This window comes from Lathyrus oleraceus, chromosome 6, assembly GCF_024323335.1.
Source record: "Lathyrus oleraceus cultivar Zhongwan6 chromosome 6, CAAS_Psat_ZW6_1.0, whole genome shotgun sequence".
NCBI classification, from domain to species: domain Eukaryota; kingdom Viridiplantae; phylum Streptophyta; class Magnoliopsida; order Fabales; family Fabaceae; genus Lathyrus; species Lathyrus oleraceus.
In genome coordinates, this window is record NC_066584.1 from 462,810,789 (window position 1) to 462,882,877 (window position 72,089).

The 72,089-nt window shown below is 40.6% G+C and overlaps 2 protein-coding genes across 2 annotated transcripts; both read right to left on the reverse strand.

Annotated features, from left to right (window-relative positions):
- Nucleotides 1-2,647: 2,647 nt before the first annotated feature.
- Nucleotides 2,648-5,318, reverse strand: LOC127092007 (tubulin alpha chain). Its single transcript, XM_051030773.1, has 4 exons — nucleotides 5,018-5,318; nucleotides 4,073-4,307; nucleotides 3,594-3,964; nucleotides 2,648-3,493 (listed from the first exon to the last, which is right to left on the reverse strand). Exons 1-4 carry the CDS (start codon nucleotides 5,108-5,110, stop codon nucleotides 2,840-2,842), a joined length of 1,353 nt encoding a protein of 450 aa, XP_050886730.1. The 5' UTR covers nucleotides 5,111-5,318; the 3' UTR covers nucleotides 2,648-2,839.
- A 24,316-nt stretch (nucleotides 5,319-29,634) lies between these two features.
- Nucleotides 29,635-31,387, reverse strand: LOC127092008 (F-box protein SKIP22). The gene has a single exon (XM_051030774.1). The coding sequence runs from the start codon at nucleotides 31,228-31,230 to the stop codon at nucleotides 29,911-29,913; it is 1,320 nt and encodes a 439-aa protein (XP_050886731.1). The 5' UTR covers nucleotides 31,231-31,387; the 3' UTR covers nucleotides 29,635-29,910.
- Between the last annotated feature and the right edge of the window lie 40,702 nt (nucleotides 31,388-72,089).

Below are 72,089 nucleotides of genomic sequence, written 5' to 3' on the forward strand. Positions count from 1 at the left end.
TATTAAATCAAAAATATAAATGGTCACCTATACTGGTAAAATAAATCATAAAATTTATAATAAATAAAGTAATATTTGTTCATAATTTATCTTTAAAATCAAAGTCAGTTTCGTGTTAATTATCTATCAAAATACTGACTTGCCTTCTACCTTTTACTGTCACGTAACCCCTAAAATCACCGGCACGTTAATCATAAGCCTTACCATTTCTAAGATGAAAATTAACCGGGAAGCGAACACTGGTTTCGTGGGCTTTTGTCATCTTGGTCAACATCGCGGTACCTCTAGTTTTTCTTTTACTTTTAGTATTAACTGAGGTTCTATGAGAGGTTGTAGGAGAGGTGCTTGTCGAATCTCCCACATATGTGTATATTAAGAACTACATGACTCAAATCAATAAATATTTGATAAGGCAACTAATGCATATAAATTATACTATACTCAAACTACATTTTAATGGGTACAAAAATAGCAAAATATAATAGAGACACCAATATGAACTTCAATACCACATCACACAATACTTCATCCAAAATGATTCAGAGCGTAGAAACATACTAACTACAAATGGGAGTCCTTTGTTCATATTAAACAAAACAACAAGTTATACTCAAAATAATAAGTTATGATGAATCATCAATGTGTAATATTGTTCTTACTAACCATAGTTATACTCATACCATAATTATATAGTTCTTACTAATAGTTCTTATTAACCATATTTATCCTCCGACCATAGAAACATACTAACTAGAAATATAATTCTTATTAAACAAAACAACAAGTTATAAACAAAATAAAAAGTTATGAAAAATCATCTTAGATAATACTATTTCAAGAAAAACAACATTTCTAGAAAAACAACACTCTTTCTAGTTAGTATATAACATCATTTATATTTTGTAAGAACTATGGTTAATACATTTAAGTGATATTACCACTTCTATGAATATTTACTCAAACAACATCTCAGTAGTGAGTTACGTAACGAAAACGTGATTACGAAATTTCAACGAGTTAGGTTGAAAATGTGACGTTCGAGTACATGTTGGAAGAGATTATGAAATCCAAAATTCGATGAAGATGAATATTGACTAGTTTTTTTTTAAGAATAGTGATAAAACAAGGAGTATTGATGGATAAATAAAAAGTTAGAGTTTAGTTATGTAAAATATTCATGCAAAAAAACATACACATAGGATTTTGGGGAAAATTTATGGAATAGATTAATTAAAATTTAAAAATATATATAGAATTGTGTCATATTATGAGAAATCATGTAAAAGAACTTACAAGTCGGTTTATGATAAAAATCGAGGAAATAAATAAATTATATATATATATATATATATATATATATATATATATATATATATATATATATATATATATATATATATAATATATATATATATATATATATATATATATATATATATATATATATATATATATATATATATATATATGTGTGTAAAGATATTTTTTAAATTATTGATGTAAAAGAGATTATTTCTCATTTGGACAAAGTAATCTAGGGATCATACAAATTGAAAATAAAAAATAATTAATTGAGAAAAAAATGTTTGAAAATTTTAACATCATAATTCAAAATAAATAAATAAAAAGGAAATGGCACAAGTTAGAAATAAGAATGCTTGAATTCTAAGTCAATTGAAAAGAAACTATGCAGGAATCAAAGTGAGGTTTCTAGTAGATATATTCTCTATGTTTTAGAAATACCTGAGGTATATATTATTATTATTATTATTATTATTATTATTATTATTATTATTATTATTATTATTATTATTATGACATTATCAAGACATAATTCTCGATTATGAATGGTTGAGGTGAAAATTTTGTGATGATTTCATATATATTTTATATAGTGAAAAATAGATTTCTTATCTCTTTTAATTTTTATAGGTATTTAGATTTACATTTGGCTTATTGTTTTATCTTATAAATTTAGGTGTGTATCTAACTCATTGAACATTCTACTGTATGCCTTTGAACATTCTACTGTATGCCTTTTAATTTTTTAAGTATTGATTTATCTTATAAGTTTAGGTGTGTATCTAACTCATTGAACATTCTACTGTATGCCTTTGATTGTGCTAAGTTTTGGATTTAAGTGTTTGTCAGAGTTTCTTGGATTTAAGTGTTTGTCAGAGTTTCTTGATTGTGCTAACTCTAAGTTTTGGATTTAAGTGTTTGTCAGAGTTTCATGCACACTCTGAAATCTGATTTTCTAAAATAATTTTACTTTTTAAATTGTACAAGGGGTCCATCATTCTATTCAACTCGCTTTAGACTTAGAGTCTTTAACCAGCATTGCCCATAGTATATGTTAGAATTAATATTTACAGTACACGAAATATTTGTGTCGATAGAAAATCAGACGCAAACTCTGTTTGTCAAAGTCAATTCATTTAATTCAATCAAAAAAATTTATACAAACATAAAATGAAACAATGAAGGATCTAATAATCAAAACTCAAAATATTGATTTAGAATTGCTCATCATCTTATATTAATCATAAAAACAAAATAATTCTTTAATAAACTTTTATCATTAGTTTTTAAAAAGGTGTAAAAATTTATTTCACACTTGTAGTATAATTTAACACAATCAAGGATCTAATAATTTAATATAAGCTTCTAATTACTTATGAGAAGATAATGTCATTGAAAGGTGGATAACATTTTTAGGTCTAGAACAACATATATTTTTTATAAAAAAAACAACCGATTATGAAAACAACGCATCCAAAAGAACACCCACATAGATAACAGATGAATAAACCATGGAAACAAGAATCTGAAATAGATTCTAGAAATCATCAGGATCTTCTTCACCACCCTCGCCAGATTCAGCACCAACTTCTTCATAATCCTTTTCCAGAGCAGCAAGATCCTCACGAGCTTCAGAAAATTCACCTTCTTCCATACCCTCGCCCACATACCAGTGAACAAAAGCACGTTTGGCATACATGAGATCAAACTTTTGATCTATGCGACCAAACACCTCAGCTACACTGGTGGAGTTTGAAATCATGCAAACAGCTCTCTGTACTTTAGCAAGGTCGCCTCCAGGAACAACAGTGGGTGGCTGGTAGTTAATACCACACTTGAAACCAGTAGGGCACCAATCAACAAACTGAATGGTCCTCTTTGTTTTGATGGTTCCAACAGCGGCGTTCACGTCCTTGGGAACAACGTCACCACGGTACATCAGACAACATGCCATGTACTTTCCATGGCGAGGATCACACTTGGCCATCATGGAGGATGGCTCGAAAGCACTGTTGGTAATTTCAGCAACTGAAAGCTGCTCGTGATATGCCTTCTCAGCTGAGATAACGGGAGCATATGAAGAAAGCATGAAATGGATTCTAGGATAAGGGACCAAGTTGGTCTGGAATTCAGTAACATCAACATTGAGGGCACCATCAAACCTCAGAGAAGCAGTCAAGGATGAAATCACCTGAACACAAACAAACATACAGTATTAGCACAACATTCAATCATAAATTCACAACAATTGACAATCAGAATTGTAATAATTTCTTGAAAGCAAAATCTACCTGGGAGACTAGGCGGTTGAGGTTGGTGTAGGTAGGACGCTCAATATCAAGAGATCGCTTGCAAATATCATAGATAGCTTCATTGTCCAAAAGAACAGCAACATCGGTGTGCTCCAACAGGGAGTGAGTGGAGAGGACACTGTTGTATGGCTCAACAACAGATGTGGAAACCTGAGGTGAGGGATAGACAGTGAACCCTAGCTTCGACTTCTTTCCATAATCAACAGAAAGACGCTCCAAGAGAAGAGAACCAAGACCAGAACCAGTTCCTCCACCAACAGCATTGAACACCAAAAACCCTTGGAGACCAGTGCAGTTGTCAGCAAGCTTTCTGATCCGGTCCAAACACAGATCAACAATCTCTTTCCCAACTGAAAGTATCACACAGATGATAGAAATAACATTATACCACATTCATAACACATAACATAAGATTCACATGTGAAATTAAAAGAAGCTGCTTCAAGGTCAAGACATACTGGTATAATGACCACGGGCAAAGTTGTTGGCAGCATCTTCTTTACCGCTAATGAGCTGCTCTGGGTGGAAAAGCTGGCGATATGTCCCAGTCCTCACCTCATCAATAACAGTGGGCTCCAGATCTACAAAAACAGCTCGGGGTACATGCTTTCCAGCACCTGTCTCGCTGAAGAAAGTGTTGAAAGCATCATCACCTCCACCAACAGTCTTGTCACTTGGCATTTGGCCATCGGGCTGTGCATAGAAATTCAGATGTCAGCATCATGACAATCATTCAAACGAAATTGTAACATGCATAAATCATTTCCACAATAGATTAAGATTTAAAACCAGATAACAAAGAGAGTGCTTATAAATTCATATACAAATTTTCATGAACAAATACAGATGTAAGGACATCATCAAACATTAATGTAATTATAGAGTTTAAAATTATAGATTATAACTATAATTTTAGAAGCCAAATTTTATTTTAAATAAAATTACAACAAACGGATCTAATAAAACAACGAGTAGAGATAACATTAACATCAGCAATCTTACAGGGAATATAGATCTATTAACTAATCAAATAATAGCAAATAAAATAAAGCAGATCCAACAAATTAATACCGATAATCAATTTAGGAAACAATTCAGATAAAATTAAGTGATAATGTAAAATAAATTATCAAATAACGGTCATTTTTCCTCCTATCTAATCAAATAACGGTCAAATTTCCTCAGATCTGATCAAATAACGATCAAATTTCCTCAGATCTGATCAAATAGCGATCAAATTTCCTCAGATCTGATCAAATAGCGATCAAATTTCCTCAGATCAGATCAAATATTAACCAATTCAGAACAAATAAAATGCTCAAAAATCTAGACTAAACGCAAATCGCAGATCTGAACAAAAACCAGAGAAAAACAGCGATAAAAAGCTAGGAACAAAGACTTACACCAATGCCGTGCTCGAGACAGTAAAGCTCCCAGCATGCATTTCCGACCTGAATACCGGCCTGACCAATGTGAACGGAGATGCACTCTCTCATTTTCGGAGACGAAAAAACGAAAGAAATGGAAAGAGAAAACTGAATGGATAGAAGATATACGAGAGAGAAGATATACGAGAGAGAGAAAAAGGGAAGACGTTTATGAAGACGCCTTCTTCTAGATCTGGATCTGATAATGAAGAGAAATTGAAAATTTTGGGTTTTATTTATAGAGAGGTGTATTGGATTGTTGTGATGTCATTATGGTTAACCATAGTTGGTTTAGGTTGGGGCCAATGCGGTGGGTGATGGGTGAGTTGTTTTCTGTTAGAAGTAACCAAAGTTAGAAACCGTGGTTACTTTATTTCATTTTTTAAAATTTATTCTTTTGCCGCCCGAGGCCTGTGTATTAATAACAGTCAAAAATGAACTTAGTTGTACGTTGGGTATTTTAAATTTCGAAACTACTAGTTTCAAAATTAGTTTATGATAAATTGCATCTATAAGTTATCTATTCACTAAATAAATTAAGGGATTAATTAGCATGCATTGTCAATGTAAAAATATTTAAACTGTCGATTCATTACTATCACTTGTTTGTATTATTTTATAGATTTTTAAAATAAAAGTCAAATTTATTTTAATATTCAACGCATAGAATTAACTAATGGTGTAAAATCCTTTTACACTGTCAGCGTATTTCAATTAATTTCATAAATTAACATAAAACTTTATTAATAGATCTTTCTTTTTTTAAATATTTTATTAATAAAAGAGTATATTTTTAATTAATAAATGCTAAAAAAAATAAAACTACATCTTTTTTTTGCCACCTTATTCATTTCCAATTTTTTATTTTTTACTTTCTCCCTTTTCATTTTTTCTCTTAACTCAAATTTCATATTTTTTCATATTTTCTTTTTCACTTTCTCAATTTTTTTACTCAATTACCCCTGATTTTCAAAAAAAATAACCCAATTTCAAAAAAAAATCAATTTATCCCACTTTTAAGAGGAGGCGCCAGACCAATTGGCGTCTCCTCTTAAACTTAGAGAGGAGACATCAATTGGATTGGCTAAGGCTCCTTGTGTTGTCAATCCAATTGGCGCCTATGTGTGAAGCTTTAAGGGAGGCGTCAATTGGATTTGCACCTCTGTGTGTTTTGTAATTTTTTTTGAAAAATATTCTACATGATAGATAAATTCAAAATTGGACCAATTCATATTAATATTAATACTCATTTACACAAAAAAGACTAATGTTGATGACCAAGATCACCTAACCGACATTTGGTCCCACATCCCTTGGCTACCCGAACTCGTGGCCTAGCTGTTTACCAGTAATTTCTGACAAACAACCGTTAGTCCTCCAATATTATTAATCTTGGTAACTTACAGGATCAACTAGATTGATCTTAGGACATGTGTCTCAAGAACTAGTGTTATGGTGATTTGATTCATGATTAAGTTTGTTTCTGGTTTATGAATGGTAATTAGGGTTCTTTATCTAGCGTTAATGGTACAGAGTAAAAGGTGTTTCCACAATAAACTCTAAACTAAATCTAAAGGCTTATGACTTTAAAGATAAAGGATGAATGGCAGTGATTCTGTAAAAAGGCTTTTTTAAAGATAACAAAGGTAATTGGCAAAAATAAAGATAAATAACTTGAAGTAAAAGGTTTTAAGTTTGAAAAGGTGCTGGAAATAAAGGTTTGACGAAATGTAAATGTAAAGGTAAAAGCAATGATGAAAGACTTTGAAGATAAAGGCAATTCGACAGAAGGCTTAAATAGAAATAAAGACAGCAAATGGTTTAATTTAAGTAACTTTAATAAAAAAGATAACATGAAATGTAATCATGGTGTTCTTCATACATACATTTTTAGCAAAGACTCGTTTCTCTCGCTCCGGTACTTTGAGTATTTTTAGTGAATTTTGTATATGAGTTAGAGGGACTTAAAGATAAAATCCTAAAAGAAAAGCACGCATCCAATTCTTATCCTTCTTCTCGTTGTAATACCCAAAATTTACCCTTCATTTTTTCCTGGAAGCATGGGATTATGTTTCACATTTCATTGGCATCATACTAGGTCATACTCATTGCATACTGCATTAGTGACATGGAAATCAGGTTTTGATTGATCACCCATTAACAGAAGGAGCCCACACAAAGCAAGATTGAGAATTGGACTTCATTTTCTAAATATACAAGTCTCAAGGGCCTCAGGGGGCTCCAGGTATCTTATTATGGCCCTCAGTTCATCAATGAAGGATTCAGAGCTATCAGAGTGTTCATTTGGATTTAATCAGGAAATTAGGGTTTCATGGTTACCTGCAACAGGTAATGTTTGGTTGGAAGTAGAGGAGCTTATCCATGTCATGATTGGAGAGGCATCTTGGCCTAGGAAGACTCACAATTATCTCAGAAAGATCCATTGGCAAGCAGTGCAATCAATTCCCGATCATTTTTTCCCTAAAATTAGGGTTTGGTTTAAAATCAGTTTATTTCTGATTCTCTGGGTGAAACTCTTTTCCATGACCCTCCATATGTCCATAAGGGTCTACATACCAAAAATCATCTTTTTATTTGAGCCAGAGGTGCTTCAATTGATCACTTGAATCGGGAATCAGACAGTTTGGGAAAAGTCAACTATGGGGCCAGAAAAGTCAACTCCTAACTTTTTTAGAGTGGAATCTCAAAATCCATGCCTAGGGGAGTCTACATGTGAAATTTGATCAAGGTTGGATCATGGATTCATCATTTAATCAGGAATTGGAAAAATTACCTAATTTGGAAATGGTTGACTTTCCATTTAGGGCAAGTTTTCATGATTTTTGCACTCACTTTAAGCCCATTTTCCATCAAGATAAAAGCTCCATTTGAAAATTTCTCCAACATGAAAGTTGTTCCTCTTGTTTCAAGCTTTCTAGAAATATAAAGTTTGCTCCATTTGGATTAAAATTGAGAAAGTTATGCTTAGTCAAAGTGAGACATTTTTCTAGGACACTTAGAAAAATTTCTAAGTCTAAAAATCTTCAAAGTTTGTCAAGACTTCTTGGCCAGTTTTCTTGCATTTCAAGGCACCAATTGAAAATGTTTTCTTCACAACAATTATACCTTGCCATGTCCTCTTTCACCTCCTTTTGGAATCATCTCATTTGGATCCATAATTTGAGAGATACATTCACCTAAAGTGGGCACCATGACTTGATTCTCTAGGCAGATTGTAGGCCAAACTGGCCCAATCAGTTTTGCATGGTGCAACATGATCTTGAGGGCCATTTTTCACCTTTTTTCATTCATCATTTTCACTTGTGCTTAACATGAAATATGACATACTCCATGAGGTCTTGCTACTGTTTGCATTATTTCATCATTTGGTGACTTGATCATTAAGTTACATAGCCACAAAGTCATCATCTTGGACTGTTTTCTTGCCAAACCAAACCAACCAAGCCATGCTGCACAAACCAACCCATGATTTGGCCCAAAATAAGAAACCCTCATGTGTCCATTCCTAATACACCTCACTTTGCATTATTTTGCTTATGGACAATATGGATTTCTGAGCCCATTAGAACATTTAATCCACCATATTTAAGAGCTAAAAACCCTAAACCTAGGAGGCCATTGTAAATTTTCGAGTGAAGCATCAAAGCAGCATCCTCTTCTTCCATTCTCTCCACAACCAAGAGGCAGTGAACCAAGCTTCCACTAGGTAATCACCTTACTCCATGGCCATTGTTTTGCTCATTCTTATGCTTGCTTACCATGCTCATCATTATCATCACTACTGTTTGCCATGCTAATCATAGGCTCATGTTGGTTTCATGCTTGTTTACAATGCCATCATATGCTTGTGTTCTTGTTATTGATTTATGCGGTTATTTTTTTTTCCCCTTGCCCGTGGCCATGTTGTCCTCTTGTGGTCAACTTTTCTCCATGATTAAGCCATCATTTAACCTAAAATAAGTCACCATGTTAATCTACACATTGCATACTTGAGTTTTGGTTTTTATTTCATGTCATTTGGTGCATCATAGTGGTCGTATTATTGAGTGGAAGTTGAAGAAAACCCACTGTTTTTCACGTGTTCTTGCATGGCATGGCATGGCATTAGGGTTTGGTTTGTGGAAGAAGACGACCACGTGTCGTCTTATAAGCCGTTGGATCAAGCGCGCTTGTTTTAATCGTGGCCGCTCGTTATTGTTTTGTCCTTTAGTCACTTAAGTTGCCTTGACCAATTGATAATGTCACATGAATTATTTTATTAAAATGTTCATTAATAATTGTCACGCCCAGATTTAATGATTTGGACCTTGGGCCTTCCTCTTTCTGCTTTCAACACCCCACGCCTGGCCCATCAATACCAATTCACTTCCATTTTCATTTTCTTTTTTAATTTACATTTATTTTCTGTTTTGATTTTAATTGATTTAAAATATTTTATTTATTCATAAAAATACCCAAAAATATTTTCCATATTCCTTAATGCCTTATTTAATTTTATTTTATTTTTATTTTTGTATTTATTTAATATTAATATTTTATTTTAATTATTTATTCTAAATGGTTCATTTTAACACATATTTTTTTCTTGATTTTATTTTTACGTCTTAAAATTATTTTTAGCTTTTGATTTTTGGGATGAAGGTTGACCATTGTCCCATGGTAAACCTGACCTTTTCTTGGAATTTTATTTCCCATTTTCAATTTATTATTGATTTATTTTGTTGGTTGACTTTTAATTTGACCTCTATTTTATTTTAATTAATTCATGCACCAATTTTTATTATTTTTAAAATCTTTTTGGGGGATGATGATGTCCTGGCCCCACCTTATTGAGTTTAATTTTTCATAATTTTCTTGATTAATTTGCTATTTATTTGATATTTTTTGAGTTGACTTGAATTTTCAGTTGACTTCTTTATGATCGATGTTTGACTTAGGGATTGTTTATGGCAATTGAAGAGATCTTTTGATCCTCCCTTGTTCATCTCTAATGCCATGTATTAGAGGCCTTTCATCTTGATTTTATTTGATCCTTACCTCATTTCCTGATTTAATTATTCAGTGGACCCTTTGTGTGCATCCTTTTATCTGTCTGATTCATCTGTCATTTGTTGCACTTGTTTCTTTCATCCATGTTCACTATTATTTGATTGTTTAACATGTTCATACTTCCCATGCCTTGTTTAATGCTCCTTTATTTCATTCTTTGATTCTTTGATTTGATTATATACATATTTACTTATCTGATTCGATTGATAACTGTTGCCTACTTGTATGATGATTGAGGCATATTTTCTTATTGTTTGATTAATTGTTGCCTACTTGTATGATGATTGAGGCATATATTCTTATTGTTTGATTGCCATGAACAATCCCCATTCATAACAAATGTACCCCTCTCCCATGAAGTGTATAATATTTATTATTTCATTCTTTATTCATCTGTTAATACAAGAATTAAAATGAACATCCGATAATCATTTCAAAACAAGATCAAAAGCTCGATCCAACATCGAGTAATCATTTTCAAAATTTAACAGAACCAGCACGTATTCATCCATTCTCTTGTAAGTCGATTGCTTCAGGCATCGTTATCTACCTGTAAGTCAGTTGCCTCAGGCATCACCATCTACCCTTATCCATGGCTCTTTTCCTTGCTCTATCCGTCAACTCTTGTTCCGTTTAGGTAGCAACCATTAGGTAGAACCCTTTGTATGATAACATGGGTAGAATTCCCTTATTCTTTGCATGCTAACATTAGGTAGATATTCCCTTTTTGTAAATCCTAACACATAGGTCCACATTGCATGACAATTCTAGGGCAGAGCTTCCCCACTTTTAGACCTTTCGTGCGTCTCCGATCTTGTGGCATGTCAGTCCGTTCTATTACAAAGAGGTAACTGCCTAAGACTCGATTCAGCGAGCTATGACACCTACTGCTAGGACGTGAACACATTGCCCACTTTCCTTTAACACAACTGGTGTCCTCTTTTGTAAGTCCATGTTCAGATGGCAATCCTTAACCCTTAGTTAGCCGAACTACGGCAACTCTGATTCTCATGTTCAGATGAGATACGTAGGCACGAGATGCGATGTCTTACCGTGTTTTGACTGACGACTAACAACTAATCCTTGTTTGCTTTTGCCCTCGTTGCGATTGAGACCTTCCCTTTCTCTTGCCCTAGTTGCAATCGAGACCCTTGTTCCCATAGTTAGCTGGACTACGTTTTGCTCTGATTCTCATTCCAGATGAGATGCGTAGGCATAAGACGCGATGTCTTATCGAGCACATTTCTCTTTCACCCATAGGTAGCCGAGCTACGAAGACTCTGATTCTCATACTCAGGTGAGATACGTAAGTAGTGGATGCAACATCCTTGCGAGTCATTTTCTTTCGACCTTCTTTTAGCAGATAGTATATTAGATATACCTACACCCTTTAGACTAGAACAACAAGAGTGGATCCCGTAGAGTACTACGGATGCGTAGGGGTGCTAATATCTTCCCTTCGCATAATCGACTCCCGAACCCTAGATTTGGTTGCGAGACCTTATCTTTTCCTCTCTTCAGGTTTTCTTCGATCGTTTCCTTTCCCTCCTTTGGGATAAATAACGAACGGTGGCGACTCTTCTGTTTCTCTTTTCTCGCCGGTTGTTTTTTTCGCCCCAGTTGCGACACTCGTCCATCTTAGTAGAGACAAAAGGGAATCATCCAGAAATAATCTTTAAGGATTATAGCTCCTCTAGACCATACCTATTTAGCCGATTTCTTAAATATAAGATTGGTAGAAATTTTAGGAAAATTTTCATTTAGAAGCCACAACATGACTAGCTGATTTGTGGCACTCCAGTCAGCCATCTTGGTCTCATATTGAGGGTCCACGAGGCTGTAAAAAGAGAGAGGGGCGGCTATATAGTGAGAGTCATTTCGGTTGTATGCCATGAGGTCCCTATGGACAAGGGGACAAGTGAATCATCACTTTTGGGCGCAGGCATCCCTCTACCATCCATCCCATTGCATTCCATCGTCTCGTATTGTATTGTACCGTACCAGATACATCTATTGAGTGAGAGAAATGTAGCTTCTCTATAGATATATTCATTTTTGATATTGATAGCACTAAAAAACAAGTAAGTGTAATTCCTCTTAAACAATAAAATATATTAACATGAGGATGGACATATTTACTAGTTATATCATCGACAATGGCTTGAATCTCAAGATGTTCTTCGAACCAATCATAGACTTTATTGAGATAGGTAAACCAAGGGACCCCCTGTACGACCCCAATTTTGACCCTAAGATCTCTCATGCAATTTCATCATATGCATTAGCATTGGGATCATACCTTGGCATCCTCCTTACCCCTCTTTCATTGGGTTTGTTTTGGGAGAGATCACCAAGCACTTTGTGATTGTATCATACTTGTATATTATCATTTTTACTAACCAAAATACCAAAAATATGTCTTTTGCATTTGCTTAACTCTTTTGTAGGTAGGGCATGATCACCATTGATTTATCAAGTTCATATCTATGTTTTGAGACCCTCATGACAAAGAGCACAACCATGAATTGATCCAACAATGGTTATGAGCATCATATATAAGTTCCATTGATTCCTACATGTTATATTGATCAAGTTTTCTTCAAGAGTTTGAAGGTGATTTTCCTTGGAAACCCTAGTTTGGCTGGGTATCTTAAGTAACTTCTCCAACAAACTATCTCACCAATTGATCAAATTTCTCAAGGGAAACTTCAAAATTCATCATCTTATGCATATATGATCTACCATGAGCTAAGAAATTCAAGAGAATTGAAGGTTGGCAAATTGGTTGATGGTGGTTGGCCAGATGAATTCATCTTATCAAAACCGGGTCTCCCTAGACCCTATCTCCTACAATTTTCACCATATGAACATTATTCCAAGATAAAAGTTACTCTAAATTACATTCCAAACAACTTTCATGTTGATATCTAGAGCTATTTTTGCTTGGAAAATCATTTTCTATGCTGAAACATTATATGTCATTTTGTCTAAACCCTAATTTGAAAGTCAACTTCCCAAGGCCATAACTTACTCAATTTTTATGAGATGAAAGATTTATAAGTTACACAATCAAATTCAAGATGTCTACTTAAACGTTTATGTTTGGAGTGAAAGCAAATTCAACTTTTATGAGCATGTGATATGAGGTTACATTATAGGTCATTTTTGACCTATACCATTGAACAAGTGATTTTTCCAAACTTCAAAAATGCATAACTCTATCATTCCAAATCCAAATGACATGAAATTGGTGACCATTTTGAAGGTCTTTGAAATAGCTACAACTTTGATGAATACACATTTCTCATTTGAAGCTCACATTGAAAGTTAAGTAAGGTTGAATATTGAGGTATATGGCTTGACACTTAGAAAATATTTCAACATGTTGAAATTTCCAAACTTCCACCTCAAAATTCTCCATGTTCCAAGCTCCAAATGAAAGAGTGTTGAACATCAAACTTGTTCCCTTGATTCAATCTTTCCAAATAACCTAAGTTCATGCATTTTGGATTAGGTTTACTAGGTCTGTGCATGGCTTTAACAGGGCTGCATCATTGGAAAGAATCAATTGCATAAACTTCAGTTCACAACGCCTTGCCATTCAAGCTTCATTCAGACCTCAATTGGAATCATTTTGGACCTTTTTGCATTGGATCATAGGCCTGTACATACCCATGCACTCGTTCCATTAACATTGCTAATTTTGGACAAATTTTTGAAGTGTGCAAATATCATTCATTCATGCTATAAATACATGACCTCTGTGCTCATTTGAACCACATTATGCGCGCCAGCTTTACCCCCCATTGAAACCCTCTCATTCTAAAGGAAAACCTGAGAAATTTCAATTTGAAATTTGAGTTTGAATCTCAATTGTTGGAGATTCAAGAACTCTAGGATCCAAAGCCTTGCAACCTCTCTAATCACTTCGTGCTAGCTTTTCAAGTGTGATCAGACCGTGTTTGGAGCAAGCAACATCAAGAACTGCATAGCATTGAAGGTAATTTTCAGAAAACTTCATCTCTTCGATTCTCACTCAATTCTACTCAATTCTGTTGGATCTTTGGTTGTCTGAAGTCCTACCAATGTAGGCAAGAAAATTGAGTTGCTTAGAGGTCAAATCGAAGCAACTCAGTTGGCACACCTCAAAATTCAACTCCTCGTATCTTTCTATATATGTGGAGTTAGTTAAATTGAGGTCATATTCGTGCTCTACCCCATTTTTTCTTTCAGATCATGTCCTCCTTTTTCATTTATGTGATGGTGATGACTGAATCAGTCTGATGAGCCTCGTCCATCTTAAGGTGACTGGAGGTCCAGCACCGGTGGTGTGCTGGACAGGTTCTGAGCCACATGATCATTCCAAAGTGTTTTAATCTCACGCGTCCATTGTGATTACCATCCCTGCAGCGCGTTGACTCGTGTGTTTGGTGGAACGCGTGTTTTAGGCCACTTGATCTGTCACCTCAATTAATGAGGGAGATCAAGTGGCTTACGTTTTTTCACATTTTTTGATTTTTGTTTTATTCCTTTTATTTTCATTAATTCATATTAATTTTAATATTGATCCAAAAAATATGAGAGTTTCACCAAAAAATTTCCTCTTTCATAGTCTGAATTAAAATTATTTTTTAGATCATTATTAATATTTTTCATGATTTCATTGAATTTGTGATTATTTTTAATTGTTTAAAAATACTTTTAAGTCTTTGAAAATTTTGAAATTTTTTCTCCAAGGTCCTTTGACCTTGATTGACCTATGATAAATCTCATGGCCATTTCTTTGGTGTTTTGATGAGGTTTTAGGAATTTGACAAACCATATTTAATTTAAATACATTATTTTAGTATTTTTAATTTGAATAAATGTCAATTAATTGTGTTGATCAATTGTGATGACTTGTTTGAGTATGACTCTTGTTGTTGGGTCTTGGTCAAGGTTTATTTGACTTTGTCAAGTTAATATCATTGGATTTACGGGATTGATGGAATGTACATTCCATCTCCCAAAATGAATGAATGATATTAATTTGGTAAAAGTCCTCCTTTGACCAATTTGAGTTTTGATCCATTCCCCTTCCTCTTCATCTCATTCCTCTTCTTTATGCATCCATTTCATTTGGCATATGATATCTCAAAGTCCTAAGGCTAGTTGATTGAAAAACCAATATAAGTATGGATGAGATTAGGTCACCTCTTTTTGCATATTCTTTTTGTGTGTGGTATGTTTCATGAGCATAATCCATTATACTATGTCTCTAACATGCATTAACACCAAAATTCTATTGCCCGACCTTAAATAGTTGTGACTTCTACATAAGTCCAATTACGATTGCTTAACATAGCGCTAAATTTGTGACATAAAAGGCATAGCATTCTAGTTAGTGAGATTGTAAGTCTCCCCTCTTTCATGGTATTGTGTAAAAACTTGGCCTTTTTCCTTCCTTTGGAAGATGTCTTGGCTCAAGGATTCATGCTTGTGATAAGTGGGTTGAGTGTTCTCCAAAGAATGACTTAAAAATGAAAAGCAAAAAGCAAAACAATACTAACTTCTAACTCATTAACAACTAACTTTTAATTTCAAACCACTTACTTTAATGTCATTTAATCTTAGTATTCATTTGCCATTATTCATATCATTCTAATTGTTTATGTTAATGCAATTTTCACTTTGTCCACTTTGACCATATTTTGTGATATATCTTGTTTGTGTATACTTTGCTTGTTTGTGTGGTCTTTGACCATTAATGTACATAATAACAACAAAAATCCTAAAAAACTTTTGTGTGGACTGTTGGCTTGATCTTGGACAAATGGACGTAGAACTTAGGCAACATTCCTATGCTAAAGGATTTGGCCAATGTCAACTTTTTGTGAAACCAAGTGCTTGCAATTTGAAACTTCATCTGATACATCATTCAAGATCCCTCTGAGTTCATCTGCAACATGATCATTGTGAAGCTGTTATTTTGAACCTGTGACTTGTGGAATTCATCTGTTGCATGGACTAATCTGAAGAAGATCATGGAGTGGCTAAGCTTGGATGTGGCTATCTTTATTTGATGCCTTGCTCTTCAAGATAATATAATTGTGCATTTGTGTGTTGCTTAATTCTAAATGTCCAAGGGAATTCTGGGTTTCTATTGACATTCTTGTCTATTGGATTGTCACCCATTAGTCAGATCTTTTCAACTCTTAACTATTAATTTTGTGCATAGGATTAGTCTCTTCATCTTCTCCACATTTCTTTAATTTCAAAATCTCTCCCTTCCTTTTCAAAATCTTCTTTGATTGAACTTATTTTGTTCTAAACTTTGACCACTTTGTAAAAAGATAGAAACTTTGGCCTTATGCCATTGATTTTTCAAACTTCTTTTCTTAAATCAAATTTGTAAATAAACTTAACTATACTTGACTTAAACTTTCAGAAAAGCCAAAAAGAACTAACTCATTCAAACCATTTTCAAGCCTTTGTGCCTTTCAAACTTAATTTTTGTTAAAAACAATGCATCCACTTTGAAATTTGTATCACGAACTACGATGTTTTGATCCCTCATTTTTATGTTGGTACGTAGGCACAAGTCTGAAGATCTTGTCAAACACAAAAATATAATTAATGAATTCTTTTCTCATCCCCCATTCTATTTGCTTGTGATCTCACCTGATCAGGAGGGCCTTCCAAGGTCTTGGTGAATGGGCCGGAGAATGAAATGAGAGGGGGGTGTACCTGCAAGGTGCTCCAACGCTTAAGTCAGAAAAGGTACAGAATGAGGTTATCAGAGTGTGAGTTAGCATACCTGCCCCTTTGCCATGAAAGGGGTATTTATATTGAGCCCCCAGCGCTGGGCCAAGGCTCCTAATGGGCTGGATTAGCTAGGCCCAAGGAGGAGCTGCCAGGGGACGCGTAAGAAGCGTTAAGACCTAGACCAAGGTCTGCCCCCTGGTCCAACTGCCCCTATCCCTAAGGAGACAATATAGGGGAGTTGGGTGACGTGGTGAGTGAGATGCCGTTATGGCTCTGCCCGACACAACTTAGGTGTCCGCGGCGTGGGTTGACGATGAGTGGATGGAGATCATATGAGGAGGACCCGCTCGTTGTCCGACACGTATTTAAGGGGCCGGGGAGACATTCTCCGGGCGGACGGTCGTTCACCTGACGTGTCCTCGTGGTCGCTTGGATACGGTCGTTTGGACGTGGGCTTGGCGAGCATTGGGCCGTGCCGTGCTAAGTGTCGTGGCCCAGTCCAGAACAGGAGCCCCCCAAGTCGAGTCTCTGAGCCAGAGAGATGACTTATGTTTCAACTAAGGGTTCCCCGAGACGATGGGGAAGCTTGATCGTTAGACAGGTGAGGTCGTAACAGACCTATTCATGACCGACCCTTTCTTCGGGAATGTCGGGGATGGAGGTGATCGGTTGATCTGCACCTTCCTTGTAGTAAACGTGGGTATGGCGCGGGGAGGAGGCGTCTTGGTGAGTCGAGGAGACGGATAGGTGCTCGGGTCGTTTCAGCTTCTTATCTTTGATAGACGTGTCTCAGAATTAGTGGGGTCGCTTCGTTTCGTGTGCAAAGACGGCGTAGGCAGGCTAGGCAATGATGACCTAGCGTGTTGGTCCACGTGCCAAGCCCTATAAAAGAGGGGTTGAGTAACTTCACTTCCACTTTTTTCGCTCATACGTTCACCGGAGATCTCCACCTTCTCTCTCGTTTGCTTGCTCAACCGTCTGGACCGCCGTCTCCGCCCATCCTCCTATCTGAAACACCGTCTTCTGCTCGGACACCACCGTACCCTTTCAACTTAACTATGTCAGGTATGATTTTCCACTGTGACCCATTCTTTTTCCTTGTTGTTTTCTGTCAAACGCATGATAATGTTGTAGAAATGTGGTTAGGTTTAACTTGGGAACAGTGTAGTGGACTGTAGGTGTATATTAGATGGTAGAAAATAGGGTTGGGATCCTACTGTACCGGGCATAAACTTCATATGCTGGGCAATACTTGCATAGGCTGTATGAAGTTTATGCCCGGTCTCCATAGAGTGCGCGCGCCACCGAGTTGAGCACGGTTAGTGTCCGTCGCCGCTACGCCCTTTCACTTGACCTGCGGTGGAAGGGTGGATTTGATATGACGTCGAATTCACTCTTTCTGTCTGCGTTTCAGGTGCTACCGGGCGCTTACGACCGAGGAAGGAAGATTCTGGGTCCTCCACCGAAGACGCGACAATCGCTCGTCTCCCTGTCGGGGATGGGAGTGTCCGAGATGGTACCGAACACGCCTCCTCTTCCGGGCAGGTCGACTTCTCATGGGTTGCGGACGAGCCCTTGGAGGAGGAATCAGACTTCTGTGACGAGGCCATCACTGCTTACGCTATGGTCGAGACCATAAGCCGGGAGGATCCACCAAACTGGTACTGCTGCGCCCCCAAGGAAGAAGACCGCATTTGTCATCATTTCCCGGGGAAGCAGTTCACCATGTATGAATTTGCTTTTCGTGAGGCGGGGATCAGACTGCCCTTCAACTCCTTCCAGATGTCGGTCTTCAAGTGGCTCCGGCTGGCGCCGTCCCAACTACATCCTAACGCTCTCGCATTTATGCGGGCATTCGAGTTAGTTTGCCAGTTCCTCGGTATTGGTTGCACCCGGGCTCTCTTCTTCCACGTCTTCCATCTCCAGAGGTCCGGTTCCCGTGGTCGCCACAGTTGGGTTTCCTTCAAGCAGCCCGTGCGTCTGTTCAAGACGTACGAGGATTCTGTTCGCCATTTCAAAAGCCGGTGGTACGTGGTGATGCCGATTACCCGGGCTGCCCTTCACTCTTTATACTACTATCAACGGGAACCCAACGGGGAGGAGACGCTGATGTCGAAGATACCGCTGAGGTGGCAGCGTGATCATTTCGATCTCTCCACGGCGCATTACCGGGTCAAGTACGCGATGCTCGGCGAGGAGGATAGGCTCGCGTACAAGAAGCTTGTCGATTACGTGCAGAGCTTCAGCTTGGGGTTCTGGGCGAATCGACAGGGCGTGCCCTACCTGGATGAGGCCGGGGAGCTAATCACCGAGACGCGTTATATCAATACGAAGGCTCTGCTCGAGTGTGATACCGAGGAGGAAGCTCTGGCGTTATTGAGTAGGCAGACTTTGTTTAGCATTTTATTTCTGTTTATGACTTCGGTCGCTAATGTTTGTGTGTAATTTATTTGCAGGTGCCATGCCCAATGCTCGTGATCGGGTGCTGAAGCTAGCGAATCAGGTCGGCGCTCCTGACCGGGTGCCCAAGAAGAAGAAGAAAACTGCGGCCCGTGTCTCGGAGACTGCTGGCGATGCCGGGGTCGGTCCCTCGCAGGCGGCGAGCGTGATTCCTTCCTCTCCTCCTCGGTCTAACCCGATCAACATTCCTGATAGCAGTCCGTCGCCAGCGGCTTCTCCCCTCCATAAACGGAAGCGTCCGGCTGGGGCCCTTACCAGGCCGTCTCCAGGAAGTCCGAACGGACCGGGGAGCTATCTTCTACCTCCCTGCTATGTGGAACGGTCGTTCTTCAAGGCCGAGGAGTCGATTGTTGTGCCCGCGCCTGAGGCCAAGGCTATTCTGGACCAGGATGCTGCTGCTCGGAGAAAAGATCTGGCCAGGGATATTGCTGCTGTCATCCGGGTGATGGAGACGGCCATGGTTTTGACCGACACTTCGGTCTCCACTGCCTCGCTGGAGGGTGCCCTTTTGCAGGTCCGGGCGGAGAAGGAAAAATTATCTAAAGATCTGTCGGACTACAAAGAAGAGCATCAGCTGCAGGAAGGGCTGAGCCGGAAGCTGGAGGAGGTGGAGAAGGAGAGGGACCAGTTGAAGGCTGCGACGGCGAGCTTGGAAGAGCAGGTGGCCGACCATCAGAAGCTGACCGAGGACAACGCTGACCTACGGGCTCAGGTTGCGTCTCTCGAGGGAAAGGTCCGTCCTCTGGCAGATGAGACCGATGAGGAACGCGCCCTTGGTTCGCGCGGTGAGTTGCTAGGGCATATTCGGACTCTCAACCAAGATCTCGTGGCCTGCTTCAAAGAGGGTTTCGACAATGCTGTCGAGCAGCTCGGGCTTCTGAACCCTGAGTTGGTGACAGCAGGGTCGGCCTATAACTACTGCGTCCGGGATGGTGAGATTGTCTGCCCGTTTGAAGTGGAGGAGGAGCTGGGGGGAGAAGAAGAAGAAGAAGAAGAGGATGAAGAGGTGCTCCGAGCGGAGTCTTAGTTTATCTGTTTTTCTTTGATTCTAGTTATCATGGCCTGCGTGCCTTATGTATTTTGGCCTTCGGGCGTTGTAATATGGCCTTCGGGCGTACTTGGCTTCGGCCACTCTTATCGTTTTTAATGTATGAATATTTTCGTTATCATTCATTGTGCTCGTTTGTGTCTGATACTTGTTTGTATGAATTCGTACTCTGCTCGACTTTGTTAATCTCCTCGGTTTAGGGAACCGACGAAGTGTCGGGCTTTGTGCCCGTGGGTATCGAAGCCCGGGTCCGTTGTTCGAACCCTGGTCCCGAGGCTTGGGTCCTCCCATCGCGAGCTGGGTGCCCTGCCAGTCTTGGTACTTCGACGTTGAGCCTTGGTCAAGATCCCAACCGTCGGGGAGGGTTGTGTTTGTTATGTGACCCCGGATCGTTCCCGGGTCTCGTGGTTCCTCCCTGGGGTTTTGGGGACGAAGAGCGTGGTCGTACCTGCCACGTCTCCCCGTGGTGTATTTAGCTGTAATATTGTCTAAGTTTTTCTGCGTTCCATGGTCGAGCGAGTTGTTCTCCTTGTAGGTTTTCTAGGTAATAGGCCCCGTTGCTCGTTTTGTCGCGGACGCGGTAAGGGCCTTCCCAGTTGGCCGCCAGTTTGCCCTCTCTCGGGTTTTTCTGGTTTCTTCTGAGGACCAGGGTGCCGACCTGGAACTCTCTTTTTATGACTTTCGCGTCATGGCGTAGTGCTATCTTTTGTTTGAGGGTTGTTTCCCGGAGAGCTGCTTCGGAACGTATCTCCTCGACTAGGTCGAGCTCGGCTCTAAGGGTTTCATCGTTCATTTCCTCGTCTAGGGGCTCCTCTGTCCTCCTCGTTGGCGTCCGTATCTCCACCGGGATGACTGCCTCGGTGCCGTAAGTTAGTCGGAACGGGGTTTCCCCGGTGGTAGAATGTGGTGTCGTGCGGTAGGCCCATAGGACGCTATGTAGCTCCTCGACCCATGCCCTCTTTGCCTCGCCGAGTCTGCGTTTGAGGCCACGTAAGATTACCCTGTTGGCCGCCTCTGCCTGCCCGTTCGTCTGCGGATGCTCGACAGACGTGAAATGCTGTGTGGTGCCCAGGCTGGCGATGAAGTCCTGGAATCCTCCGTCCGTGAATTGTGTCCCGTTGTCTGTGACGAGTGCCTGGGGTATACCGAACCGAGCGAGGATGTTGCGTTTGAAGAACCGGAGAATGTTCTGCGCGGTTATTTTAGCCAGTGCCTCCGCCTCGATCCATTTGGTGAAGTAATCCACCCCGACGATGAGGTATTTATTCTGATATGATCCGGTGACGAAGGGTCCGAGGATGTCCATGCCCCACCACGCGAAGGGCCATGGGGAAGACAATGATTTGAGGTCGTTCGGGGGTGCGAGGTGCATGTCGGCATGTCGTTGGCATTTGTCACATCTTTTGACGTGCTCTTTCGAATCGTTTTGCATGGTCGGCCAGTAGTAGCCTGCTCGAAGGGCTTTTCGTGCGAGCGATCGTCCGCCGAGGTGTTGAGCGTTAATTCCCCGGTGTATCTCTCCAAGTATGTCGGGGACTTTCTCTTCCTCGACGCATTTGAGCAGAGGGATGGAGAATCCTCTCCGGTAGAGTTTGCCTTCGAGGAGTACGTACGAGCATGCGCGTCGTTTGACAGTGGTCGCCTCTTTCGGGTCAGCCGGGAGTTCGTCTCGTGTGAGGTAATTGTAGATGGGTGTCATCCAACAGTGGGCATCTCCAATAGCGTTGACCTCGAGTGGAGGCGGTAGTTTGTCGATGCTGGGCCGCGGGAGAATTTCTTGGATTACTGATTTATTCCCACCCTTTTTCCTCGTGCTGGCTAGTTTCGAGAGAACGTCTGCCCGTGTGTTGTGCTCGCGGGGTATGTGTTGAACTTCCCATTTTTCAAATCTATCAAGTTTTTCTTTGACGAGGGACAAGTACCCGAGGAGGTTGTCGTTCTTGGTTTGGTATTCTCCTCGCACTTGTGAGGCCACGAGCTGGGAGTCGGTGGATATTTTTACCTCTTTTGCTCCCAGGTCCTCGGCTAACCTCAGGCCTGCGAGGAAGGCTTCGTATTCGGCTTGGTTGTTTGATGTTGGGAACGCTAGCGCTAACGATACCTCTATCAGGATCCCTTCTTCATTTTCGAGGATGATCCCGGCCCCGCTGCCTGATGTGCTAGAGGCGCCATCGACGAAGATCGTCCATTTGTGGGCGCTTTCTGCTGGAGTCGGGCAGTGGGTCATCTCCGCGACGAAGTCGGCCAGCGCCTGAGCTTTCAAGGCTTTCCTACTTTCGTATTGTATGTCGAATTCGGAGAGTTCTAGTGACCACTTGAGCATCCTCCCGGCCATATCCGGGCGCCCGAGCAGCTGTTTGATTGGCTGGTCGGTCCTCACCTTTATCGTGTGTGCGAGGAAGTAATATCGTAGTCTCCTCGCTGTGTTGATGAGGGCCAGGGCGACCTTTTCGATTTGCTGATATCGGAGCTCGGGACCTTGGAGTGCTTTACTCGTAAAATAGATGGGCTTTTGTCCTTCGTCGGTTTCTCTTATTAGAACGGCGCTGACGGCCTCGGCTGCCACGGATAGGTATAAGTATAGGGTTTCCTTTTCTGATGGCCGTGATAAGACCGGGGGTTGGGACAGAACCTTCTTTAGATGGAGTAGCGCTTGCTCGCATTCATCGGTCCAGTCGAAGGTAGCCTCTTTGCGAAGGAGTCTGAAGAATGGCAATGCGTGCTGGGCGGACTTGGCGATGAAACGGGAGAGTGAGGCGAGCACTCCATTGAGTGACTGGATCGATTTTTTGGTTTTCGGGGTCGGAAACTCCGAGAATGCCCGGCATTTGTCGGGGTTGGCCTCGATCCCTCTTTCGGTGAGATAGAAACCGAGGAACTTGCCTGCCCGGACTCCGAACGTGCATTTCTCGGGGTTGAACCTCATTTTACACTGTCTCGCCTGCTCGAATACCTTCGTAAGGTGTCGAGCATGGGTTATCTCCTCGTGTGATTTGACGATCATGTCGTCCATGTATACCTCGAGCATGTCCCCTATTTCGTCCTTGAAGACTTTGTTCATCATGCGTTGGTATGTAGCGCCAGCGTTCTTGAGCCCGAACGGCATCACGTTGTAATAGTAATTGCCCGTTGGGGTCATGAACGCTGTGTGTTTCTTGTCTGCGGGCGACATAGGGATCTGGTTGTATCCACTATATGCGTCCATGAAGGACAAGAGTTTAAAACCTGCAGAGTTGTCAACGAGCGAGTCTATATTAGGGAGGGGGAAAGCATCTTTCGGGCAAGCCCTATTAAGATCAGTATAATCAACACACATACGCCATTTTCCATTATTTTTCTTAACGAGGACTACATTAGAGAGCCAGGTTGTGTACTGGGCTTCAGAAATAAAATTTGCCTTTAAGAGGTCTTTTACAGCTCGCTCGGCAGCCTCTGCCTTTTCGGGCGATTGCTTGCGTCTACGCTGTGCTATGGGCTTGGCTGCCCGGTCTACAGCTAGCTTATGACACGCGATCTCGGGGTCCAGCCCGGGCATTTCTGCGGCATTCCACGCGAAGAGGTCGGAGTTCTCTTTGAGGCATGCTACTAGCTCTTCTCTTGTTTCCTCGGGTAGTCCCTTACCTATCTTCACCGTCCTTTCCGGATCGTCCCCAAGAGGAATGAGTTCGAACTCCCCGTCGGGGATTGGTCGGACCGGGTGTTCGAGAGAGCGTTCCTTGGGGAACCTCCCCTCTTCGGTCTCGTCCAGCCCGATGCGACAGTCGAGGTCGATGGCGTTGACTCCTCGGGCAGGATCCTCGGTCTTGAGTTTTTTGTTGTTGCAGTTGCTCTTCGTGCTGACTACGGCCTGTCCTTTTACTGCGGCGTCGTATCATCGTCGGGCTGCTTCGATGTCACCATGGATGGTGACCACACGTCCCAATTTGGTGTAGTATTTCATCTTCAGGTGGACGGTGGATGGGACCGCAGTGAGTTCGGCCAGTGTCGGGCGTCCAAAGATGCAATTGTAGAGAGACGGACAGTCTACGACCAGGAATTGGATTTTGACTTCCCTGGCCGTTTCTTGTTCGCCGAAGGTGACGAGGAGCTCAACATATCCCCACGGTCTGGTTGTTGCTCCGTTGAATCCTTGGAGATCTGATCCGACGTAGGGGGCTAAGTTGGTCTTGTCTAGCTTCAGAGTCTTGAAGAGGTGGACGTACATGATATCCACTGAGCTGCCTTCGTCGACCAGGATGCGTCGTACGTCGAATCGGGCCATCTTTGCTCTTATCAATAGTGGGATGGCCGAGTTCGGGGATCCGCCCGGGAGTTCCTCCAGGAAGAAGGATATTGGGTTGGATTTTCCCCGGTATTTTGTCAATGTCGCTTTCTGCTCGGGGGCAGTCAGTAGGAGTTCGTCGAACTTACGTTTGACGGAGAGGGCCGCGGATTCCCCGTTAGTTCCTCCTCCTGATATCACCAGTGTGGTAGGGAAGTCTTCCCAGGGGCTGAGTGCAGTGATCTTGCCCTCGGGCAATGGTTCGGGGAGGAAGAAATCTTCCGGTCGTGACACGCAGAGGGCCACTTGATAGGGAGAGTTGTCAGGGGGTGTGTTTTCCCGGGGTCTCTTCTTCTCTGGCTCGTCGTGTCTGGGAGCTTCGTTCTTCCTCGTGTACTGCTTCAGGTGCCCTTCTTGGATTAAAATTTCAATCGCATCTTTCAGGTGGACGCAGTCTTCGGTCACGTGCCCGTGACTTCTGTGGAACCGGCAGTACTTTGATTTGTCGGTGTGGGGCTTTGGTGCAGACGGTTTTGGGAACCTGACCCTGCCCTGCTTAAATTCAGAGTTGATACATTCTGCGAGGATACGCTCTCGAGGAGCTGTCAGTAAGGTGTACTCGCTATATCTGCCCGCGGGGCCTCTTCCTTCCCGGAGCTCGCGAGGTCTTTCTTCTCTTCGTTTGTCTCCGTTGCGACGGGAAATGCTCGTGTCCTCGCGTTTTGAGTGCTCGGTCTCCCCAGCGTTACGTCCGCTGCGGGCATTGTGTGCCACCTGCTTTTCCTCGTATCTGATGTAGGCCTGGGCTTTATGCAGGAGCTCGTTTAAGGTGCGGGGAGGCTCGATCCCTACGGCTCTGCTAAGTTCACTGCCGGGTAAGAGACCTCTCTCGAGGAGATACTTCTTCATGTGCTCGGTGGTATCTACCTCGACAGCTTCCTGGTTGAATCGCTCGATGTATGAGCGCAGTGTTTCATTCTTCTTCTGCACTATGGCTTCAAGGGTCGCCTCAGTCTTGGGGTGACGACGGGAAGCTGTAAAGTGCCGGGTGAACATGGACCTCATGACTCTCCATGACGTAATGGACTCAGGGGCCAAGCTTTTGTACCAGGCCATGGCCCCTTTCCTGAGGGTCGTTGAGAACAGTCGGCATTTGAGGTGCCCGGTTATATCATTGCGGTAGTCGAGCATCGCGTTGACGTTGTCGACGTGATCGTCGGGATCTGTAGTCCCGTCGTACACAGCTAGGTTTGGCGGTTTCTCCATGCCTTTGGGGAGCGGGGCTTCCATTATTGCCCGAGATAGGGGGCAATGCAAATCTTCCTCGTCGCTCCTTAAGGGAGACAGTTCGTTGTTGTCGGGGCTGTGCCCGCGCCTTGGTGATGTTCTCGCTCGACCACCGTCACGACGGGCGCGTGCCCTGCTGGCGTGGGGTTCGGGAGAGCGACGTCCTCGCTTCTTCGTTGGCTCCGAACGTTGTTGTATCCTACTCACCGGCTGGGGCCGGGCCTCTTGTCGTTCGGCTTCGAGGGCCATGATTCGTTCGTGCTGCTGGTGGAGCATAGAACCGGCCTGATTGAGGGCATTCACCATGGCAATCATTACGGCGTCTCCTTCAACGGGAACGGGAATGGGATGAAATGTCTCTGCCCCTAAATTGTGGGCGTGAGAGGCATCTCCGTTGTTTTGGGGCTCTGGAGACGGGGTGGATGGATGACCGTCCCGAACGTCCGCTTCATGGGATGGCGGGCCGTCGTCCATATTGTAGTTGACGAGGGGACGGCTGTGATCGCTATGTTGTTCTCCGGCCATGTTGGAAGGACAGAAATAAATGAGCTTTTGATCCTCGTTTGATGAAGATGGGGATAGCTAGTTCCCATAGACGGCGCCACTGATCTCACCTGATCAGGAGGGCCTTCCAAGGTCTTGGTGAATGGGCCGGAGAATGAAATGAGAGGGGGGTGTACCTGCAAGGTGCTCCAACGCTTAAGTCAGAAAAGGTACAGAATGAGGTTATCAGAGTGTGAGTTAGCATACCTGCCCCTTTGCCATGAAAGGGGTATTTATATTGAGCCCCCAGCGCTGGGCCAAGGCTCCTAATGGGCTGGATTAGCTAGGCCCAAGGAGGAGCTGCCAGGGGACGCGTAAGAAGCGTTAAGACCTAGACCAAGGTCTGCCCCCTGGTCCAACTGCCCCTATCCCTAAGGAGACAATATAGGGGAGTTGGGTGACGTGGTGAGTGAGATGCCGTTATGGCTCTGCCCGACACAACTTAGGTGTCCGCGGCGTGGGTTGACGATGAGTGGATGGAGATCATATGAGGAGGACCCGCTCGTTGTCCGACACGTATTTAAGGGGCCGGGGAGACATTCTCCGGGCGGACGGTCGTTCACCTGACGTGTCCTCGTGGTCGCTTGGATACGGTCGTTTGGACGTGGGCTTGGCGAGCATTGGGCCGTGCCGTGCTAAGTGTCGTGGCCCAGTCCAGAACAGCTTGTAAACATTATTTTTGTACCAAATACATATGCACACAAAAAGGACTCCCTAGGAGTACCTAGAACACTTTGGGTGCTAACACTTTCTCTCTGTGTAACCAACCCTCTTACCTGTAGTAATCTCTGATATTTTATTAGTTTTGATTTGAAAACTTCTTACCTTTGAGTTTTGTTCGTACTTTTCCCTTTTCCCTTGGAAACAATAAAAGCGCGGTGACGACTCTTGTTATTTGATGTCTAGCTTATCCATAGCTTGATGATCATGAATTTACCGCTACACCCCCCTTATAACCGTATATGAAAATTACATCTCATACGACTCAAAAAAAAAATAATACTGATTATTTGGAAACAGTTCCTCTTGTCGAGCTAGACTCTACTCGCGCTATAGTCGAGGAAAGCTCGCGTGTCATTCGTGTTAAGCTGTCGAATTAACTAGACTCGAGGAACTAATCCTTTAGGTTTACGCAACTCCTCCTCTCTGAGAAGAGGACACTTACCTAGTTTAGTGCAACAACAAAAGAAATGACCCTTACCCCTCTATATTCTGGGGGAAAGATCAAACTCTTTCACTCATTCTACTACTACTGTTCTCACTCATTGATATAAGTAAAAGCTACTAAACATTTATTATATAAATTCATAATAAAAAGTAATTTCATTTTTTCTATTGAAAAGACATGAATAGAGAAATATATTATATATGGAATTATTTTATATTTAAGTAAAAGAACGTTTTTATTTGTATATTTATTTCTATTATTATTATAACTTTTTTTTTCAATTTTGACTTTTTCAAATTAAAAAGAGCACGATTGAAACTAGAACGAGCCGAGGATAATTTATAAAAAATACATATTAAAATGTTGATCGATTTTTCTTTTATTTGCTGATTCCTCTCAATTAAATTTGTCATGTTACACTAAGTTACTTACATATGTATGCATGCGGTCCAGAAACACTTTGGGGTGAACACCCATCCGAACAAATAGGGTCAATAGTTCACTAACATTGCCGCACAATAACTCTACCACCGAGGATCCTATTACAGGAATAGTGTCGGGTACACCTGTAACAATTTTGACTGCCCAATAATCGATTTGGTCCCAAGGTAAAGAATAACCCAAAGGATGCAATCAATACACCCAAAACTACACCAACTACACCTGTAACCTAAGTCAATTCGCAAGATTTTTAAAACCACCCGTAAAATACACGCGAAATACGTGCAAGCAGTTTTTTTTATACAAATAGAATTCTAATCTTTATTTTGAACATATTGAATTGAATATAGAATATATATTTTATTCGTATTCTAATTTATTTCCTTCCTATTCATTCAAGTTATAAATAATATATTTATATCATGATCTCTTATTTTAATACCTCGGGTGCTAATAAAACTATTTTCGTGTTTTGGAGGCTTTTTGCCACTTTCCATGACGCAAGGTCGGGGTCGTTACGAATAGGATACATATACACCAAACCTTTGAAGGATGAGGTTCCAATATGTCATTCCTATTATTTATAGGCTCCAGTCTCCTCAGAAGTCCGCTCTTCTATCTTCGTAGAATCCACCCGACTCTCTTACTCACCTTCGCATCTAGGGCATGATTCAATATACTAAAACATGAGAAAATATTTTAAGAAATATACTCTTCTCTTTTAATTTGTACAATTTTATTGATCTATATAAAATTGTCAATTATCTCTCATTTCAAAAATAAGTGAGTACTAGGCAATGAGCTTGTGTCTTCCCTATGGTAATGTGATTGGTATTGCGATGTCGGTTCGATATATGATTGTGGAGGGTAGTTTGTCTCTACCAATGGAAGTTGTCGAGGTGGCAAGACGATAAGATTTCTTTTTGGCTTTTTTGAAAAAGCAAAACTAGGCTAGTAATAAAGAATAACAGAGCTCAGATAAACTTTGATCATGCCACATGTGTTGCATCCATCATTCACTAAAACTATATCCATCATTCACTAAGTACCTATGTTGGCATTTCAAGCATACACCACGTGATAAAACAACATGAAAAAGAGTATGCATTCTAATGCCCGGTAGCCGCAACAGAGATGCTAAATGCTTATTTGGAAGTGCCGCCACTTCCATTTCATGAGTTTCCCAATGGAAGAAAAAAAATAGAAAGCTGCAAAATGTTGTTCCATGTTGGAACGTGATTCCTATTAACGGACTATTAGGCCATGTCTTGATATTTTAAAACAAACGGGACAGAATGAAAAAGAACGGAGTGGATCACTTCTGCTCAAGGCTAAGAAAATGTTCTAAAGTGATCGAATATGAACGAATCCATTCTATTATGTTACACTCCATTCCATCATCTTTTTATCAATCTAAACAATAGAATATAACCTTATTCCATTCCTTCATGTTTCATTTCATCATATTCCTCAATCCAATCCATCAATCCAACCATAACCTTAGTCTCATCTGGATAATTACATTTAATAGTAGTATAATATAGCAGCTTGAAAACAGTAAAAACAAATCCTGAAAAAAGCTCAGTGACAATGAAATAATCTAAACAGCAAAAACATGCGGCTCCATTTGGTAAAAATTATTCTGAAACATCATCATCTACATGCTGATGCTGAACAGAAATTGGTTTTTACCCAAACATTGGAACCAAAGACATTGAGAAACAATTATTTCCTCCTAATATCAGACATACATGGATTCTATTCAAAATGTATAACCAAAAGGAATAACATTTTATAAATCTTATTACATCATTCACAACCAGTTAAGTCCAAGCACGGATTATTCATCAAAATTCTCCCAAATGACATGGGGGAAAGAAAGTTCGCCTGGGTGTGTATGCAGGGGGGAGATTTAAACCAAAATTTGGCTGCAGATCATACTCACCACCCCAAATTGGAGGCATTCCAAAAGGAATAGGACCTCTTCTCCTCTGAAAGTATCTCATAAAACCAGACCGAGGATTTCGAAAAGGTGGCGGTGGTTGTTCTGATTTCTTCTTAGTTGCCCGATAATGTGCAAACAAGTTCTTAAAAAACTTCATACCATTCACCCTATCTCCAAACTCCTCTTCAAACTTTTTCCTCCATAACTCATCATTCGACGCAAGGTACGACAACTCCGAACATGTGCAACACACTTTGGCCAAATCATCACCCGACAGATACTCAAATATCAGAAGCTTAAGTTCCATTGGAAGTCGCATAAAACAAGGTGGAAGATCCAATCCAGCTTTATCACAAAGATCAATCAAAAGTGGCAATGCAAGCTTATCTTTCACTATCTTCCACAATTCAAAAACTTCATCATCACCACCATCATTAACATTAACACTAACACTAGCACTAGGTTCAGAATTTGCCAGCATTAACTCTAAAGGCTTAGCAAATCTAAATTTATCTAAATAAACCCTATGAACCCTAGACCCAACATCATCAAACAACGAACCATAAACATTCACAAAATTCCCTAAAGTTTGAATTTTTAAATCCACAGCATGTGATAAGCCTTTAGAAACAATCTCAGGAAGCGTATACCTCAAAGATATCATTGAAGAAGAAGATACGTCATCATTCGCCTTCCCTGAATCTCGACCAACACGAACAAACCCAGATTCGAGAATAACAGCATGAACTGCGAATACCAAAAGTTTGAAATCGCTAACATCATCGCCAAGCGCTTCTTTAAGAATCGTTTTCACGAAATCAGGTTCCGAATTGTTCTTCCCCGCTAAAACCGCGGGTTCATCAGACACATCCACCATTTCTAGGGTTTGCACTTCCGCGGGCTTTTCTGCGAAAGTCGGAGGGTTTTCTGCGGCAGGTTTGTGAGGGAGGGTTTGACCGGAGAAGGCGTTCGAGTTGAAAGTGTAGAAGATGAGGTCGCCGCCGGCGATGCCGATTGAGTGGAGGGAATCGGTCGGAGAAGAAGTGTTGATTTCGTCTTTTCTGTTGAGGGAAAGATGAAGAGAAGAAGAGGAAGAAGAAGGAGAAGGGATTAGGGTAGAAATGGTGTATTTGAGTTGTTGAAGAGAACATGGATCGGGAACTTCGAATTTTAGGGTTTCTTTGGATTCGAAAGATCTGAGTCTGAGTTTCATGGTGTTCATGATTTGATTTGATTTGGATTTTTGTGTTTTTTTGGGTAAATTCTTTGTCTGAATTGTTAGATGCTGATACTCGTGTTCTTATAATTAGAAATGGAAATAAGTCGGTCGAATCATAAGGCTGTGAAATTGTTCACTGTTCCCTTACACTACAACAACGGCAAAATGTAAATTATTATTGGCAGTGTTTTTCTTCATGTAGGTTGAAGTCTAAAATTAAAAAATTTAAAATAAAAAAATAAAAATATACTAACTTACAAAAATAATACTATTTAAGTTATTATTATTTAAATAAATAATTAATAAATTTATATTTCAATTAATTTTTTAAATTTCTATGATTAATGATCATTTTTAAATGTATATATATGCTCTTTTAATTGAGGCTCATTAGTATGATGAAAAGGAAATGCGAGAGTGTAAAGAAATTATTTGTAAATGCATCTTGGAAAAACTAATCACTAAGAAATTTATACATAACGGGTCCATTCAAACTGCTCTTGCCAACATATGGTGCAATTGTGTTAATTTGGTTGTCACAGAGTTAGACTATGCAGTTTTTAAAATTACTATGGACAAATATGACGACTACAAACGTATTTTGAAAGGCAGCTAGTGGATATTCATAAGTTCCTGATTTATTCTATAAGTATGGAACAGTTTTGCTGCTATGGGAGAGCTGGAATTTCACCGAGCTTCTATTTGGGTTCGGATATGGGACATAAATTAGGAGCACTTTTAGGGGATACCTGTGAAACTATCATATTTTAAATGATAGTGTTATTGTGCAAAAAAAATATGTTTAAAACATGTTTTAAGTCAAAAATAAAAGAACTTAAAACTGAAAATAACTTTTTTAAATATAGTAAATGGCTTGAAAATAAATAATATAACTTATAAAGTGAAATGCAAATACATATTCTCATATCACTCTTTTTTTTTTTTTTGCTAAATACTTAGATACTTCGAATTTTTAGAATTTGTGTAAAATTATGGACCCCTAAAACTACAAGTAAACACTACTTATATACTAGTCATATCATAACTGTCTGCAACAGTCAAGACAACAAATTATGCCACGTGTTCATCTCCATGCAATCTTCAAAATCGATAGGCTTCCATGTGCCTTGGAATAATTGTTTGATCTTATCCGCTTGTCTCACTCGACCGCGTGGAGAGTAACATCATATTGAAAACTTGGAATTTCACTAAGTCCAAAAATTAACAAATCATTGGTTTTTAACTGCTTGAAAATTCGACCAAAATCACCAACATCAATCGAATGGATCAATTTTTCAAAAACACATGCTTGATCTCATAGTCGAATGACCATTTCGACCTAAATAGTACCCAAATCATCAAAATTTTGCCAAATCCTTACAATCAAGGTTTGTGTCAAAAATTCGAGGTAACAAATTACCCCCTAAAATGTCATATTTTGACATTCCTTTTAATCAAAAGGAGAATAATGATATTTTTTAAAATTATTTTCGACATTGTTCAAACCCTTTTGCTGACATCAGTGTCATGATTACAATGTTAATGCAAATTGTCATTTCCAATGAATTTCTTCAAAATCTCATCATTACTCCTATTTTTTAGAAGATTGTGGGTTTGCATAATTTATTAACTTCTATCTGCTCCCATACTTCTTGAGAAAATGAAGTGTTTCAGCTTAACACACGTTTGCCACGTGTCTAACATTTGAAGGGTAACCACTTCTATAAATACTCATTTCATACCCTTTTCCAATCTTATTCACTCACGCTTCATAGTCACAAACGTTTTACGCAAAGAAAAACTTCTTTTCTCTTGCATCAACCTTTACAAAACTAAAAAATTCCGGCTTCCACTTTGACTCTAAAAAGAATACCGAAAAAAATTCTTTGGCATTCACGACTCCAACATCAAAAGATGACAATGGGGGAGATTTTGTACCTGAACCACCATTGGCCAAGGAGAAAATCTTCATCTGGGCTAAACAAGTACTCATTCCCTTCTCCCTCTCTCATAAACTCTTAGCATTCTTAGGTTTGTTTCCTACTGTTAAGATCTCTCTTCGTAAGTTACTCTTAGTCACCTTATACCAATCAATATGTAACACTTCCTACAAACTAAAACACCTCCCCGAAACCAACAAAAAATACCTTCTTTCTGGCCCCTTATGGATTTTGAAGCTTTGGTTGAATGTTACATTTGAACCAAAGCTACAAATAACCATGTCGAAAGCTTTGATGAAAAAGAATGATTGCATGAGCATCGAAGGCAGTAGACTTGCCCTAACTACCCCATATGATACTCCTTTAGAAATAACGTTCATGAAGTACATTAATTTGTTCCTCGACTCAAAAACCTTTGTTTCGACCATGACAATTGATCAATGTATTTTAATACACCATGCTTTACTTTATGTTACATCAATTTTATAACTTCTTGCATTATTTTCATTTATTTTAATATATTTTTGAAGTTAAATTAAAATTTGCTTTGATTTTATTTATGTTGCTTATTTTTGGAATAAACTATAGTTTGATACATTGTCACTGTGAAGATCATAATTTGAGCTACGATAATTGGATTGACTCGTTCTAATATGCGTTGGAAATCTAAGAGGATAGTCTACAAGTTTTATGTTGACGCTAGAAGTAAATCAGAGTGCAAAAGAGTAAAATTATCTGATTTTGTTCCAGACTTAATAAAAATAAATAAATTAGTTTTGGGTCAGCTTATATTTTTCAGGTCGGTGCTCTTAAAGCCCATTTTTCTTTATTATTTAAGCTAAACTCACCACTAGAGAAAATGAGACAGTTTTTAGAAAATAAATAAGAGCACTGGGATTACATGGCCGACTAAACTCCAAAGTTAATCTAATATTTCAAAATTTCATCAAGACTTTAAGGTTATTATATTATTAGCTTTTATTCAACTTCTTTCAATCTTATTTTGTGTATTATTGTTTGCTTAATTCGAGTTGTATATGATAGTGTTGATTAAATTTGATTGATTCATGTTCCTTAATTTCGCATGTTAAGTTAGTTTATTCGTTAACTTCGTCCAATCTTCATCTGTCATGCTTAATGCGGTAAATAGGAATATAATAATATAGTGTTGATAACGTTTGTTAGTCGACACTATAATCAAATAGGAATTGAATCGTCTTAGGAAATTGGTGATATAATAACTGATGATAAGTATGAAATTACCAAATCAGTAGATTAATCTGTTAATTATAATTGTAATCATTTTATTTATTTTTAATTATCTGAAAACCTAAACCCTCTCCTTTTCGTTTCTTTCTTTTGGTTAAATTAACTTAAAGTCCTTGCGATACGACTCGAGTGACGACTCAAGTGTTATTTCCATATTCTACACTTTATTTACTCATTTTTTGACCCATGTGCGACAGCGAATCAAATTGGTGTCGTTGCCGAAGATTCTCTGTTTATTTTATCCAATTTTAGAATCATAGTTTAGAGTTTTGTTAGAATTTTTTTATTTCTTTTGTTTTTGTTTTTTGATTTTCAGGGTTGTAGTATAGTTGTAAGTATCTCAACCAATCAAGTGACTCTGAAAGCTACTGTTTCGAATTTCTCCGATTTTTTTCCAGAAAATCAGGAACAAATCAACAAATATTACTTCCTTTGAAGAGACTTCTAAGGAATTTCGATCCTTAAAATCGCAAATTTCTCATTTTTCTATTTTATTTGAATATGTTTCTATTTTCATATTTTCAAAAATATCCCCAAAAAATTGTAGATTCGTTATTTTATTTGAATTGATTTTTAGTCATGTCTTCATAATTTTTAGATTTTATTTTAATAGTTTTTCTATTTTTCCATTCTTTTTCTCAATAAGGACATTGTTGGCATTTTCGTAATTGTTGCATTACAATGCTTTCTGATTTGATTTGATTCTGATTTAATTTTCATTAGTGATAATGATTTTATTTGATTATGTATTAATTTGATAATTATATCATGACTTAGCAAATTAGAACCTTAAGAGAATATTGACTTCACCTAATTCTCTTTTTACTGATTTCCCTTTTTTGTCTGATTTTGATGATACTTATACTTGTGATATTTGTATTGATAGTCACTTATGTTTAGTTTATGTTGAAATTGAAGTTGCTTTATAATATGGTATTTCTTTTGATATTTCTTATGAGATTTCTACTGACAAAGTTGATGTTGTAGATGTAGATGTAGATCTTGCTGCCAGAATTTTGTCATCCATTGAGCAACCACCTGCTTTAGAGCTAAATCCACTCCTTACATTTTTAGAATTTAATGAAATTTTTCCTATAATAATTTCATCTAAACTTAAATCTGAATAGGAATAAAAGTTGTTACAAGTATTTTGAGGGAACATAAGAAGGCAATTTGATGGAACTTGGTTGACATTCCTGGTATTAGCTCATCAATGTGTATAATCTTACTTAAAGATAGAGCAAAAATAATGGACATCCCAAAAGGCGGCTTAACCCATTTGTCATACCCCAAAATTTGTCCGCTAATATTTGTAACACCTCAAAATTTGCCCTCCTCTCTTGGGACTAGCATTATCATTGTACATATACATTTTAGGTCATTAGGCATTTCATATTGCATATCATGTGGTTACATTGTGCAAGCCATCTTCCCAAGTCTTGATCAGAAGATGAGGAAGTCAGAGGGTGCAAGCCTAGGGTTTCATTGATTAATCATGGCCATCTGAGGATTGGGCTGTGAATTAGGGTTTCATGATTCTCAAGGGTATTGGTCTTCATATTGATTGAAGTGATACATCATCATCATCATGGTTGGTTATCATCAGAAGAATCAAGTGATTGAAGCTCATTCCTTGAGATTAGGGTTTTGACCACTAGTCAACCCTAATCAGTTGCATTGGGCCATTCAGGGCATAATCAGGAGATGGGGTTTGTGATGAATATGGGGTTCATCCTATGATTATATTGTGCTTATTGAGGCTAGGGTATCACCCTTGAGCCATTTCAGTTGAAGATTGGAGCTCAATTTGATCTATGCATTGCCAAATTCATCTATCAGTTGAAAAGTCAACTGTGGTCAACTGTACATGATCTGGTGGATTTGGAGGTGGAAATGAGTTGGATACACTTCATTCATGTTGGAACAAGTGTTATTTGACATCTCAAAGCTTAAGAATGAAGAAAATCAAGTCAAGACAAAAACTGCCAAAAATAGAAAGTGGCTTGTAATTGAAGTTTCCAAAAATGGAAAGTTTTGGACCTCAAAGCCACGTGTCCAAAAAAGCTTCAAATCAAAATTTGTTCAACATGAAAGTTGTAGATCTTGTTCTCACCTTTCCAAAAAGTCCAAGAACTTGAAAATCCAATGTATGGTTTGAAAATTATGGCTTAGTGAATTTCAGAAATGACCCGTAATCAGGGGGCCATAATTTCCACATGGTTTGTCCAAATTGCAAGTTCTTTATATGCACAAACTCCATTTGACATGTACTTTGAGGGTGCATCATTGGATTTGTTCAAAAATGGCCAAGGCAAAAAGTCACTTTTCAACTGGACAGCTGAATTGGACCAGGGGCAAAATTGTCCAACTCTCAAAATAATTGGAATTTTTGAATGGGATTTTTTCCAACACCTCAGGAATGGCATTTTAAGCTTGTTTGAATCATCACTTTGTGGCCAAAGCATATGGTTTGAGTTTTGGTTTGAAAAATGAAATGGTGAAAATTGGACATTTTTGCATCCACATGTGATTTTGAGAAATACATGACCAATAAGCATGGGACAAGTTTCTACAGTCCACATGTGATATTTAGAAGGTGTATGTGCTGTCAAAACAGGTGGCACTAGCTGTCATGGTGAAATTCCAATTTTACCCCTCCTTTGAAAATTGCCATTTACACTAACAATGCTTTTGGTTAATTAAGTGGATTAGTGGAAGATTAAGGTATCATATATAATCTAAATCTCCTTCTAATCATAACAGAAACTCATTCACCAAAAACCAGATCAAGAAACTCTTCATTCTCTCCAAACCCTCAAGAACACAAACACCTTCATTTCCAAAATTCTTCATCAATTCTACACCAAATCTCACGATTCTTGTTGCATTGAATTCACATCATCATCAACCTCAACTGTTTTTGGAGATTGGAGGAAGAAGATCATCAAATCGAGACTGTTCAACATTGCTTCTTCCATGGCAAATGCAAATTCCTCATAACTGGAGCAAGGTTGAGCTAGGCAAAGGTTGCTGTTCATCATCCTCAACATCTTTCTTGGACTGTTTGGAAGAAAAGCGAGCAAAGGACGCTGGTTTTAGTGCTGCCATAGCAGGTTCTCTCAAGTTTCGAATCTCATGTTTTGTTTATTTATTATGTGCTTTCTGTAGAGCATGGAATGTAGAGCACGGTGCTAGTTTCGGTTTTAGAAATAGTGACCTGTAGCGTGAGAAATCGTGATTTGAAATTATGAACTCAAACCCTAGGTTGCTCGATTCGGTTGATTTAGGAACTGTTAGTCAAAAGTAGGATGATATTCATGTTCCTCTTGATTAGACGAATCCAACGGTTATATGCACGGCCATTTCCGTTGACGTTTGATGTTCTTCATGTTTTTCAATTTTCTGGAAAAAGTCTTGATGAGAACGATGATGAACTGGCTTTTGATCCAAATTTCCATTCAAATATTTGAATCCGCTGTTTCCCTCTCCCGCCATATTATATTTACGGTTATGCCATTGTGACTTTAATTAATTTTGTTTAATCATTTTAAATTTGATAACACCTTTAAAAATTCACCAAAAATAGTAGAAAAATCCTAAAAATATGGCAATTTTTTATATGGTTTCCTTGTTGAATGTAGAATTTTTTTGACCTATTGGTCAAAGTTGTGCATGGCAAATATCTTGTTTGGCTTAGGCTTGTTTCACATGTATCCATTTTTGACACCTTGTACCATTTGATTCATGAAATTCTCATAATGTTAAATAAATTCTTGAAAAATTTTGTGATGATTGTGGACTCATTGATGTTCATTTATATGTAAATTTCATGCATTTTTGATACCTGGTCAATGAGCAGCAAATTCTGGAACTTAGGTGTGACAATTTGTGTCACACCTCATTATGTCAACTTGCTGGATTTTTTTGAGTGACCTATACTTGTTGAAATAATATGAAATTTTGCATGGTGAATTTTTAACATGTTGAGATGTTGTATGAATTTTTGTGGAATTTTACACTGCATTTTCTAATTGATTGTGAATTTTCATTTCTGGTGATTAAATTTGCAAGCTCATGTGACCTAGGTTGGTAGAATGATTGTGAAATCTTCATATGGTATTGTATGGTCATGAAATTTGATATGCATGAACTAGACACATGTTAGGACCTTCCTGTGTTGGTCTCATCCATTTCTTTTTTGTTTGCATTGAGTTATGAATTTTTGAAGTGGATGTATGCATTGATGTTGTGGTTTGGAGCCTATAATTGTGACTGTTTTTGTTGATTTTCATTGACATGGTTCTATTTGCCCAATTGAGCTCAAATTTGACATGGTAGACCTTGATTGCCCCCTGTTTAGGTGTAATTAATTTGAGAATTTTTGGATGTGTTTTGGTGTGGATTTGAATGCAATAGTTCTGTTTGCATGTTTGATGCTTCATTTGGACCAATATGGATTGTTTTGTGCATAACATGAGCATGATGAATGATATAAACATGAGACCAAGTGTGTTTGCTCTTGTTTGACATTAATTTGAGTTTGGTTGGTGAATACCTTGCTGTTTAGGAATTTTTTTCTTGCTTTGGACCCTAGGCTTGGCCTAGTGGTCTAGTTGCTAATGTTTGCTTGATTTTTCAGGATCAAAAGGCAATGCACATGGAGAATGATTCAAATTAACTTTAATTGATGTTGTTGATGTTTGTACACTAACATAATTGTGTTTTGTAGGTTGTGAAGCATAGGCTTGAGCCTTGGCTTGCTTTGTTTGTGCATAGCTTGTATAGTTTGTCTGATTGAACTTGCTGTTTGGTTTTGTCTGTCTGAGTACTAACTGTGTTTGATTGTTTCCAGGTACTTTAGTTGCTCAGTTCCTTGTGAACTATTGCTTTGCTTTGCTTAAGCAACTTGCATTGAGGTAGGTCCTCTTGACTTCATGTAGTCTGGAGACCCGGCTGTTACCGGGCCGGGCAAATTGTCTGAAGTCCTCCTTAAGAGGCAATGATTGTGGTTGTTTATTTTCAAGCCCAAGCAGGAAAAGTCCTTCAAAGAAGGCAATTGGTGGAAGGTAGGGACAAGCAGCCTGTCCCCCACTATTCAGTTGAGTCTTCTCCTTGCTCCCATTACATGGTTGTAGCATTGAGATCAAAGGCCCAAGATCTGTTGTGTTAGAGTCTTCGAGTATAAAAGGGTTCCCCTATTCTGGACCCATGCTCATTTGTCAGAAGCTCTCCCTGGTTAGGGATAAGAGCTGTGAGGTCTGATCCTCACTTCATCCTTTCATCTGCTTCACCTTAGCCTCGTAATGGCAAGGTTAAGAGCAAACCCAGCCCGTACAGACGACTCGCTTCGGCAGTCAAACCTGATTGATTGAGCCCCTTGTTTGGCTATAGTGCGTGTTATGTGGATATCTGATTGACGTGATTGTGTGAGATGCCTGTTCTCATTTGATGTATGTTGATTGGTATGCTTGTATGCTTGTGTGTTAGCTTCTTTCCTGGTTAGGAATAGTTTGCTTATGCAAGTAGGTTAGAAACCTGAACTTAGGGCGACTTTGCATGACAACATTAGGCTCGAGTCTCAGCTCCCTAGTGTCGTGTTTTTCCCTCTGTTTCTGGTTAAGAGAGAGTTTCTCCCCTGTTTAGGGGAACTACATCGCCCTGATCCTCGTTCCAGACGAGGTATGTAGGCAGGTGGTCGTGCGAGACCACTCCGGGCAACCTTTTTCTTTTTTGTGTGTGTTTACTTGTTATCTGACTGTGTGTTTTGGCTCGGATGCCGACGTAAGTCCAGTGATTGGCAGTCGGGCTCCACGTTTGCCGCTTTGAGTGCGTTTTGGTTCGGATGCCGACGTAATTCCATCCAGTGGTTGTCGGGCTCCATGTTTGCCACCCTTGCTTGTTTGTATGTTTTGTGTTGTTTGGCGTGCGTAAGCCGAACTACAGTGGCTCTGATTCTTGTTCCAGACAAGATATGTAGGCATAAGGTGCGACGCCTTATCGAGCCCGTTTCTCTTAACCCCACCTGCGTTCCCTTGTGTGTGTGTGTGATGTTTAGCAACCTTTTCTTTTTCTTAGAACGTGGATCCCGTCGAGTACGACGGACGTGAGGGGTGCTAATACCTTCCCCTCGCGTAACCGACTCCCGAACCTTTTCTCTCTGGTCGCGAGACCATGTCTTTCCAGGTTTCTCTGAGCGTTTCCTTTCCCTATCTTGGGATAAATAACGTTTAGTGGCGGCTCTGTGTGTTTTTATTTTTAGGCTCGCCGGTTGATTTTTTGCAGGATGCGACAGCTGGCGACTCTGCTGGGGAGCTCATCAAGATGTTGACCTGTGCTGGTCCATCGTCCCTAAGCGAGTCCTTCCTAGCGTTCTAGGATGGTTTAGGTTGCTTGTTTTGTTTTATTTATTGCATTTATTATTCTAACCAGTGTATATATTTGCATTAATGTCTGCATGCATCATACTATCATGTTGTTGCCGTCCTCTGTACAGGTGGTTCCTCTGTTTTGGGGTGGGAGTCAGTTGAGGTAAAAGGTCCAATACCCAGACCATGAGTGAAAATCTAGGATGATTAGGAATAGAGTGATTCATGGGAAGCGGGTGGTATGGCGCCACTTAGCGGAACATTGACATCACGAGCAGTTCAGACCCTGGTGGGATATTATCGTTACATACTTCGGGTGTGTATATGATGGTATTCTGCGAAAGGTTATTTATGCTGCGTTTCTCTCGACCTTGCCCTGGCCTAGATGACACCCGTGAGTGGGGAGGGAATGATCTTTATCATAGGTACAAATGGTGACTCAGATGGTGACTTTTTGTTCCGTGGATCAGAGTCTTATTTATAAGTCGGATTTATGGCCGTTTATTGCCGTGACGCCGAAGTGCTGTCCGGGATTTATCAGTGGGGATCCGTTTATTTCAGGATTCCCCGGGCCGAGATATTCATCAGTGGGGATCCGTTTATTTCGGATTCCCCGGGCCGATTCAGATGGTGGTGGTGTGTCTGCTCAGAGACCAGTGATGATGACGATGTATCTGTCTTCCGTTTATTTCGGAACCCGTGGGTCAGATTGATGATTGTACACTCCTCAGATGGTTCTGATCGGTTCAGAGACCAGGGCTGTGACTCAGAGCAACAGATGATCAGATGACTTGGAGGATGGCGCATTGCATACATCTGCATCATTCTCATGTTGCATTCATCTGCACCCAAACTACGTCTAGCCATATGGGGAGTATTATTGATTGAGAATCTGGTTGAGAGACATCTTGAATTTCAGAATGTGGATGTCAAAACGTTATCTGTCTCGATGAAACCAGGATCGAAAGACAGAAGCTTCCTCATATGGATGGACGTTGCATTCATGCATATTAACCAGTCTGCTGTTTTGCAGGAATCATTGCTCGTGCTCGCAGAGTCATACCTTTGCACTCAACACGCCCTCACAGATATTACACCAGGCGCAATACTCCCAGACTGATGGATCCTCCCAACGCTGACATCCTCGAACTGAAAGAGAAGATGGGAGAGCTGATCAATGTCATGCAAGAGTTCGCCTTGGGGCAGAAAGTAATTGCCGAAAAGGTGAGGAGGATTGAAGACTGGCTGAAGATGGGGAACATGCAAGGAAACGCTTCGTCGTCTGGACCGAAGAAATCTTTTGGTAATGACCAGCACAAGGATGAGGGTGAATCGTGTGCTGTGTACGCCCAGAGAGGACACGGTAGGGGTCGTTACTACCAGCACACCGCTGCGGTAACTATTCCTGCTGACAATCAGCCTGCACAACAGCAACAGCAGCGTCAGCCATTTCTGCGGAGGTCTCAGAGGGTAGGATATCCAGTCAGGAGGAGGATGAGTGATCGGCATTTTGACAGGCCGCCTGTGACATATTCTTTCCTATTGAAAAAGCTGAAAGATATGGGGCTGGTACAGTTGAGGACTTTGGCACCTATGAGACCTGATCAGAGGCCAGCCAATTTTGATGAAAGTGTCAAATGTGAATTCCATTCGGGTGCTCCTGGGCACAGTGTAGAGGACTGCAAAGCTTTTAAGCACGTAGTCCAAGACCTGATGAAGTCCAAGGCCCTCCATTTTTCACTATTCCCATGCCGGCGCATGGTCAGGCGATGGTGAATGCAATTGCTGAAGATTCAGATCGCGCCTGTGCAGTAGGTGGAGAGACTGACAATGACTGCAAGTTCAGTGGTTGGATAAAGCCGTGCGCACCAGGGAGCTGGGAGGCCTAAAAAGATCAACACTGACACTCGTCCGGAAGAGTAATGATTTCTTGTTTTCAGTTTTATTTGCATGAAAGCCATATGTGTTGCCCAACACGTAATGGTCCATTGTAAGGGCCACCTCATGTTTACATTTGCAACATTTCTGCATCATAAATAAATGGATGTTTTTCAGTCAAAAAACGGTGTTCCCTGTTTTTCAATTATTTTTGCAGTTTAAAAACAAATAAAAATGGCAATGTTTTCATTTTTCCTTTTTGATTTGTCTCGTTCCAACTTCAAAAATAATTCTCCGGATCTCGTTGATAACAATTTGGTTACACCTCATATGACTTCGACAAACCGATCTATCTTGCTGAAGAAGAAGACGAAGAAGACTGTGATCTGCTGGAATTAACCAGATTGTTAAAACAAGAGGAGAAGGTGATTCAGCCGCCCGAGGAGCGGGTTGAGATTGTTATTCCACGCCCCGCCGAGGTCAGGAAGGAGATGAAAATCCGGGCCGTTTCAGAGACAAGGTGAAAGCAGGATGGTAGGCTTGTTGGAAGAGCATGTGGATGTCTCTACCTGGTCATGTCAGGGTATGCCGGGACAGATACCGATATCATTATGCTCAAGCTACTATGGAAAGAAGACTGTCCTCTTGAGAAGCAGAGCGTCGATGCCACGTATCAGGGTGACTTTGTTTCATGATGTGACTCATCATGATATCAAATGCTATGTTGATGACATGATAGTAAAGTCCCAAACAGAAGAGGGGCACCTGGCAGACCGGGACAAGTCGTTTGACCGGTTGAAACAATTCAAACTGAGGTTGAATTCAAGTCAGTGCACTATCAGAGTGCAATCCGGTAAATCGTTGGGGTTCGTTATAAGGGAGGAATTGAGGTTGATCCTGCTAAAAACAAAAAAAAAACAAAAAAAAAAAAACGACAACAAAATGCCTGAACCGAGAAAAAGAAAAGAGAGGTTCGTGGTTTCTTCGAAAGATTGAACTACCTGTCATGGTTCACATCTCATCTAACAGCCACGTGCGAACCTACATTCAAGATGTTGAAAAAAAAAAGATCAAACGGTCAGGTGAAATAATGATTGCCAAGGGGCATTGAAAAACTAAAAGGATAAGTTGCAGGAACCTCCGATTCTGTTGCCTCCCTATGGAAAGAGACTGTTAATCTGGTACTTGACAGCCCTCGAGGGGTCTACGAGGTGTATTGGATCAGCATGACGCGTCTTGTCGAAAAGAGCATGCAATTTACCTTAGCAAAAAGTTTACCGATTGTGAAACAATACATTCACTGTTCGAGAAAACTTGCTGTACTTTGGCATAGGCTGCTCGCCGACTGAGACAGTTTATGCTGGTTCATACCACTTTGTGGATTTCCGAGATGGGTCCGATCGAGTATGTGTTTGAGAAACCAGCATCGACCGGATGGGTTGCGAGAGTGCAAAAGAATATTGACTGATTTGTGATGCTCTCGGAAAGCCATCAAAGGTGTATTGTCTGATTACATCGCTCCGCAACCCATGTTGGATTATCAACCGATGAAGTTTGAGTTCCCTGATGAGGACATCTCGAGGTGCTCTGATCGAAAGATTGAGAGTAACCAATCCCGGAGGAGGGGCCTGACCCTGAATCCGAACGGATTCTGATGTCTGATGGGGAGGTTAAGGTGAACAAGCTTCTGTTGCCCGGATAACGTTGAATACACCAACGACGGTGTGATTGAGTAGGAAACTGGTATCCTGGGTATTGATCTTCGGTGTGTCTACTGGGGCAACTCCTCACTCATTGGTATATGGATTGGAGGCGGTATTACCTGTTGAGGTTCAGATTCCCTCTTTGAGAGTCCTGATGGACGTGAAGTTGCAAGAGGCTGAATGGGTAAGGACCCGGTATGAAGGGTTGAGCCTAATTGAAGAAAAGAGGCTAGCAGCCATCTGTCATGGGCAGTTATATCAGCAGAGGATGAAGCGTGCTTTTGACAAGAAGGTACGACCTCGGGTGTATCACGTAGGTGATATGGTGCTGAAAAGGATCCTTCCTCCTCAAAACGATCGAAGGGGCAAACGGACACTCAGTCATGAATCCCCAGCATGGTCAAGAAGGTTTTCTCTGGCAGAGCCTTGTTGTTAACGACCATGGATGGTGAAGATTTTCCATCCCCTGTGAACGCGGACGCAGTTAAAAAATACTTCGTGTAAAGAGACCCGCTGGACAAAAAGAATAAAATAGTCCAGGCAAAAAAGGGCATCCCGGCGAACCAAAAACAGAAAAAAGGTTCGGGCAAAAATTAGGGATAAAATGAAAAATGTACACCCGGCAAGTCGAAAACCTGAGAAGGGCGGCTTGGGCAAAAATGGGTATCCCGGTGGACTGAAAACCCGAAAGGGCGGTCCAGGCAAAAGAGGGATTGAAACGAACAACTGCGTCCCGCATGATCGTTTGCGCTTTGGTTAAAGCATCATGGATAATACCCGGTAGGGATCAGTCAGAATCGTCTTGTTCAGAAGGCAGAAAGCATGGAGAGTCTGAGGACATATGGGGTGTAACCGAGTTGGAACTCGATGAGATCACGGGTTTCACATTGCCATTAGGATAGATTTTTCCTTTTGAGCGCAATTACCTCTTTTCAGGAATTGCTTCCTTTTGTATTGCTCATTTGAGTCACACTTTTCAAATCAATAAAATGCACATTCGGTCAAATAATTTTGTTTTTGTTTTTCATTACCGTTTTGATTGCAAAAACATCCAATTATTTTGATAAAGAATCTTTGCATTTTAACACATACAGGTTCCTTCCAATGCATGTTTATAAGATTGAAAGCTTGAAATCTTATTTGGAAGGTTGAGTGACCCAAGTGTTGAAATCCTGACACGCCTGGGGCACGGTTTTATCTAACGATCTGTTTTGCAGGAACTGTTGGATATTCCTCACTCACTTGCAGGTTGTGATGTGGAAGCTTTGTAACAGATCCCCAGAGAGTTCGCTCAGGAACGAATGAATGAAAGGATGACGGAGACGTTGAGACGTACGACGTTCCTTGTTGATAATCAAGAAGACTCTTCAAAGTCGGAAAATTGAAATTTCTGTATAAATCCCAGGAGTACGTTTCTCGTCGAGCGCGGGGCGATTTGGAATACAAGATGATGGAGCAGAAAAGGTCCAGATGAGTCTGGGAATTCTCAAAAGTGGAAAGCTGATACGAGATTGGGAGGTGGATACTGTGGTTCGACGAGTCGACGGGTGTTCTGTACCAACTGTTCTCATTCCCCAGTGAGGTCCCCAAGCAGAGTGACGAGGACCAAACTCCCCTGCAGATTCCAGATCTGTGACTTCTCCAGCCGAGTCAAGAGGGCTGTCCCCGGCCGGTTTACAACGGTGTTTCCTCAGCAGCCAGGTCTGAAGGTTGCTATTCCCCGAGTGGAGCGGGTTTCAAAGAAATATATCTCCAGCAGTTCCCCGAGTGGAGCGGGTTTCAAAGAAATATATCTCCAGCAGTTCCCCGAGTGGAGCGGGTTTCAAAGAAATATATCTCCAGCAGTTCCCCGAGTGGAGCGGGTTTCAAAGAAATATATCTCCAGCAGTTCCCCGAGTGGAGCGGGTTCATATGAAATATATCTCCAGCATTGTTCATCCTACCTGTGGATTGGACAGGGTTCCGTAGCGGACGGATATCTGCAGCCCCAGCTGAGTTGATTCTACCTATGGATTGCATGGGTTGTCCCCAGCGGAGTAGTATGCGGTTCCCTAGCAGGGCCAGGATGGTTATCCTCAGCAGGCGACAGAGTGAGGCATCCCCAGTTGAGTCTGGAGATTGCTATTCCCTTAGCAGAGTCTCTGTGAGTGTTTCCCCAGTGAAGTCAGCAGGTATCTGTGAGGGTTTTCCCGAAGCGGAGTCAGGATTGATATCCTCGGCAAGTCAAGATTGGTGTATCCCCACAGAGTGTTAATGGTGCTTATCCCCAGCGGTTTCTCGAGTAGGATTGGGTGCAAAGGAGGTTCTTCCCCAGCAAGGGTTGCCTTATCCCCAGCAACAGTGATTCCCCAGCATGGTGGAAATCGGAGCGGTGACGAGTTCCTCGGTAGAGAGTCTCGTGTTTCCCAGAACAGTCCCTTAAGGGGGATGCCTTTTATGCATTCATCATGTAGAATAGAGCATGGCATATTGCATAGAAAAATAAATAAATCGCGTAGCATTTCCATAATTATGGAGCATTACGCAGAAAAAATCAATCATGCATCATTGCAAACATCAGCTAGTCTCAGACTGTGGTTACCGTTTGAGAGGTGGTTTGCCCAGAGGTGAAGATGTTACTCCGAAGAGTTTAGCCTCGTGATTCGATCAGAGATTCCCCAGTAATGCGATACTGGAAGGTATTTTTTCCGTCGGACAGAGATGGAAAGGTTATGCGATCAGCGCAATTCAAGCCGTGGTTACCGCTTGGAGTCTTTATTTCGCCTGAGGGTGAAGGTGTCACTCTGAGGAGTCTAGCATCATGACGTCAGATCAGCAGGGTTCCCCAGTAGTGCGATATTGGAGGAAATGTTTCCGTCAAACAGAGATGGAAATAAAATCAGAGGACGTTGCGTGATCAGCGCGATTCAAGCCGTGGTTACCGCTTGGGATTGGTTTGCCGGACAGTGAAGACGATACTCCGAGGAGTTCAGCATTGTGAGTTTGGAACCACAGTATTTCCCAGTCATCAGTAAGTGTCTGGTCGAGCTTGATTGGTGTCCTGTAAAACATCGTCATTCGATGTTCAGTAAACGTCGAGTTATTTCCCAGTCATTGTTTAATGTCTGGTCGATCATTGTTTGATGTCCTGTCAACATCCTTGTTTGATGTCCTGTCAACATCATTATTTGATGTCCTGTCAACATCATTGTTTGATGTCCTGTCAACATCGTTGATTGATGTCCTGTCAACATCCTTGTTTGATGTCCTGTCAACATCCTTGTTTGATGTCCTGTCAACATCCTTGTTTGATGTCCTGTCAACATCATTGTTTGATGTCCTGTCAACATCCTTGTTTGATGTCCTGTCAACATCCTTGTTTGATGTCCTGTCAACATCCTTGTTTGATGTCCTGTCAACATCCTTGTTTGATGTCCTGTCAACATCCTTGTTTGATGTCCTGTCAACATCCTTGTTCGATGTCCTGTCAACATCATTGTTCGATGTCCTGTAAACATCATTGTTCGATGTCCTGTAAACGTCGAGTTTTCTCCCAGTCATCAGTCAGTGTCTGGTTGAAAATGTTACTCTGAGGAGTGTGGTACCAGGACGTCAGATCAGCAGTGTTCCCCAGTAGTGCGGTATTGGAGGAAATGTTTCCGTCGGACAGAGATGGGAATGATATCAGACGACGTTACGCGATCAGCGCGATTCCGGGGTTCAAGTGGAGAAAAGGAAATGTGGATACATTTTCTGGAGATCGGGGTTCAATCGGAGAAAAGAAATGCTGAGGTATTTTCTGGGGTTCAAATGAAGATTGAAGTTGAAGATTGTATCCAGGATGAGGTCCTTAGGATTATCTTCTGTTCATGTGTCACCTTAGACTCTGGCTGAGGCCAATGGAGGTCGTTATGGGTGTCTTCTGAGGAAGAGTTACACATGCTACCTTCCTTTTGAGAAGGTTTACCCTCTGACATGTCGCCCTCAGAGTGGTTTGGTGTTATTTCCGACGTTGCCAGCGGAATAATCACGGGAGAATGGAGAAAAGGATATGCTGAGGCATTTTCCTGGGGTTCAAATGGAGAAAGGATATGCTGAGGCATTTTCCTGGGGTTCAAATGGAGAAAGGATATGTTGCGACATTTTCTGGAGAACGGGGTTCATTCTGGCGATCGAGAGTTATCGTCAGGCGACTGGGGTTCAAATTGGAGATCGGGGTTCATTATTTTGGCAAAGAAGGAGTGCTGAGGCATTTTCCGGGGTTCAAATGCAGAGGTCCGAGGATCGTTTGCGCGGAAAACGTTCGGGGTTCAAGAAAAAGAAAATGAAAGAAGATAAGAAAATTTCGGGGTTCAAGAAAAAGAAAATGAAAGAAGATAAGAAAATTTCGGGGTTCAAGAAAAAGAAAAAAAAAGAAAGAAAAATTTCGGGGTCCAAGAAAAGCAGAAAAAGAAAATAATAATCCCGAGCGGATGAGTGGTGTTTAGGCCATGGTTATCCCTGAGCTACCATTTATTTTGGTATCCAGGTCGACGTTTTTCGAGTTTGTTTCTTCGCCGATGCTGACAGGCGCTGTTAATTATATCCCATCAGAGTGCAAATTGTTCGTCTGTTCTTGGTATTCAATCACTCTTCATCCTGATCATCCGAAAGCCGAGGCTATTTCGTATCGATAGGTTCACAGTGGATTGAATAGGGGCAGCTGTAACACCTCAAAATTTGCCCTCCTCTCTTGGGACTAGCATTATCATTGTACATATACATTTTAGGTCATTAGGCATTTCATATTGCATATCATGTGGTTACATTGTGCAAGCCATCTTCCCAAGTCTTGATCAGAAGATGAGGAAGTCAGAGGGTGCAAGCCTAGGGTTTCATTGATTAATCATGGCCATCTGAGGATTGGGCTGTGAATTAGGGTTTCATGATTCTCAAGGGTATTGGTCTTCATATTGATTGAAGTGATACATCATCATCATCATGGTTGGTTATCATCAGAAGAATCAAGTGATTGAAGCTCATTCCTTGAGATTAGGATTTTGACCACTAGTCAACCCTAATCAGTTGCATTGGGCCATTCAGGGCATAATCAGGAGATGGGGTTTGTGATGAATATGGGGTTCATCCTATGATTATATTGTGCTTATTGAGGCTAGGGTATCACCCTTGAGCCATTTCAGTTGAAGATTGGAGCTCAATTTGATCTATGCATTGCCAAATTCATCTATCAGTTGAAAAGTCAACTGTGGTCAACTGTACATGATCTGGTGGATTTGGAGGTGGAAATGAGTTGGATACACTTCATTCATGTTGGAACAAGTGTTATTTGACATCTCAAAGCTTAAGAATGAAGAAAATCAAGTCAAGACAAAAATTGCCAAAAATAGAAAGTGGCTTGTAATTGAAGTTTCCAAAAATGGAAAGTTTTGGACCTCAAAGCCACGTGTCCAAAAAAGCTTCAAATCAAAATTTGTTCAACATGAAAGTTGTAGATCTTGTTCTCACCTTTCCAAAAAGTCCAAGAACTTGAAAATCCAATGTATGGTTTGAAAATTATGGCTCAGTGAATTTCAGAAATGACCCGTAATCAGGGGGCCATAATTTCCACATGGTTTGTCCAAATTGCAAGTTCTTTATATGCACAAACTCCATTTGACATGTACTTTGAGGGTGCATCATTGGATTTGTTCAAAAATGGCCAAGGCAAAAAGTCACTTTTCAACTGGACAGCTGAATTGGACCAGGGGCAAAATTGTCCAACTCTCAAAATAATTGGAATTTTTGAATGGGATTTTTTCCAACACCTCAGGAATGGCATTTTAAGCTTGTTTGAATCATCACTTTGTGGCCAAAGCATATGGTTTGAGTTTTGGTTTGAAAAATGAAATGGTGAAAATTGGACATTTTTGCATCCACATGTGATTTTGAGAAATACATGACCAATAAGCATGGGACAAGTTTCTACAGTCCACATGTGATATTTAGAAGGTGTATGTGCTGTCAAAACAGGTGGCACTAGCTGTCATGGTGAAATTCCAATTTTACCCCTCATTTGAAAATTGCCATTTACACTAACAATGCTTTTGGTTAATTAAGTGGATTAGTGGAAGATTAAGGTATCATATATAATCTAAATCTCCTTCTAATCATAACAGAAACTCATTCACCAAAAACCAGATCAAGAAACTCTTCATTCTCTCCAAACCCTCAAGAACACAAACACCTTCATTTCCAAAATTCTTCATCAATTCTACACCAAATCTCACGATTCTTGTTGCATTGAATTCACATCATCATCAACCTCAACTGTTTTTGGAGATTGGAGGAAGAAGATCATCAAATCGAGACTGTTCAACATTGCTTCTTCCATGGCAAATGCAAATTCCTCATAACTGGAGCAAGGTTGAGCTAGGCAAAGGTTGCTGTTCATCATCCTCAACATCTTTCTTGGACTGTTTGGAAGAAAAGCGAGCAAAGGACGCTGGTTTTAGTGCTGCCATAGCAGGTTCTCTCAAGTTTCGAATCTCATGTTTTGTTTATTTATTATGTGCTTTCTGTAGAGCATGGAATGTAGAGCACGGTGCTAGTTTCGGTTTTAGAAATAGTGACCTGTAGCGTGAGAAATCGTGATTTGAAATTATGAACTCAAACCCTAGGTTGCTCGATTCGGTTGATTTAGGAACTGTTAGTCAAAAGTAGGATGATATTCATGTTCCTCTTGATTAGACGAATCCAACGGTTATATGCACGGCCATTTCCGTTGACGTTTGATGTTCTTCATGTTTTTCAATTTTCTGGAAAAAGTCTTGATGAGAACGATGATGAACTGGCTTTTGATCCAAATTTCCATTCAAATATTTGAATCCGCTGTTTCCCTCTCCCGCCATATTATATTTACGGTTATGCCATTGTGACTTTAATTAATTTTGTTTAATTATTTTAAATTTGATAACACCTTTAAAAATTCACCAAAAATAGTAGAAAAATCCTAAAAATATGGCAATTTTTTCTATGGTTTCCTTGTTGAATGTAGAATTTTTTTGACCTATTGGTCAAAGTTGTGCATGGCAAATATCTTGTTTGGCTTAGGCTTGTTTCACATGTATCCATTTTTGACACCTTGTACCATTTGATTCATGAAATTCTCATAATGTTAAATAAATTCTTGAAAAATTTTGTGATGATTGTGGACTCATTGATGTTCATTTATATGTAAATTTCATGCATTTTTGATACCTGGTCAATGAGCAGCAAATTCTGGAACTTAGGTGTGACAATTTGTGTCACACCTCATTATGTCAACTTGCTGGATTTTTTGAGTGACCTATACTTGTTGAAATAATATGAAATTTTGCATGGTGAATTTTTAACATGTTGAGATGTTGTATGAATTTTTGTGGAATTTTACACTGCATTTTCTAATTGATTGTGAATTTTCATTTCTGGTGATTAAATTTGCAAGCTCATGTGACCTAGGTTGGTAGAATGATTGTGAAATCTTCATATGGTATTGTATGGTCATGAAATTTGATATGCATGAACTAGACACATGTTAGGACCTTCCTGTGTTGGTCTCATCCATTTCTTTTTTGTTTGCATTGAGTTATGAATTTTTGAAGTGGATGTATGCATTGATGTTGTGGTTTGGAGCCTATAATTGTGACTGTTTTTGTTGATTTTCATTGACATGGTTCTATTTGCCCAATTGAGCTCAAATTTGACATGGTAGACCTTGATTGCCCCCTGTTTAGGTGTAATTAATTTGAGAATTTTTGGATGTGTTTTGGTGTGGATTTGAATGCAATAGTTCTGTTTGCATGTTTGATGCTTCATTTGGACCAATATGGATTGTTTTGTGCATAACATGAGCATGATGAATGATATAAACATGAGACCAAGTGTGTTTGCTCTTGTTTGACATTAATTTGAGTTTGGTTGGTGAATACCTTGCTGTTTAGGAATTTTTTTCTTGCTTTGGACCCTAGGCTTGGCCTAGTGGTCTAGTTGCTAATGTTTGCTTGATTTTTCAGGATCAAAAGGCAATGCACATGGAGAATGATTCAAATTAACTTTAATTGATGTTGTTGATGTTTGTACACTAACATAATTGTGTTTTGTAGGTTGTGAAGCATAGGCTTGAGCCTTGGCTTGCTTTGTTTGTGCATAGCTTGTATAGTTTGTCTGATTGAATTTGCTGTTTGGTTTTGTCTGTCTGAGTACTAACTGTGTTTGATTGTTTCCAGGTACTTTAGTTGCTCAGTTCCTTGTGAACTATTGCTTTGCTTTGCTTAAGCAACTTGCATTGAGGTAGGTCCTCTTGACTTCATGTAGTCTGGAGACCCGGCTGTTACCGGGCGGGCAAATTGTCTGAAGTCCTCCTTAAGAGGCAATGATTGTGGTTGTTTATTTTCAAGCCCAAGCAGGAAAAGTCCTTCAAAGAAGGCAATTGGTGGAAGGTAGGGACAAGCAGCCTGTCCCCCACTATTCAGTTGAGTCTTCTCCTTGCTCCCATTACATGGTTGTAGCATTGAGATCAAAGGCCCAAGATCTGTTGTGTCAGAGTCTTCGAGTATAAAAGGGTTCCCCTATTCTGGACCCATGCTCATTTGTCAGAAGCTCTCCCTGGTTAGGGATAAGAGCTGTGAGGTCTGATCCTCACTTCATCCTTTCATCTGCTTCACCTTAGCCTCGTAATGGCAAGGTTAAGAGCAAACCCAGCCCGTACAGACGACTCGCTTCGGCAGTCAAACCTGATTGATTGAGCCCCTTGTTTGGCTATAGTGCGTGTTATGTGGATATCTGATTGACGTGATTGTGTGAGATGCCTGTTCTCATTTGATGTATGTTGATTGGTATGCTTGTATGCTTGTGTGTTAGCTTCTTTCCTGGTTAGGAATAGTTTGCTTATGCAAGTAGGTTAGAAACCTGAACTTAGGGCGACTTTGCATGACAACATTAGGCTCGAGTCTCAGCTCCCTAGTGTCGTGTTTTTCCCTCTGTTTCTGGTTAAGAGAGAGTTTCTCCCCTGTTTAGGGGAACTACATCGCCCTGATCCTCGTTCCAGACGAGGTATGTAGGCAGGTGGTCGTGCGAGACCACTCCGGGCAACCTTTTTCTTTTTGTGTGTGTTTACTTGTTATCTGACTGTGTGTTTTGGCTCGGATGCCGACGTAAGTCCAGTGATTGGCAGTCGGGCTCCACGTTTGCCGCTTTGAGTGCGTTTTGGTTCGGATGCCGACGTAATTCCATCCAGTGGTTGTCGGGCTCCATGTTTGCCACCCTTGCTTGTTTGTATGTTTTGTGTTGTTTGGCGTGCGTAAGCCGAACTACAGTGGCTCTGATTCTTGTTCCAGACAAGATATGTAGGCATAAGGTGTGACGCCTTATCGAGCCCGTTTCTCTTAACCCCACCTGCGTTCCCTTGTGTGTGTGTGTGATGTTTAGCAACCTTTTCTTTTTCTTAGAACGTGGATCCCGTCGAGTACGACGGACGTGAGGGGTGCTAATACCTTCCCCTCGCGTAACCGACTCCCGAACCTTTTCTCTCTGGTCGCGAGACCATGTCTTTCCAGGTTTCTCTGAGTGTTTCCTTTCCCTATCTTGGGATAAATAACGTTTAGTGGCGGCTCTGTGTGTTTTTATTTTTAGGCTCGCCGGTTGATTTTTCGCAGGATGCGACAATATTACAAGGCATTTTTCAAGGCACTCCAACTCGTTTTTCAAGGCATTGATCTTAAAGGAACAAAGACCCAGCACACAGATGCCAAATCCAAAAAATGGCCTAAACTGGCTTGCTCGCTAGGCGAGCAGAATCCTTCGCCTAGCGAACCCTTCGCTGCACCGCTCGCCTAGCGAAGCTTGCGAATACCAAAAATTTTGGGCTTCATTCTGAGCCCATTAGGTCACAAAAATCATTATAAATACCAGAACTTCAGTCAGAAAGAGGGAGAAAAAAAAGGAGGGGGAGGGAAAAAACGAAAACAGGAGATAGAAAGAAGGCACAGCAAACCCTGGAAGCTAACCCAGAGAATTCAGAGCAACCCTAAAGGAAACCCTGAAGGAAACTCATTTGCACCAAGGTTATCTCCGCCCAACTCAATCCGGCGTCAACCCTAAGAGTGACTTGCCAATTCAAGGTTGCAATTCAATTGCAAACAGGTTTGCATTACTATTACCGCTGTATGTTTTTAATTTGCATGTGGCATTATGATTGAATTTGTAAAAATATCTTAAGTTTGGCATGTGAATTTAAGTATGTATGAATATCTTGAACGTTTAACCATGTAATTTCTGTGATGGATGTCATAGGGTGTGAAGCTTGCTGGAATCGTACTGTTCTAAAATTCAAAACCCGCAGCCGTTCGCTAGCACATCGCTAAGCGAACATGTAGCGAATGTTCGCCAAGCCCTCGCTAGGCGAGGCAGCAGCGAACATGACAGTCGCTGGTTTTTTCGTTCTGATTTTTGCTTATCTGACATGTTTTATTGTAATCATGCATTATTTACCTAACACTATTTCTGTTGTGATGCCTTTTGTTGGGTGCAACTCTTGACCGCACCCTGATTTGGTATTCTGACCTGTTTGCTGAATTTTGTAAGGGTTCACATACTCCCGGAGAAGGTAGCTTGCTAGGTATTCCACTTTATTTGTGGGATACCCTTGTGGAGATTCACCCTAATTGCCTAATTGGTTATAATGTGGACCTAATTACTTAATTGATTACAACTACCTAATTGATTATAAAATATTGCCTTTGAATATGTGATCTTGGACCTCTCTTTATTGCCTTACGATATTACGGTATTATGGTCATGTCCCGCGAATGTGGGGATACACTTAGCAAAGACCCTTCGATTAAATCATCATGTCCCTACAAAATAAATCATTGCCCCTCGGATGTTGCCTGCGAATATACGATTTTGTCCCTCGATGACCCGTCGTTGTAGCCTACGGTTAAATGATGATCGTCCCTTCGAATGCTGAGGTATCCTTACAAATGTTGCCTTCAATGACCAAACGATGACCCTACGATGTCCCTTTACATCCAAAGGGATAAGACTACTTACTTCTCAATAGTAAGGACAGTTTTACCCTCATAAGGATAGGAAATGCCCATAAAGACCTTGGGTGGGTATAACTCTTAATTGCTGGCTCACAACCTAAAACATTTTTCATGCCTCACACTTTGCAAATACGAGAAAATCACCACTTGGTATACATTCGTACTAGAATCATTGCCAAGTTATATTTTTCTAAACCGCTTTCAAAATTAAACGAGATAAACACTTTGTATACATTCGTACAAGAATCATTACAAAGTTAAACTCTCTTTTCAAAACATTTTTTAAGCAATTCACAAACACTTTTTTTTCAGACAAACATAAGTGATCAAGCAATTAAGAGCCCATGGATAACCATGGATACAAAGGGTGCTAACACCTTCCCTTTGTATAATGTACCTCCCGAACCCAAAATCTAATTAAGGTCTTTCCTGTTCTTTTCCACCTTTCCTTATGGGATAAAAGAAAAGTCGGTGGCGACTCTTGCTAACCGCGACATTTGCTTTCCAAAGCAAAAACGCACAAAGTCAGTTCACCGTATGACAGAACTGGCGACTCTGCTGGGGAATATTAAAGAGAGGTTACCTTAAAAAACAAGATCACTTATGTATTCGAATTGTCTGATTTACTTTTAAGGGATTGCTTGGGTATTTTATGCTTGAGTGAAAGATCCTACACCCGGATCTAGTGTACCTTAGGTAAGTAGCAAGAGATCATCGCGACTATCCGGCGTATACTGGAATGGTTAAAATGATGGCTACGGTTAACGTGACACTTTGGATGTCCTGATGTTCCTCATGTTTACTTGAGGAAGAATTTGGCTTCCGCGTGGTGTCATCAAAGCGTTAACCAGACCTTTAGAACCCTAATTGACTCATCCTAGCCATTAGAAAGTAGTGAGATAACTGACTTCGGTTCCGACTGGGGTTGGTTGAGACTCGATACTACACTCTTTGAGATTGGACTTTAGGGAAGCTTCGGTCAACCACTTGGTGTTGCACTGAAGTGGACTTAAAGGAAGGTCAATGATTTGAGATCCTTCTAGAACCCGGTTACTATTCTAGGACAGGTTGAACCAACCAAACTTCAGTGGGGAGGGTACTTACCTATGGAACTCATGCAAGCCTTAAAACCTAGGAATGATTATTGTGTGACTTGTTTGTGCTTGTTACTTATTTAACATCATAACATCATGACATCATAACATCATAACATCATGGCATTATACTAACCATTTCAAGGACTTAGGGATTTAACGTTGCTCTGTTTTCTAAGGCTATGGCTCCCAGGAAGACCATCCGGATCAATTTTGTAGCCATCTCTCCTCAACTAAAGGATTTAGTGTCAGAACTTCCTGATCAGGCTTAGTTCATCAAGAAACATGGTTCTCTCCTTAATTTGGTTACCGCTGGTTTCAAAGAAGATATGATGAGAGTTCTTATTCCAGTTCTTCGATCCTAAACATCATTGCTTCACTTTCCCAGATTATCAGTTGGTACCCACATTAGAAGAGTTCTCCAGGATGCTTGGGATACCTATCCTTGATCAAACACCTTTCAGTGGTTTAGAAAAGATTCCGAAGTCTGAAGAAGTTGTCGCGACTTTACACATGACAAAGTCCGACATTGAAACCAATTGGGTAACAAGAAGTGGAATTAAGGGTTTACTTGCCAAATTTCTGGTAAATAAGGCCCTAGAATTCCTAAAAGTTATGAATGTCCATGCTTTCGAAGATGTCCTAGCATTACTAATCTATGGTTTGGTGCTATTTCCTAATCCAGACCAATTCATAGACATGAATGCCATTAAGATATTTCTCACTCATAACCCGGTGCCCACCTTGCTTGGAGACATTTTGCATTCCCTTCACACTCGTACTATGAAAAGGCAAGGGACTCTCATGTGCTGCGTACCTTTATTATCTAGGTGGTTTATTTCGCACCTTCCTCAATCAGTCTTGAAGAATGAGCAGAATTTGAAGTGGTCTCAAAGGATAATGTCGCTTTCCCATTCAGACATCCGTTGGTGCCCTCATCTCAAAGAAAATGTTATCATCATTGACCGTTGTGGAGAATTCTCTAACGTACCACTCCTGGGGATGAGGGGAGGTATTACTTATAATCCTGCTTTAGCCCTACGCCAGTTTGGTTATGCTCGAAGAGATGGTCCACATGAGATAATTATCCAAGGCACTGTGTTTGACTATGACAACGATTCCCAAGGTCTCCGTCAAAGATTTGTACGAGCTTGGGGCATGGTGAGAAGAAGCACTTTAGGACAGAAAAACGCTATTCCTATGGAATCTTATCTCAGATGGGTACGCGCAAGAGCTCGGGAACTTGTCATGCCATATCTTGCAGTCGGACCGCTGATTGTTGAGCCAGAAGTTGAAGGAGGTATTTCTCAGATCATTCCTTATCCAGATATGCCTACCAATGCTGAAGAATTGAAGAGATCCTGGATCCAGTTGAGAGAGGAAAGGGATACTTTTGAAGCCCAGTTCTGTGCTGAAAGGAAGAAAGTGTTAGAACTCACCAGCCAGCTTAATGAGGAACGAAGACTCAATACATATCTTCGCCCGAAAAGAAGCCGTCCCTGAGAGACTTGAGCTTTCATTGTATTTTATTATTTTGTTGTAATAAATATTGATTACAATATTAATAAAAATTCCTTTCTTGGTGGTTTGCGCAAAGTTAAATTCCAAAAGTCCTTGAAAACATTTCATACATTGCATAGCATGACATAACATTGCATAACAGGTATTCTAAAGGATCTATGTTCTCACGGTCTTCCTATTGCAAACAGAAAAATGGCTCTCGAACAAACTGTCAAAGATCTCCAGGCTCAGAATGCTCAATTCCAGGAGATGATGTTGAGCTTATCCAAGGGGCAGGAAGAACTGAAGGCTCTCTTGCTCGAGAAGAAGAAAGACCAGAAACCTGTGAGTTACATTAACCCGGGAAGAAGGCGTAAATGACAGGCTGCAGGAGTCAAGATTAGATTTCCGAAGGATCAAGAAGAGGGGACAAATTCAGAAGATGAGAATGCTGATCCTTTCAGTCAGGAGGACGAAGATGAAGATTATGAGAATGAACAGTACTCTCCAAAAGATGACAAGTATAAGTTGCTGGAAGAACGTATGCTAGTTATGGAAGGTCAGAAGGCGCCCGGTCTGGATTTCGAAAGCTTGGGTCTAGTCTCTGATGTGATCATTCCTCGCAAATTCAAGATCCCCACGTTCACTAAATACGATGGGGCATCTTGTCCTCAGATGCATCTGAGAGCTTACGTGAGAAAGATTCAGCCGTATAGCACTGATAGGAAGCTATGGATCCATTTCTTCCAAGAGAGTCTGTCTGGCACACAGTTGGAGTGGTATTATCAACTCGAGAGCTCTAACATCCACACCTGGACTGATTTAGCGACAGCTTTCTACAAGCATTACCAGTATAATTCTGAATTAGCGCCTACTCGGCTACAGTTGCAGAATATGACTATGGGCTCTAAAGAAAGCTTCAAAGAATATGCTCAAAAATGGAGAGATTTGGCTGGCAGAGTCAAACCCCCTATGACTGATCGAGAATTAGTGGACATGTTCATGGGTACACTGACTGGTCCATTCTACAGCCATCTACTAGGAAGTTCTTCATCGGGTTTCACTGACCTGATATTGACAGGTGAACGTGTTGAAAGCGGTATTCAGAGTGGAAAGATACAGGAAGCTACCTCCGCAAGCACCAGGAAGACCCATCAAGGAAAGAATGAATCAAATGCTGTGTACGGTGAAAGGGGTTATAACAAGAAAAATCGTGACCATACCATTGGAGCAGTTACAATTGCAGCACCGCCAGCTCAAAACTTCCAGCACAGACAAGACAGGCCAAGAAGGCAGTTTACCAAGATTAATATGACTTTAGCACAAGCACTGCAAGGTATGCTAAAGGCAAATTTAATTACTCTCAGAGGCCCTCCTGCAAATCTCAACACTACTTCTCCTCGTTATAATCCCAACGCCAGGTGTGCATATCACTCCGATAGCCCCGGGCATGATACAAACGATTGCTGGTTGTTGAAGAATAAGATTCAGGATATGATCGACGCTGGAGAAATTGAATTTGATCCTCCGGAGACTCCTAATGTCATCACTGCTCCTATGCCTAATCATGACAAGACTGTTAATGTTGTGGATGACAATTCTCACATTACTAATGTAGCGGGCTTAACATCGCCTCTCCTGATCATCAAGAAGAATTTATTGCAAGCTGGTTTATTTCCAGGTTGTGCTGAAAATTGCGATCTTTGTGTACTCCGACCCAATGGTTGCCTGAAATTGAGAAATGGTATTCAACGGCTGATGGATGATCGTATAATTCTCTTTGAAAGGATTCCTAAGGTGGAAAACCCTGTTGAAGAAATATCTGTGATTGCTAGGTCCAAGGTTCCAGTGAGGATTACCGCTACTAGAGTACCTGTGAAGATTACTGCTGAGCCCAAGGTAGCTCCCCTAATCATTACTGCACCTGGCCCAGTACCGTATTCCTCAAGCAAAGCCATTCCGTGGAATTATGGAGGTGATGTTTACATCCATGGCGTAAAGCAAGTTGGTAATTCTGCTAATCCTAATGACATTGTTGGGACTAGTAAAGTTACTCGAAGTGGAAGGATCTTCTCTCCAGAAATCTCACCTCCCGCCCCTGAAACTCGAGGAAAGGAACTAGTGATCAACCCTTCTCAGTCAAAGACACCGGTCGAAGTTACTACTGAAGATGTTGCCAAGCAGGAAGTGGAGGAAATGCTGAAAATCATCCGTAAGAGTGATTTTGATGTGGTAGAACAGTTGGGGCATACTCCGTCTAAGATCTCGATGTTATCCTTGTTATTATCTTCTGAATCTCATGCCAAGGCGTTAATTAAATTCTTGAAGACTGCTCATGTACCTCAGGAGACATCCGTCGATCAGTTCGAAAAATATGTGGCCAATCTGACTATTGACAATGGCCTAGGCTTTTCCGATGCCGACCTGACACCAGCAGGAAAGAATCACAATAGAGCTCTGCATATCTCCATCGAGTGTGAGGGGATCACCTTATCTCACGTATTGATCGACAATGGCTCTTCTTTGAATGTGCTGCCGACAGCTGTGCTCGATAAACTTGATTGTAAGAGCATCAAATTGAAACCTAGTGATACTGTGGTGCGTGCGTACGACGGTGCGAAAAGTGTTGTCCATGGTGAAGTGGTTCTCCCTATCAAGATAGGACCTCAAGTCTTCAACACTACCTTTCACGTGATGAACATCCGTCCTGCCTATTCCTGCTTGCTGGGACGCCCTTGGATTCATGGGGCAAGTGCCGTAGCTTCATCTCTCCATCAAAAGCTGAAGTATCCAATAGAGGGTAAGATTGTCACTGTGTGTGGAGAAGAAGAGTATATTGTCAGTAGTGTGCAGGCCTTCAGATACGTCGAGATGGATGACGAATTCTTTGAGACTCCCTCTCAGTCATTTGAAATGGTTCATCCGACCAGTCCTGTCCTTAAGCCAACTTCCCTTGTGCCCGAGTTTATTCATGCCCCTCCTGCTATGATTTCTCTGAAAGATGCTCAAGCCGTGGTTGAAAATGGTGGTTGTACTGGTTGGGGTCAACTGATCAACGTACCGTACAAGTCTGACAAGTTTGGTCTGGGGTTTAACTCTGAAAAGATGGTCAAAGATCAAATTAATGTTGTAGAAGATGTTGATAGCGATTGTGACTTGGATAGCTGGATTTTCACAACAATTGGTGACGGACTCAATAATTGGAAGGCTGAAGACACTATCCCGATTTCCTTTAGTTAGGAGTAATTGTTATTTCCTATTTTTGTAAATTTTTTAATTTTTACAATTGAACTTCTTGAAAGCATTGTGTCTGTGCCCGGGGCACAATAGCTAATTTGTTAAGGGTTTTGTCATCTTCATATGCATATTCATATTCAATAAATCAATGGACCTTTTTGCATTCAAATATTGCGCTCTTTATCTTTCCTGTCGTCTTTCGAACAAGCTATGTTTTCTTGCACACACTCACGTAACAAATTGCGTATCCATATCCACTCTGGATCCTGTTGGTAATAGTTCTGCTATTGTTAATTATGACTTCGAAAATCCGATCTACCAAACCGAGGATGGAAGTGAGGAAGATTGTGAAGTACCTGGAGAACTTGCCAGACTGGTACTGCAAGAAGAAAAGACCATACAGCCGCATGAGGAATCAACTGAATCTGGGTACTGAAGTAGACAAGAAAATTACTGAGGAAAAATCAAGAGATCATATGGAATGATGAATGTCAAGAAGCTTTTGACAAAATCAAGAAATATCTCCAAGGACCTCCAATTCTGATGCCACCAGTTGAAGGAATACCTCTAATCATGTATTTGACCGTGTTAGAAAATTCAATGGGGTGTGTGTTGGGGCAACATGACGAGTCTGGTCGAAAAGAGCATGCAATATACCACCTTAGCAAAAAGTGTATCGACTGTGAAACAAGATATTCACTGCTTGAGAAGACTTACTGTGCTTTGGCTTGGATTGCTCGCCGACTAAGACAGTATATGTTGAATCATACCACTTCATTGATTTCTAAGATGGATCCTATCAAATATATATTTGAGAAACCTGCTCTCTCCTGAAAGAGTTATCCTTGATAATGGTACTAATTTGAACAACAAGATGATTACTGAACTCTGCACGCGGTTCAAAATAAAACACCATAACTCTTCTCCGTACCGGCCAAAGATGGATGGCGCTGTAGAAGCTACTAATAAGAATATTAAGAAGATTATACAAAAGATGACAATGACGTACAAAGACTGGCATGAAATGTTACCATTTGCTCTTCATGGTTATCGCACTTCAGTACGAACTTCGACAGGGGCAACTCCTTTCTCTTTAGTCTACGGAATGGAAGCCGTTTTACCAGTGGAAGTTCAGATTCCCTCTCTAAGAATTATGAAAGAAGCAGGTTTAGACGAGGATGAATGGGTTCAGACTCGACTCGATCAGATAAATTTGATTGATGAAAAGAGACTCGCGGCTGTTTGTCATGGGCAGATATATCAGAAGCGCATGACCCAGGCATTCAACAAAAAGGTCAAGAGACGGGTGTATCAAATTGGTGACTTGGTGATCAAGCGTATCATTCTACCACAAAGTGATCCCAGGGGCAAATGGACTCCCACATACGAAGGGCCATTTGTAGTTAAGAAGGTATTCTCTGGTGGAGCCATGATACTTGCTACAATGGATAGCGAAGACTTCCCACATCCCGTGAACGCAGACATAGTCAAAAAATACTACGCATAAAAGAGACCCGCTAGGTCGACGTATCTAGGCAAAAGTAAGGGCATCCCGGCGAACCAAAAGTGTTCGGGCAAAAATTAGGGATAAACATATAAAAATGTACACCCGGCGAGTCGAAAACCTGAAAAGGCGGCTTGGGCAAAAAAGGGTATCCTGGTGGACTGAAAACCTGAAAAGGCGGTCCAGGCAAAAATCAGGGATTAAAAGCGTATGACTATGTCCCGTTCTCAGACAGCTTCATCCAAGTTCAAGGGACTGAACAAGCCAATCACTTCTATCCACAGCAGGAGATGAGATGCTTGAAGACATAATGACAGTAGTAGAATTAAAATCAACATGGCTTTTCCTTCATAGCTTTTTCTTTATGTTCTCGACAATTTCCTCTTACTAGGATTTCTGTCTCCGTGTATTCAAATTGCCTGTTTATAGGCCCTCTTTCAAAATCAATACAATGTCATTTCCAAAAAGATGCTTTGTTTTACTTTCTCTGTTTTGTTTGCGTAAACGTCCATTGATTTAATTTGAATTGATACATGCACTTGAATATGATCGATGTTTATCAAAAATACATGCATAAAACGGAAATAGCAATTACTAAAAGACTTCAGGATCGAGGAGAAGGTCTAACCATGCTTTCCAATGAATCCGGTGGCTAATCCTATTCCCCAGCAAAAACCAGTTACTCCCCAGAAGAAATTGGCATCACTAGACAGACTGATCATCTCTTCCATCCCCAGCCAGGCTCTGTTGAATATTTCTATCATCAGACAGAAATCAAGTATCCCCAGCTAAGAAAGGGTCATCAATACAAATATCTCCAACCAGAATATTGGGATTTATTTTTCCCTTGGAAAAACTTTTCAGACGCATAATTCATTCATTACATCATTTCACAGCATACGCATGCATACGACATTCACATTTATTTTCGAAAGCATAAAACATCTCATGCATCACGACATGGCATGAGGCTAACTTTGTTTTTTCAGGTTAATTATCCTCCTGATACAGTCAAAACAAAGGTCCATTCAGACGGACATCTTTATCAATTACATTCAAGATTCAACTACATCTCTCAGATATAATCCATATGAACATTCATTCTGACAAGCACTCTGATATCCTCCCAATGGTGGCATCTTTAAGCCCACCCCAGACATTCATTGCAAATACAACATATACAAATACTATCAGATATAGCCTAGCGTACGGTTCATTCTGATTCAGCTCAACATAGGACTCCTTCAACTCAGATACGATCTAACGTACGATCCATTCTGACCTTCAACAACTCCAATACGGTCTAGCGTACGACCCATTTGGATCTTCAAATCCTCAGATATTGCCTAGCGTACGGTACATTCCGGGGTGTAGTCTAGCGTACGACTACTTTCTTCTTCAGATACAGCCTAACGTATGGCTCATTCTGCAACTTAGATACGATCTAACGTACGATCCATTCTGACCTTTAAATCCTCAGATACTGCCTAGCGTACGGTACATTCCGGGGTGTAGTCTAGCGTACGACTACTGTCTTCTTCAGATATAGCCTAACGTACGGCTCATTCTGCAACTCAGATACGATCCAACGTACGATCCATTCTGACCTTCAAATCCTCAGATACTGCCTAGCGTACGGTACATTCCGGGGTGTTGTTTAGCGTACGACTACTTTCTTCTTCAGATACAGCCTAACGTACGGCTCATTCTGCAACTCAGATACGATCTAGCGTACGATCCATTTTGATTCTACCTTCGTCAGATACAGCCTAACGTACGGCTCATTCTGCAACTCAGATACGATCTAACGTACGATCCATTATGATTCTACTTTCGTCAGATACAGCCTAACATACGGCTCATTCTGCAACTCAGATACGATCTAGCGTACGATCCATTCTGATCTTTCATCCCCAGCGAAGTCACCCGCCTAATGGATAACTCATTCTGCTACTCAGATACGATCTAGCGTACGATCCATTCTGATATTTACCTCTCCAGAGGCAGCCTAATAGACGGTTCATTCTGCAATTCAGATACGATCTAGTGTATGGTCCATTCTGATCCTTTATCCCCAGCAGCGTATGATCCATTCTGATCTCTCATCATCAAACTTCCTGGATGGCATCTTTAAGCCCATCTCCATCAAGACTAACCTTTGATTAACAAGTGCAAATTTTTGGGGCATTCTAGTGTTCAATAATCTTCCGCCTCCAGACCACGAATGGCGTACACACCATTCTAACTCTCTCGGTTCAAGAATATTGAACAGGGGCAGCTGTCATACCCCAAAATTTGCCCGCTAATATTACAAGGCATTTTTCAAGGCACTCCAACTCGTTTTTCAAGGCATTGATCTTAAAGGAACAAAGACCCAGCACACAGATGCCAAATCCAGAAAATGGCCTAAACTGGCTTGCTCGCTAGGCGAGCAGAATCCTTCGCCTAGCGAACCCTTTGCTGCACCGCTCGCCTAACGAAGCTTGCGAATACCATAAATTTTGGGCTTCATTCTGAGCCCATTAGGTCACAAAAATCATTATAAATACCAGAACTTCAGTCAGAAAGAGGGAGAAAAAAAAGGAGGGGGAGGGAAAAAACGAAAACAGGAGATAGAAAGAAGGCACAGCAAACCCTGGAAGCCAACCCAGAGAATTCAGAGCAACCCTAAAGGAAACCCTGAAGGAAACTCATCTGCACCAAGGTTATCTCCGCCCAACTCAATCCGGCGTCAACCCTAAGAGTGACTTGCCAATTCAAGGTTGCAATTCAATTGCAAACAGGTTTGCATTACTATTACCGCTGTATGTTTTTAATTTGCATGTGGCATTATGATTGAATTTGTAAAAATATCTTAAGTTTGGCATGTGAATTTAAGTATGTATGAATATCTTGAACGTTTAACCATGTAATTTCTGTGATGGATGTCATAGGGTGTGAAGCTTGCTGGAATCGTACTGTTCTAAAATTCAAAACCCGCAGTCGTTCGCTAGCACATCGCTAAGCGAACATGTAGCGAATGTTCGCCAAGCCCTCGCTAGGCGAGGCAGCAGCGAACATGACAGTCGCTGGTTTTTTCGTTCTGATTTTCGCTTATCTGACATGTTTTATTGTAATCATGCATTATTTACCTAACACTATTTCTGTTGTGATGCCTTTTGTTGGGTGCAACTCTTGACCGCACCCTGATTTGGTATTCTGACCTGTTTGCTGAATTTTGTAAGGGTTTCACTATGCCAAATAAGGGAAAAGAGGGCGCTTATTTTGGCCTATAACAACGCTTTTAAGCGCCCTCTAAAGTGGCGCTGGCATAGGTAAAGACAGCGCTTTGTTTTCCTGGAGAAAGCGCTGTCTAAAGTGGCCCTTTAAGGGCCACATTATAGTGCGCTTTCAGAAAAAAGCGCCCTCTAGAGTGGTCCATAAAGGGACACCTTAGAGGGCGCTTTCTGGAAAAAGCGCCCTCTAAAGTTGTCAATGTAAAGTGTTTAGAGGGCGCTTTCTGGAAAAAACGCCCTCTAAAGTTGTCAATGTAAAGTGTTTAGAGGGCGCTTTCTGGACAAAGCGCCCTCTAAAGTTGTCAATGTAAAATGTTTAGAGGGCGCTTCCTACAGAAAGCGCCCTCTAAAGTGTTAGTTATTTTAAAAAAAATTGTTTGAAAAACAGTGGATATTTAATTGGTAACCTGTTCGCATGCTGCAAAAGTGTAAAATTCATATTGATTTCATCCTTTAATCCAATGTTATACACCATTAATCCATTGATATATACAACATGAATTCATTTATATACAACATTAATCCTCCATATATACAACATTAATATATGATTCTTTGATCAACAATATACAACAACATATTCATGATTTAGTAAAAGTACAACAACAATATACAACATATATACAACAACAACATACAACAACAACATTCCATACATATATGTACAACAATATACAACCTAGCTATATGATTCTTTGATCAACAATGAATTGACACAATTCATCCTTCATTTCATCCAAATGAGCTCTTGAGTAAGATTTGTATTCCTCAAAGTACTACAATTAAGAGAATAAAACATATTCATGATTTAGTAACAAATTAGATGAAATATCCGATAATATTAAAATAAACCCTAAGTTATTATTCCATACCATTTTTGGGATGTCTATACGATTCAACGCAATGATATCTCTCATAAATCTTAATACAAAAAATCCGCAATCGACCGAATTATTTTGCTGAGGACACTACACAGAAAAACAAACAATATATATATAGTTAATTTCTTACAAACACTATTATAAGCAAAAAAACAAACACTATTATAAGCAAAAATAAGATACTTAATATATACCTGAACTCTGATCCAGGTAATGTCCTTCCTATTGCGATAATTCTTTTTCGATCTAAATTTTATTATTGCCCTAACAAAATAAAAACGTATATTGAGATCAATCTGACAGACATAATTAAATATACAAATACACACGAATATTTAGGGGAATTTCACTTACGCGTCAACCGTCTTCTTCATACTCGGATATTTACTCCAATCACCCGATAACGAATCGAGATAATACACTATTAGTCTCGAAAGATCCATAGCAACCAACACCCAGTGACCACTGTAAAATAAAACAAAAATTTAGATGAATGAAAATTTTCTACGTAAAAGATATACATAGATTATAATGAAATTATTCGAAAGAAAATCTAACCCGTTGCCAGAATTAAACGGTAAAAAATACAAACTGGGTGTAGTATTATCGCCGGCCGCCATGAATCTATCGACTAGATCATTCTTTACGGATGTTGGATTTTTCGTTATTAACGTTGCGTTGATACGGGAAGCAGCAATAAAATTGAAACGGTTACACAATTCAGTTCCCCGCAGCAATGTTACATACATATACCTTAAATAGAAACATAATAAACATTAGACTACTCATTGAAATGTGTAAATAAATTGTTCAACTAAGTAAATTATAGATTGATCGGAGTACCATATGTATGTATGAATGACAGCGATGCCCAATTCGTCGTGTTCAAAAAGTTATTGCATGTCCTCCTTTGCAATTATTTCGAAATGAGCAGCTCCGAAAACACCTTCATCAAAATCTATACTACGAATGGCCCCGTGCATAATATCGGACTCATTCACCATTTTCTCAAGACGCATCATAATTTGAGATTTTGTCCCGGACGTCGTTGGAGGAATATCGTTACCAGCTTTTTTCAACTTTCGACCGGGAACCTAAAAATTCATATAAATTAAATCATGACTTTTTGTGATGCAACAGAATCGTTGCGTATATAATTCAATAGGTATATATATTTGTACCTCTTTTAGAGATGCAACCGACTCGATGCGTCTTGAAATCCCTTTACCAACTTTATGCGTGGGTCTTGTAGGAGTCTAACATTACCATGTAATAAGGATTGATTAAATATCATAATTGTAGCTGAATTGAAATGTGAATACTAAAGATTCATAATCATTTAGAACATATATATCTCGGCATCTGGGAAAATTAGATCTGACGGCCATCCAACAAAGGATCCGACTGCTTCTCGCATCAACGTTGTCTCTGAAACAACGTCAGGTAATGGTAGAAGTGTAACACCCCGATAAAAATATGATAATTATTTAATTTAAGTTAATAGTATATTTATTAATTTAATTAAATAATTGGAATATTATTGGAATTATTATTATTGGAATATAAAGTTGGAATCAGTAAAAAGTCCCATTTTTTGGTAAAAAGGGTTTTTTCACGTGAAAAGGGAGAAGCGACAGAAAAGTGGAAAGAGGAAGAGCAAGAGAGCAAGGGTTGAAGAAAGGAAAAACTTGAAGCAAAAAGGATTGCCGGATTAACTCAGGTAAGGGGGGTTTATCGTCGTTTAATGGGTATTATGGGTTAACATGTAATGGGTAGTAATAAACCATTGAATCGACTCTAATTAGGATGATGCATGCTGAAAATGGTGAACTTATGGATGAATGAGATATGGGTTAAAATTGAAGAAAATTCGTAGGAATTAGATGTAATGAGGTTAGAAATTATGAAATTGAATGGGTATGATCTGTATTAGATAATATGAATGAATGTTGTGTAAAAATTGGACTGTGGAAGGTTGGGATTGAGAAATCTCGTAGCAGAGAAAAACCCATCGCAGATCTGAAATTTTGGTTCTGGTCATACGCGTATGACACTAGGCCATACGCGTATGAGATGGCTTGGAGGGGAGGAGATTGGCGCTGATACGCGCCATACGCGTGTATTACGCGTAGCCTGTGAGTGGTACGCGTATGGGGTGAGGCCATACGCGTATGGATGAAGAAGATGATAATTTTAGCGTAGTTTTGTCTCTGTTAGTACGCGTATGGGAGAGGTGGTACGCGTAGGATACGCGTATGAGACAGGCAATACGCGTATGGGTTGGCTAGGAAATGGGTCATACGCGTATGGGAATGAGGCATACGCGTATGGACAGAAGTGGGATTTTTCTAAGCTGTTGTTGTGCAGTTTTTGGTCGTTTCAGCTGAGTGATGTAAATTAGCTGATGTATGATATAGTAGGGATCATTTCCCGTTGTTTTGAGCAGTATAGGTATTAGTAAAGCGTGCTAATACTGTGATTTATTATTTGGCATGACATGATATGATTCTGTGATAAATATGCTGATAATGTATGATGGTATGCATAATGCTGTGAATATATCTATTATGTATGCAATTGTGGTTGGACTGTTTATGGCTTAGAGTGTGAGCATATGTCCATTGTGGATTGTTGTTGATGGTTGCATGCTAGGTGATTTAGCGTGCATAGTATGGCCTTTATGGTGGTAGCTAATTCCCATGGTGAGGAATTAGTGAGTGAGTTATTGTGGATTGTTGTTGATGTTTGCATGCTAGGTGATTTAGCGTGCATAACATAGCCCTTGGGGTGGTAGCTAATTCCCATGGTGAGGAATTAGTGAGTGAGTCACTAGGTCTCAAATGAGTGGGACTAGTGAGCTTGGTAGCCGTATCTGGGTTTGATCGGTGAGGTTGAACTATGTGTTCACGAATAGTCGGTACCGCATGCATGGAGTCTCATTGCATAATGTATGTATGGCGTGTAATATGAATGGATGTATTCCAATATTATACGTGTGTTTTGTGTTGGGTTGAGTATGATTATGATTTTGAGTTGATGTTGCCGTTGCTGAATGTGTGATCTGATTAGGGTGATGAAATGTGTTAATTTACTTAGCATTACATGATATTTTATAATGCTTGTTATATCGATTGAGGAACTCACCCTTACAACTATGTTTCAGGTAACGAGCAGTGATTGAGTAGAAGCTAGTGCTTGAAGTCTAGTGTAGTTCCTTAGTGGGTCATGCTCTGGTATATGTAACATCGGGACGGGATGTTTTACCTTGTTTTCATTTGGTTGTTGAATAATTTTACATGTAATGTGTTACATGGTTTGCATATCCGCTGCGAATTGTGCAATATTTTATTTTGATTAATAATTGAGCATGACAAACTATTTTGGTGAATGGTGTGAAGTGTCAAGTGTGACACCCTTAATTGCATATCTACTCTGATTTATATTTTGTTGTTTTAATTTAAATTTGGGGTATTTTAGAAGGGTGTTACATTAGTGGTATCAGAGCATAGTCGGTCGAGTCGAGTCGTAATTATTCTGTTTCCCTGTACGTGATAGGTATTGTGTAACCCTATCAGTACTTATTGTTTTAGCTTGTTGGGTTTTCAGAATAGAGATGGCTGGAAGAGGTAGAGACGATGCTGCGATTGCTGAGGCTCTGGGTATGCTAGCTGGAGTACTTGGAGGGAATCCGAATGTTGTGGGATTGGGAGCTGCTCGTCAACTGAGTGAGTTCCAAAAGAACAATCCTCCAATGTTCAAGGGAGCATACGATCCAGATGGTGCTCAGAAGTGGTTGAAGGAGATCGAGAGGATCTTCCGAGTGACTGAGTGTGCCGATAACCAGAAGGTCAGGTTCGGTACGCATATGCTGTCAGAGGAAGCAGATGATTGGTGGGTTGCTGCCCGCACTGAGTTGGAAGCTGCTGGGGGTGCTGAGATCACTTGGGCGGTGTTCAGAGAGAGATTCCTAAGGAAGTACTTTCCAGAGGATGTCAGAGGAAAGAAAGAGATAGAGTTCTTAGAATTGAAGCAGGGCAACCGGTCTGTTACTGAGTATGCTGCTAAGTTCACAGAGCTGTCGAAGTATTACACTCCCTATGATGAGGCTACTGGGGAATTTTCAAAATGTGTGAAGTTTGAGAACGGGTTACGTTCCGAGATCAAGCAGGCTATTGGGTATCAGCGGATTAGAGTGTTTTCTGACTTGGTAGACTGTTGCAGGATTTTTGAACAGGATACCAAGGCCAGAGCGGAGAGCTATCAGCAGAGGGTTGATAGGAAAGGCAAGAATAAGAATGATCGTGGGAAACCGTATGCAGCTGGCAAAGGTTTTCAGAGACAGAGTGGGATGAAGAGACCTAGTGGGGGAGACTCTAGTGCCCCTGCTAAGTGTTACAGATGTGGTCAGGCTGGACATCGTATCCATGAGTGTACCAGTACTGAGAAGAAGTGTTTCAAGTGTGGAAAAGGTGGTCACTTGGCTGCAGAGTGTCGGTTGAAGACTATGACTTGTTTCAACTGTGGAGAGGTGGGTCATATCAGTCCACAGTGTCCTAAGCCTAAGAAAGAGAACCAGTCGGGAGGCAAGGTCTTTGCTTTATCGGGTTCTGAGACTTCTGCAGATGATCGTTTGATCCGAGGTACGTGTTATATTAATGGCTTTCCTCTTGTAGCTATTATTGACACGGGTGCGACTCATTCCTTTATATCTTTGGATTGTGCTGTGAAACTTAAATTAGAGATATCTGAGATGCATGGAAGTATGGTGATTGATGCTCCTGCGAAGGGTTCAGTGACTACTACTTCAGTTTGTTTAAATTGCCCTTTAAGTATTTTTGGTAGAGACTTTGGGATGGACCTCGTGTGTCTTCCACTAGTGCAGATTGATGTTATCCTGGGTATGAACTGGTTGGTGTTTAACCGAGTTTATATCAACTGTTTTGATAAGACTGTGATCTTTCCTGAGATTGAGGAAGGAAAAAGTTTGTTTCTATCAGCAAGGCAGGTGAATGAGGCAGTAGCAGATGGGGCAGAGTTGTTTATGCTGTTAGCGACTTTGGAGGCTAAAGATAAACTGGTGATTTGCGATCTAGCCGTGGTGTGTGATTTTCCTGATGTGTTTCCTGAAGAAGTGAATGAATTGCCGCCAGAGCGTGAAGTTGAGTTCTCGATTG

Bases quoted from the DNA above. Each gene is read 5' to 3' on its own strand.
- LOC127092007 (XM_051030773.1), bottom strand. From the start codon at position 5,110: ATGAGAGAGTGCATCTCCGTTCACATTGGTCAGGCCGGTATTCAGGTC. The intron at 4,308-5,017 runs GTAAGTCTTTGT...TTCTATGCACAG, and splicing joins GTCTCGAGCACGGCATTGGT to CCCGATGGCCAAATGCCAAG. The intron at 3,965-4,072 runs GTATGTCTTGAC...TGATACTTTCAG, and splicing joins TGCCCGTGGTCATTATACCA to TTGGGAAAGAGATTGTTGAT.
- LOC127092008 (XM_051030774.1), bottom strand. From the start codon at position 31,230: ATGAACACCATGAAACTCAGACTCAGATCTTTCGAATCCAAAGAAACC.